At 44.6% G+C, this 69,821-nt stretch overlaps 6 protein-coding genes across 8 annotated transcripts in view; 4 read left to right on the top strand and 2 right to left on the bottom strand.

Moving 5' to 3' along the window:
- Positions 1–836, top strand: part of LOC117841607 (probable protein phosphatase 2C 12) — a 3,153-nt gene extending 2,317 nt beyond the window's left edge. The window contains exon 2 of the mRNA XM_034722037.2: positions 1–836. This exon is cut by the window's left edge and continues 541 nt beyond it. Within this exon, the coding sequence (XP_034577928.1) occupies positions 1–410 (410 nt within the window). The 3' untranslated portion in view covers positions 411–836.
- Positions 837–2,214: 1,378 nt separating this feature from the next.
- On the bottom strand, positions 2,215–11,653 carry LOC117841592 (serine/threonine protein phosphatase 2A 55 kDa regulatory subunit B beta isoform). Of its 2 annotated transcripts, XM_034722018.2 has the most exons (14): positions 11,399–11,653; positions 9,153–9,256; positions 8,981–9,076; positions 7,690–7,809; positions 7,138–7,341; positions 6,874–6,965; positions 5,748–5,866; positions 4,829–4,952; positions 4,576–4,699; positions 3,976–4,044; positions 3,798–3,889; positions 3,624–3,701; positions 3,031–3,098; positions 2,215–2,922 (listed from the first exon to the last, which is right to left on the bottom strand). In XM_034722018.2, exons 1-14 carry the CDS (start codon positions 11,526–11,528, stop codon positions 2,786–2,788), a joined length of 1,557 nt encoding a protein of 518 aa, XP_034577909.1. In that variant the 5' UTR covers positions 11,529–11,653; the 3' UTR covers positions 2,215–2,785. The 2 variants fall into 2 exon arrangements, with proteins under 2 accessions (XP_034577909.1, XP_034577917.1); XM_034722026.2 differs by lacking the exons at positions 8,981–9,076; positions 9,153–9,256; positions 11,399–11,653 and adding an exon at positions 8,696–8,835.
- Positions 11,654–29,545: 17,892 nt separating this feature from the next.
- On the top strand, positions 29,546–34,971 carry LOC117858229 (uncharacterized). Of its 2 annotated transcripts, none has more exons than XM_034741271.2 (7): positions 29,546–29,969; positions 30,620–30,729; positions 30,836–31,021; positions 31,104–31,202; positions 31,381–31,452; positions 31,742–31,858; positions 33,521–34,971. In XM_034741271.2, the coding sequence occupies exons 1-7, from the start codon at positions 29,627–29,629 to the stop codon at positions 34,658–34,660; spliced, it is 2,067 nt and encodes a 688-aa protein (XP_034597162.1). In that variant the 5' UTR covers positions 29,546–29,626; the 3' UTR covers positions 34,661–34,971. The 2 variants fall into 2 exon arrangements, with proteins under 2 accessions (XP_034597162.1, XP_034597153.1); XM_034741262.2 differs by having other exon boundaries at positions 30,617–30,729.
- Positions 34,972–35,803: 832 nt separating this feature from the next.
- LOC117858244 (uncharacterized) lies at positions 35,804–43,311 on the top strand. The gene is made up of 16 exons (XM_034741283.2): positions 35,804–36,002; positions 36,124–36,173; positions 36,262–36,322; positions 36,902–36,997; positions 37,078–37,227; positions 37,483–37,614; positions 38,086–38,213; positions 38,697–38,739; positions 39,607–39,690; positions 40,636–40,677; positions 40,826–40,896; positions 41,229–41,282; positions 41,373–41,478; positions 41,573–41,641; positions 42,488–42,631; positions 43,017–43,311. Exons 1-16 carry the CDS (start codon positions 35,859–35,861, stop codon positions 43,167–43,169), a joined length of 1,527 nt encoding a protein of 508 aa, XP_034597174.1. The 5' UTR covers positions 35,804–35,858; the 3' UTR covers positions 43,170–43,311.
- A 12,918-nt stretch (positions 43,312–56,229) lies between these two features.
- Positions 56,230–60,605, top strand: LOC117842624 (protein NDL1). The gene is made up of 11 exons (XM_034723149.2): positions 56,230–56,488; positions 58,465–58,564; positions 58,667–58,764; positions 58,881–58,969; positions 59,061–59,121; positions 59,206–59,292; positions 59,388–59,465; positions 59,550–59,606; positions 59,694–59,749; positions 59,863–59,998; positions 60,086–60,605. Exons 1-11 carry the CDS (start codon positions 56,426–56,428, stop codon positions 60,305–60,307), a joined length of 1,047 nt encoding a protein of 348 aa, XP_034579040.1. The 5' UTR covers positions 56,230–56,425; the 3' UTR covers positions 60,308–60,605.
- A 4,188-nt stretch (positions 60,606–64,793) lies between these two features.
- On the bottom strand, positions 64,794–66,648 carry LOC117847469 (probable F-box protein At4g22030). Its single transcript, XM_072290804.1, has one exon. It carries the CDS (start codon positions 66,421–66,423, stop codon positions 65,149–65,151), a length of 1,275 nt encoding a protein of 424 aa, XP_072146905.1. The 5' UTR covers positions 66,424–66,648; the 3' UTR covers positions 64,794–65,148.
- Between the last annotated feature and the right edge of the window lie 3,173 nt (positions 66,649–69,821).

The following is a 69,821-nucleotide window of genomic DNA, read 5'->3' as shown; positions in this document are numbered from 1 at the left end:
AGCGCGTGTGGCTCCCCGGCGAGGACTGCCCGGGGCTCGCCATGGCGCGGTCGCTGGGGGACCACCGGCTGAAGCCGCACGGCGTGGTGTCGGAGCCGGAGGTGGCACACCGCCGCGTCGGGCGCGGCGACCTGTTCATCGTCCTCGCCACCGACGGCGTGTGGGACGTGCTGAGCAACGAGGAGGTGGTGTCCATCGTCTGCGCCACCCCGAGGAAGCAACACGCGTCCAAGGCCGTCGCGGAGGCGGCGGCGCAACGGTGGCGGACCAGGTACCCGTTGTCGCGCGTCGACGACTGCTCCGCCGTCTGCCTCTTCCTCAGGGACCAGGACTGGGGCGGCACCGTCGCCGCGGCCAGGGCCAAGGCGGCCGCCGCCGCGGCGGCGGGAGCGCCGCACGGACCCTGCTAAAAGCCGAGGCAGGCGGCGAACGGAGCAGAGCTCCGCCCGGCGAGAAGCCGCCGGAGATGAGGTGCTGCAACGGCAAGTGGTCTGATGAGAGTGTAATTAAGTGCTGTAACATAGTGGTAATTAAGCTCTTGGTGTTTTTTTTCTTTTTTTGCAACAATGCAAAGGAGATGAGGAGAGAAACGGGGCGGGTAATTCTCAGTTTTGACTCTTGATCGGTGATAAACTGACCACGGTGACGGAGGGAGGGGATACTGGCGGGAACGCCGTTTGTACTCTAGCATGTAAAAGTTACCCATTGGAGTGCTTTCTTTTTTGTCGTTGTAAATATTGCTCCCTCCATTTAAAAATGTAGGGTGTATTTCCGTGTGAATATTTACAACATAGGTAGCAAGAGCATATCGTTATGAAACTATTTCGGATGCGAAATTACTCGTGATTTTTCAAATATCAAAACTCAACTCACAAAACAGTAATCTACTCCCTCCGTCCCAAAATGGCTGCATTTCTGTTTATGTATCTGGAACATTCGAAACCAGACAACCCAAAACGTGACTTACCTCAAGGCTTCTAAAGCTGTTGATTACAAATGTTCTAAAAAAAATAAAAAAAAACAATATATTTGTAATGTTGAGTAATAAGCCTCAGATTCTAATACACCCGGTGCCCTGGTGGGAGCGAGTCATACCGTGATGAATCTCTACTCACCTGATTCTAATTCTAGTTCATGTTTTACACGCGCGAGTGCTTCCGATCAGTAGAAACGACAGCTTACTCACACTAGAGGGCAGTTTTGGTAGTTGGTGAACGTTCCCGGTCGATCAACAGAGATGGGCGTCCCAACTCCCAACCTCATTCTAGAAAGCGGCACGCAGCTTGGATACAGTACAATGCAAAGCGTGGTTCAGCAATCCAGCGGCGCCACGGCTCCGAAGGCTGCACAATTGGGAATGCTGACACCCAGGGATCTATCCATCCATCAGTCAATATCACCGCAACCAGGGATAAGCTCCGGTTGAAAAAGCGTTACCGGCGCGTCAAGATCAGCAGAGAGCACACGCATCATCGTCCTCCCCTCTTTCCCCTGCTGCCTGCTGGGGCTGCGTCTGCAGACTCTGCACGGCGATCACGGTCAAGAGTTCATCGCCTTCGGCCTCAGCAGGGGGTCAGTGTCAATTGGAGCTTGCAGGGCTCCAGATAGCAACTAGCAAGTGGAAGCCGGGGAAGAGTATGGGAATTGCCAAACTAGACTTCCAACTCCCCAATTCGCCTACAGGCAAACGCGGCACGACGCCGTTTCAGCATGCCCCCAAGGGGGGAAGCTCCGCTGACGAAGTGCTTCGGGGAGGTGAAGATAACCGAGGGAATGATTGGTCCTCTCGTCCACGAAAGAGAAACTTCCCAGCTCCGGGAGGTACGCGGGAAGTACAGGCGTGGAAGACGACGAGCAGTTTTGATTTTTCTTCTCCTATAAACCTCCCTCAGTTTTGTGTTGTTTCTCCTACAACCTGCCTCAGATGAGAGCTCACGGACGGCCTCCAGAATAGGACCGCTTCAATAATGGGCCTGTTTCTGGAAGCAGAGATGCTCGCACGTCTCATGCATTCACGCTTGGTCAGCTATCAAAAGTACACAAATCTTTCCAAGTGAAAAGAGGCGCATGCCACTTGCCACAACACAAATCTAGTTGTTGCAGCCAGAAAGGCATTCATACACCATTTCCTGCGCTGCAGAACAGGGCACAAACGCGCATTTCACAGCATAAATGCAAATGCTACAAAAGGAGCAGAGCATAATACAATGTCAATTCAAATCACAAGAAGGATACTTGTATGTTTATTTGAACCATATAATGAATAGAACTACAGCAGAGAGTAACTACAATAGCTATGATAATCTTTTTTTTTATGCCCAACCATCTCAAAGTTCAGACAGCTAATGGTTAGCCCTGTCTAGGTCGCATTACATGTCGTAAAAAGGGAGAGGAAAAAAAGAACTTACATGAGCAGGTATCCATGTGACCTTTGGTGGAATTAGCATCAGCTGTTGCCTATATTCTTCTGCTTTTATCCTTCAGCTGCCTCCAGCTGCCAGTTTCGCTACAAGGCAGCTACTACAGTCATCATATCTTGGGGGCTTGGGGCCAAAAGCATTGCCATGATCATAATACATGCTACACATTTACTGAAGGACCCGAAGGAGGCAGTCCAGTATGGGCACCAAATATCTTGTGGATGATCACCGACTGCCTCTTTTCTTGGCCCCAACCATGGAATTGACAACATTTTCCTGCACCATATCCCCTTGTTGCATGTGAAAGGCCCAGGCTTTCACATCAAGCAAGAACAAAAGCAATTCAATCTTCTCTAGCATGTTCCCTATGCGTAATACATGTACAAGCTATTTGCGGCGGCACACGCAATGGAGTTCTCAGTTGGGTGCCATGCAAGATGAAGCAATTTTGTTGAAAGGTCATAAGAAATTCCATTGGCATCAACGCTTGTATTTTCTCCACCTGCACCATATGAGCTTAATGGTAAGAAGCAGGCTGGTTGGAATGTATACCAGGAGAAAAGAAGACAATCTAGCACATGTACATTTTTTTATTAGGGGGGGCACTTACCTCTCCTCACGGCACGGGTCAAAGAGGTCAGAGTCCGTGTAGGCCTTGCTGGATTAGACACCTGACGCCTGTGTATGGGTTTCCAATTCCAATAACAGAAATAGATGTTTAGCCAGTGCCAGGCTTGGAAAAATAGTTTGCAAGTAGAGTGCAAGTTGGTTTGGTGTCAACATCATGTTTCTATACCTACTGCTACATGGTCCTGGGTCACCTATATTGAATCTTGAATGTTTGGTTGCCCAACTAACTTTGACATAACATGCTCAATGCAAGTGAAATGTTCTCGCTTTGGTAGGTAGTTCCAAAGTGGGGAAAAAAGAATGTATGAAGCATCAAGCTAACTTGGAGCAGAAAATTAATTAATTGAGAAGCAAGGGGCTTATGAATTATTCCCTCCATGTTTAAATATATGATGTTTAGTACAAGTTAATTAGTTCATTGTCGTAATAGACTAACTAGTTTGTCCTAAACATCATATATTTAAAAATGGTACGAGTATCTTGAAATAGTCCACATTCAGGCAGAGTATAACTTAATTACTTAAACACACTTAACAACATATACGCTAATAATATTCGCAAGAGTTGACTAACCTCATGGGATTTCTGCTGGCTTCCAAAGTGGATGCCTCCGTACTTCCAGGAGCACAACCAAAAACACGAAACAAATTACTGCAATAATGGTGCCACAAGAGTTAACATATGGAAGTGTTGAATAGATCAACAGCTAGAAATCTTGCAGCTCATAAAGTGAGAATAAGAAGATACCTATAAGAACCAGTTGCAACACGGAGTCCATCACCACTGATACAACATTCAAATTTGTCAAAAATTGAATCATTCTCGTATAGATCACAAAGCTACAAAAGATGATGTTAAACAAAATGTTAGGTACAGCAGGTATTGGTATGGCTCTTTAATTCTCATTCAGATTGTAAAACTTCACCTTAGGCCTCAAGTATTCATGAACTTGGAAAGTTGCAACTGGACCCGAATCCATGTTTAGATCCCATAACTGAAGAAAGAAAAATAGTTAAATAAAATTCACAGTAGACATGCTTTTATATCGAAAGGCAAGGCAGCAATTCTTCATTCCTCAAATTTAGCGTGCAATTATTTAAATATTTGATAAAGAATCAATTGTATGAAAGGTGCAGACAAATTTTCATCATTGAAGGCTTAAAGAAAAAATTTATGGGTTCCTAGGCAATCAATTGGTTAACATCCCAAAATCAACACAAGATATCATTTGAATCAAGGGACCAAAACCATATTTATATGAAAGTGTGCTTAAAGAAAGTTGAAGCCAAACAATTTCCTCTCTATGATGTTACACTCAGATTATTCATAACATGGAAAGATGAACTCGATATGTTAAGACTTAAGACCTGGGTAGGTTCAAAAGAACAGTAGGAGATAAACATTTTGACAAGCGTTTCTGGTATCTGGTAATCAAATTGATGTTTTTAGCCACCTTAACAAACTTCATATAGAGACTAAAATGCTAAGAAACTCAACGAATGGAACATATAAGTCCGCTGCAAACCTTGAGAGTCATATAATCACGACTAAGAATATGCCTTCCATCCCTTGCAAACTTTATATCTGAAACTGATGCAATTATCTCTGTAAAAAAGGATCTTGATCCAGGTGCATCATGCTCCTCAAATCTGTACAAGATATCCCAGTTAAATCAGATAATAGCATGAAAAATTAGCAATATATTGACTTCAAATATATTAAGCACTGCCTTCCAACAATGATAAATGTTACTCAAGAAGCTCCAGGGAATTACTAACAGTTTAGCATGGTTGTCACACAGTGCTGACTGTCGCAGATCAATAAGCCGGATAGTACCCTTTGAGCTACTATATGCTAGTGTATTACAATGAGTTGGATGGAACTCCGCACATGTAATCACCTCTGAAATTTCACAGAATTATGCAATGGGTGTCACCAAATAAAAGAATGGAACCAGCAAGAATTGCATGAGAATAAATGAACACTGATGAAGATCTATTAACAGAAACAGCCAAAGGTGTCAGACAAGTCAACAAACAAATTTTTCTATCACAGATGCAAGAGTAGTAGTTTCGTTTTCGCACAGAGAAAGCTGATACATGTTATCTTCTGCATCTACTTATATAGTTTTTCCATAAAGCAACTACTGTGTTTCTGAATTTGTTACCTGAAAGAAACCAACTATCAACAGTTGACATAGAGCAAGAAAATCTACACAGAAGGAACTGCTAGATAGTATATCAACACATAGCTTCAGAGAGGTGATTGACTGATTGGTACAGAAGTTGGCAGGTTCAGAGAATTGGTTGCATTCCAAATTCATCTCCAATCTACACTCTCTATCATAGTAAAATTTGACCCCACCCAAATAGGAGTTACAGTAAGTAGATGCGATGCAGATAAGCAGATTTGCTACTCCAACCATATTGGAAGGTAGCAGGATGAAAAATGTATATATATCTTTATGACCATCAAGAGAACATTCATATCATGTAACACCTGCAGCATGGCAATGCTTGCAGGGTAAAACATGAAGGCACAAAAACCTTACAATGCTTACTTAGTGATGCATCCAAGTCCACTAATCAAGAACTCTAATGGACTGTCAACCTACGAGCTTAATAACATTTGCATGCTCAACATTTACAACAAACAGGCAGCTCACTCATAAACAGTTATCAGACTGAAAAGGTTTACCGGTTAGATCCTCCATGTTTGCAGGTTTCAAGTCGACAATATTAAAGCTCTGATTGCTAATTTCCAAATTCCAAAGGTTTACTCGCAGATCATCTGCTGATATGAATGTTTCGCCATCGCTGTGAGTAAAGCAAAGTGAGAAAATAGTACCACCACAGTAATCAACCCAGGCAGTAAAATATAAGTTCCAGAAAAGTCAGCCAGATGAAGTCATCCAAAGGAAAACATGTAGTAGTTCACATTACCCTCAACAGCGGTAACTTCTTATTGATCAAGAACAAATTATGCTTCTTTGGTTCGATCCAATTCAAAACCTTCTTGTGTTACATAGTCATTAAGCAGATTGCCTAGTACAGAAGGTGGCAATGCCACCAGAGAGGTTTCATTCACTATACACACAGTGTAGCTACTATGAAACATGCATCTATAAAACCAGATAAACCATGATCTCTCTTAGGCAATACAAACATTTTTTTGGGAAATACATATGAAATAAAAAGGGTTAAATCATGAAGTGGGGATGAACAGATGGAAACAGGAGAGGTGGGCAAGAAGGTCAAGCATTGCTATTACTATCTACATTTGGATATGCAGGGGACACTGGGGATGACTAGATGAAAAGGGAAGAAGAGAAGCAGCAGCGAAAGATTATGAACATGGCTTCACTCTTCAGTGTTTTGCAGTGGAATAGGCTGGACCCAACAAGCAAGAAAACTCCTTTGTTTGCTCTACATTTTGCTGAAATTTTTTCAAACCCCGCGGTCCACTGATTTCATGAAAAGAACTGCCAAGCTCAGCCTGTTATTTTCCCAGTCCAATTGTGTTAACAGTCTTTGAAGCAAACCGACCTGGGGAGGTCACTGGTTCTGTTTTTCCCCCATTTAAATACTTGTTTGGTCTGGTTTTGTAATTTTTAATTATGTTTAAATTGAGAGGTCCATTGAACTATGTCAAAAAGAGTATGCACTTAAAAACATATCAAAGAAGACAATACAGAAGGTAAAATAAACAATATGAAGGAAGACGAGAGACAAGCAAACTGCAAAAACTTCATTGCAGGTTAAAAAAAAGAGCGAATATTTTAGCAGATTTGACTAGACATCCATAAATCATGAAGGAAGCGAACCTATTATTTGAAATGGAATTAATATGGTAATCATGAGCATGTGCATATACACGTCGGCATCTCGCAACATGGTTTAAATCTTGCCCTGTAACCTGCATACATGGTAAGGGAAACTACTCAGACTTGTCTACTGATATTGTCTATAGTTTGTTAGAAAAACGTCTACTAGTATCATGTCATAAGAAAAAACACAATCGTATTGTATATGCAATGCATCATCCTGTACAGCACTAGAGATGATGGATAAAGTGGGTTGAGTACAACCACCACAGGCAAACGCAATGATGCGCATCCTCCAGGAGGAAATGACATATTGTTGTTTGGACTGTACAACTTTTCTGAGCATCCACCATTTGGAAGAAGAGCTTTGCAACTATTGGTACCCGGACTAGAACTTGAACCATTGCCTGAACTTTGGGAGGTATCCAAATTCATCACTGAAACTCGTTTCACTTTTTTCTCTTGAACCTACAGAATATCAAAGAACCAAGGCAACATCATTGCATAGATTATGCTTGCATTTGCCAATAACGAGAAAGTATAAAAATCCAAGCAATAGCAATGCACGATACTAAAACAGTAAAGAAGAAAATGCATGAATTGAGATCAGAAATTTTAACAGATAATGTTCATGAATATATTCCCGTTCATATGTGGAGAAAGACTCAGGGAAAAAATGTAAACCCACATTAAGGTGACATGAATATGTTTTGAACTAAATAATGGATATAACTCCTAGGCATGCAACTAATAAGTCTAATAGGTGAGCCATGAGGTCATAACCATAAACCAATGAGAAACTTCTTTTATCCATACCTTCCAATACTTGATTGTTTTGTCATTTGTAGACAAGAGAAAGAGTGCATTATTGGCTGTTTGGCACCACTTGATCTTGTTAATCTTCTCCTCTATTTCCAGACTTTTCAGGTAGTCAAACTACATGAATTGCACAGGAACCAAAATAAAAGATTAATAGTTTCGCATATACGACTACAACTAGCTTCACATAGGATGCAGCATGGAGTATGTACAATTTTATGTTGCCTTTTCTGGTAAACTAATCTGTAACCAAAGCTAAGGATATATTTTCCGGAGCTCATACAAACTCCCCCTAAGAGTCATTAAAAACTTTGGTACAAAGTAATGATCTGTAGAAGTGTAGTTACAGACTTACAGAGACTGTTAATATCTCTAATGTGTAACTTTGATCATTAATGTCATGCACTCATGCTATATGCTAGAGAATAAAAGAAAAAATTGATGTAACTTTCCATAACAAAACTACTAGGGTTTCTTTCATTTTTATATTAAAATTAAAATATACTTTTATGTGGCTAAAATATTATTGTGTAAAAAATATTAAATGCATTCTAAAAAATGGCCCTTACTCATGGATAACATATTGAAAATCCTGCAAGGAAGCCATGTTTTTGCACATTACTATCTGTAATTTCATAATTGGCAACCTAGTTGTTTGCTTCTAATGGTACATTGGTACAAATTAACTAGAATTTACTGCTAAGCAACGAATAACTCAGTTGATAAATTCGATTTAGCAGTTAAACTGTAAAAATGGAAAAGGAAAAAGTAGTCACTTCTTAGTACTCCTTCCATTTCTTTATAGCATGCATGCATCCCAACATCCAAACTTTGTGGTATTTGACTAACTATTTTTCGATACTATGATACAAAAAATCATATCATTGGATTCATATTCGAAAGCAGTTTCCAATTATCAAAATTTTAGTTCCATAGACACTAGACTAAGAGAAATTAGCAGCCAAAGTGTTGGAGACTGTGCCCAAGTTAAACCATGCCTTACATAATGAATTGGAGAGAGAGAAGCAAGCAAGAGAACATAATAAATGGGCATGAAGTCATGATGCAATTTCCTCCAAATTCGTTATGTAAAGTCCATCAATCACTTTTAAATTTGAACACACGATTCTTGTAGAAACTTGGCTACAAAACAAAGCATGCAGTGATATTTGATGTCGCATTTCCATAAAAATTCCTAGGAAATCATCCAAGTCAGATCTGGTTGAGACATACAGGTCACTGAAATTCATGAAAAGTTGAAACTGTTGCAACTTTAAGACCCACATACCTCAGGTTCATGACTCTGAAATTCAGTCCTGTAACGGAACTCGGGGTGCCTAGTGATCGGGTATTCTTGCCTCTCAAGTTCTCTTCGACTAGCACTCTGCATGTACATTAAAACTATGGGCACAGAGATTTAAGCAAGAAAAAATGCAGAACTTATATACAGAAGTACTTACATCCCCGGAGTCCGTCCTTTCGAATAAAACCACACGTCCACCTCTATCTCCAGTGGCAAGATGGTCGCCAGATTTGTCAAACTCAATTGAAGATATTATGTCCACTGAAACAAGTAACAATTTGACCAAGATACAAACTAAGTTGGCTGGTGAACAAATCAAACCATCAAACAAATATCAAGTGAAATGAATAAGACAAAAAATATATGGTAGCGTAGGACTATTTGTAGAACTATATAAAAAAAGCCTGCCTAACACTTTATATGAGCATCCAAACTGTACTTTCTCCCCTATGTATCAATCGCTTTGGTATCGAATTGCATTGTATAGTGAACAGGAGTACAGGACCACTAGAAGTTACTATGTTCCTGATGGGAGACTGCACATGGAAAACAACAGTTGAATAGTTGAAACAAGAGCATGATGAAGATGAGCGAGCAATGTCAACAGACTGCAAGACTGGAACTTAAACAGTAACATGCACCCTCAATTTAAATAGGCTAAGGTTATAGGTTACTAGGAAAAGGAATCACAACAGTGATCAAGCTTTTCATAGTCATAAAATGTGGGGTCTTAGAGGTGTATATAGATGAAAAATTGCTATTCCTCTACAAGTATAATATTCAAATAAACACCATTTCAACACAAAACCACAGCAAAACTGAAACCCAAATGAAAAAGCTACACCATTGTTCATAAGGCGTTGAGGCAAGGTACGGCACCCTATGCCTAGGCGAGGCGAGGCGAAGCCATATACCCACGTAAAAACAGCAAATTAACAGCATAATGGAGTAAAGAAATGAGAAAGAAAAAAGAGGAAGGAGAAAAGGGGAAGGAGAAGATAAGGCCCAGCCCATAACTACTCATCTCCAGTTAGCCCATCTGATCTGAACCCACAACGTCAATTTCTCCTTTTCAAGTCTTCGTGTATCTCCGCCACTGCTCGTTCGGACCCTTCCCGTTCCTCTCTCGCAGCAGCGCCGACGCTCCTCCCTGCCGCCCCCAAGCCTCTCTGCCTGCAACACACCCCAGATGGAATGCCGCCGCCTCACCATGCAGATGACTGCCGCCGCCAGCGCTCCCCTGCAGATCAATTGATGCCGTCGGCACTCCCCTATATCGACTGCCGCCGCAGCTGACTGGAGGCGATGATGCCCTGGCCCAACGGTGCCAAATCTGGCAGGGACAGCAGCTTCTTGCCGTTGGTGATCAGTCTTATTCCTCTCTTCCTCTTCTCCCACCCTCCCTGCCTCTTATCCCTCCCTGCCTTCCTTTCACTGAAATAGGCATGGCGTCCAGGACGCCTTGCCCCCCAGGAGCGCTTCGACGCCTTACGAACCATGAGCTACACATGATCCCACGCATGCCTAAAGAGCAAGACCCAGGGGGAAGTCAAGTAAACTGACAGCAAGCATCCTTTCTGCACTCAACATACTTCTCAAGTCTCAAATGCTCAGGATGTTATGGCGCAGCTTAATCTTTATAGCAAATAACAGAAGACGTAGAGCTCAAAACCAATGATAAACCCCTGCTACCCAGGATATTCCAGAAGACTGACTGAATACTGTAGACTCCTTTGCAGCATTACTGTAGACTCCTCTGCATCAAACTTATGGTCTGTGCAGCCAGACGCCAGAAGCTCATAAATTTACTACTAGATTATCCTAAGACAATAAGAAAACCCCAAGGAAATCAAGTGCCCAATCCCCAACAGATCACGAGAATACAAGTTTGAATTTTTAAACAATGTGCTAGCATACTGTGTTGTATAGCACCGGCAATATTTTCTACAAATTCACCCTGCATTCCTACTTCAATGCAGCTCCTGATGCATATAAACGTTTGCCAAATAATGAGCACATCTATTCTCAGAGCACAACAATCTGTTGGAGTTAAATTACATGGCAACATGAACTAATTACTTGAACCAGACACAGTTAAAACGTGTACCAAAACATAGGCACATAGCTGCTTTGCCTGCTCAAACAGTCCTCAATCTCAGCTAAGACCCTGTAAGCATAACACTTCCTACAACGCAACAAACAGAAAGCTTGAACACCCAAATCACTGCAAAAGCCTCCCCACGGTTCACCGCTGCCCGCGCGGCCCATCGAACCGGCGGCAATCCCCGGACACCCGTGGCGCCGAAACAGATGGCACCGATAAACCCACCGGGCCGAGCAGATCTCGCGAGGGCGCGACGGAACTGAGAGGAGCCCGAGAGGCCGGCGGAGGGGTTTCATTACCTTCCTGCACATCCTCGCCCGCCGCGCGCTCGCCGAAGACCTGCGCGAACCGCCACTCCAGCTCCTGCTGCTGCGCCGACTCCGCCGCCGCCTCGGGGCGGTCGTCGGAGGACATGGGCTCCCGCTCCATGGGCGCCGCGCTCCCGCCGCCGTCACGACACCATGGCTGCGAGGGGATCTCGGCGGGGAGGGATCTCGGGGTGCAGGAGTCGGGCGGGCTCCGGGAGGTCCGCGGGGGCGGGGAAGGTTCTAGAAGAATGGCGGGGGAGGCGGGCGGCGGGGATCGAGGGGCCGAGGGGGTGGGGAGGGGACTGGGGCGTGGGGGAGCGCGTGCTGCAGCGGGGATGTGGGGAGGCAGCGAGCGAGGGCGAGTTGATCCCGTGTATTGTTTTGTTTGCGCCCTTTTTTTCCTCTCCTGTTCTTGTCTGCGGGATGGCGACATTTTCGCGTTCGTCCCCGGAGAATGTACGAATTTGTCTCCGGACGTCCGTGCTGCTAGATCTTAGCACTTGTCGGGCCGGGCAGAAAAAATCCAGATTATTTCGGGGTCGAAAATTTGTGCCATAACCATCCCACGAACGTCTTGCTCTTTTTTTTTTGCTGGACTTCCCTTTTCTTTTTTAACTTGAAAATAAATCAAATAAATTATTTGGACGGTTCGGGCCGACTCGAAATTTTTTCAAGGTTGGTCCCATAGGAGTTGATTGGCTAGTTGTATCCAGCTTGACCAAGATCGCTGGGTGCAGGTTTGTTTTGATTTGGTTGCTTGGATAAGGAGTCAGGCACGGTTCAGGGATGCAAAAATGCAAAATGCAGTGCTGAGCCTGACTCTCCAGATGCCCATAAAATTGGCATTTCTCTAGAGCTAAGCTCTAACGATGCAAGGTGCGCGCGCAGCGTGAGGTAAAAAGCTCTGGATGTGTACACAAGCAGGTAACCAATAAGTGTCTCACAACAACTAGGCTCGATGGAAGCAAGCAACCAATCAGCGTCACGCGCGCATGCTTTGAGCCTGGCCAGCGCGGGCCTAGCTCGTAGGCACGAGCCACAATCCGCTCCACAAAAACCAATCACGCCATAGCAGCTGTGGGTGGCCAATTCCCTGGCTCGGGTTGGGTTGGGCCAAAAATGCTCGGTTCCGCGTGCTACTAAGGGCAGTCGCAACGAATCGACAAGAATGTGCTAGTACCACGTCACGTTTTCACTTACGTGGAGGTGAGAGAAAATAGGAGATAGAAAGGGATGTCACTAGTTCTAACGCGAGCTGATAGCACATCTCTTCACGTCGAGCAGGCCTCATACGTCTCATCTCCACAAGATTTAATTAATACAATCGCCAACCAAGGAATACAAAAACGAAACAATCACCAACGTCGGCTTGGCTTCGCAAACTCATAGCCGTGTGCCGTATTGCCGTGTGCTCGCCACCGCCATGCAAGCTAGCAAGTCTGCACCCGCGCACTGCAAGCATGCAAGCAGCGAGTGCCTCACGGCTCTAGCAGCGAATCATCGCATGGCTAGCTGCTGCAAAACATGAAACCGACAAACCGTCATACCCGTTGGTTTGTAAACCGCCCAGTGGACGCCCTCCCAGCCTGGTTCGGGTTTTAACCAAAGACGGGTAAAACCGGACCATGTACACCAAAGCCTTCCTGTCCTGTCTTCTTGTTCACCTCCCTCGCCTTGGCCCCTATGCTAGCACAGCCACGCTTCAGCATGAGGTGCATCACAGGATGGTACACACGAAAACAAAATATAGGAACTGAATAAAAAAGAGTGATAAGAAAACTTTCCATTAGGCCCCACCTCTTAATTAGTTCCTCCGAAACTATTATCGAATGAGCTATTTTGCAGGAATTTCATGGATTGGTAAAAATTCAATCCTTTGCTGCCAAGGGTTTTATAGGAAAAAGTTTCCTATAGAAGCCAAATCCTCTAAAAATTAAATATAGTTAAAACTTAAACTAAGATATCCCTAAAACGTTTTGGAGTAACTTTTTCAACTCCCAGCATACTATTTCATTTCAAGAATAGTTCCCAAACCACACAAACTACTATTCGGTAGGCTCCGCGCAACATTGTGACTAGTCTCCTCTGTTCCATCTGCCTTCATTCCAATTCCACAGCACTCTATGTCGTTTCTAGTACCACTCCCCATGGATGTTGAATGATCTAGTTTTTTCATTGCAATTTTAAAAATAAAAGGAGTAAATATGAAAATGTATACTTGGCTATTTCTAGGTGTGTGTTAATTAATCTCTCTTTGAAAAACAAGATATTGAGCAAGTAGAAACCTGCATTAGTAAAAGAATAATTTTTAAGTACTAGAAGAATAATTTAGCAAACAACAAGTTCGTCGAAACAAGAGAGAGCATTAGTGCTCCATTATAATGTCTATCACAGAAGGAGAAGACAAATGAGTGGCTAGCTAATGCAGTTGATGCTAACGTGCTTTGTCACTAGTAGCATAACCAATGTTTTAGTAATCTAGGTTATATGGGTCATCATATTTAATTAGGTACACTAATACGTCATGAAAACCAAGTGAAACTATTTTGCAAGTCCATTATCTACATCATGGTTTGCCTTGTTCTATCCCTCCATCCTCATGACCCAAAACTAGAAAAAACCATGGATAGTATGCATATGGGAGCATTGTGCTAGGTGGTGGATGTTGAGATCCGGGTGGATGGGGGCGGCAATGAGATGTAGGTGGTGTGGCCTGGTGCGTGAGGATGCCACCAACTACAGGTGATGACCAATGGCAAGGAATTCTATGCGAGATACATAGGGATGGCAACGGGACCTGATCCCCGATTCCCCGTGGGGAATTCCCCTATTAGGGGACGGGGATGGTAAGAAATTGATCCCCACGAGGATCTAATCGAGGCTAAAGTGGTCCTCATCAGGGATGGCGGGGGCAGGATGATACACCATCCCCTGTTCCCGATTCCCCGCAGCCCTGCTTCAATACATAGAATGTTGCATCCTGGCCTAGAAGCCCACGAGAACGAGGCCCAATAACATAGGTATATAAGAACTTCCAAACCCTAGCTCACCCTCAGTCACTCACTTACTCCCTCACCCCGGCCACCCACCAGGCGCCCAGGCTGCCACCCCCTCTGGCCCTCAAACGCCCTCTACTTGCTAATCTACCACCGCTCCCAATCATGTCGCCGATGGCCGCTGGCCCCACCGCCCCGCTCCCTCTCCTTGGTAGCCGACGCCGCCGGCCCCTTGTAGCTGCTGTTGCGAAGCTCGTGGTCGACGCCGAGAACCTACGCTCCGGCGGCCAGCGAAGCTGCACCCAGACCTTGAGCTCTAGATCCCGCGCCCCTTTGAGGTCCGACTGCGACGGACTGCCATGGATTCGTCCTCCGTACTGCTGAGCTCCGATGGCAACAAGTGAGAGCACCCAACAAACTCATCTCCTTGCACACTGCACGTAGGTCTCGACTCTCGATGTCGTCGTCTAGTTTGCTCGTCTTCCTTCCATGGCTGCGTCTTGAATGGTGAGTGACTAACCCACGTCCGACTGACCTCGCAAGGGACACTACCTCGGACTCGGACTGGCCACTACTTGCTGCAAGCACTGCAGCAACCGCGCCCGCCATCATGCCTGCCGCCGCAGCCGCTGTCGTGCCTATTGTTGGTAGTGTCGTTGTGTCGCGTGTTCTGCCTGCTGCCTCTTTTGGTGCCGGCCACTCTTCTGGCTCCAACGCAAAGGCACGCGCCCCTTTGAGGTCCGACTGTGACGGACTGCCATGGATTCGTCCTCTGTACTGATGAGCTCCGATGGCAACAAGTGAGAGCACCCAACAAACTCATCTCCTTGCACACTGCACGTAGGTCTCGACTCTCGATGTCGTCGTCTAGTTTGCTCGTCTTCCTTCCATGGCTGCGTCTTGAATGGTGAGTGACTAACCCATGTCCGACCGACCACACAAGGGACACTACCTTGGACTCAGACTGGCCACTACTTGCTGCAAGCACTGCAGCAACCGCGCCCGCCATCATGCCTGCCGCCGCAGCCGCTGTCGTGCCTATTGTTGGTAGCGTCGTTGTGTCGCGTGTTCTGCCTGCTGCCTCTTTTGGTGGCGGCCACTCTTCTGGCTCCAACGCAAAGGCACGCCACCAGCCACTAAAGTCTCTTGCAAAAAGCACCACCACCAAGACGAAGAGCCGTCTTGCTATTAAAGGAGCTTCTTCTGCTCCGACAACTCCAGAAGCTTCATCTTCAGGCGGCGCTGGCTGTTACAATCGTTGGGGTTTGATTTCAAGCACGATATGCATGTTTTATATTTTAGTTCCTTTTATTCTTAAGAATATAGCACATGCTAATGTCTGATTGTTAGCATCTGTTTCCTTTTTTTATCAGCATGTGGTTCTGAATGTCTGATTGTTAGCATCTGTTCCCTTTTTTTTATCATCATGTGGTTCTGAATCTGATTGTTGTATGGTTAAATTAGTGTGCTTAGCAAATGAAAATGGTTATTTTTATATCGCATATTGTTTGTGGTGATGTTAGGGCTGAAAGCCTTCATTGCCACAAGCAGCTTGGAGGGAAAAGCAGGAATGGAACCACACATCTTCATGACCATTTGAAGATCTGCACACTAAAAAAGATCAAGCTGGCAGGACAAAGCACAACACTTGCACAATCTTCTTTGAGGTTCACATCACAGGAGGGAGGGAAGGTATCTGTTTAGAACTACACATTTGATCCAGAAGTAGCTAAGAAGGAGCTTGTTGCCATGATCATTCTGCATGAGTATCCTTTATGTATGGTTGATCATGTTGGATTTAGAAGGTTTGCACGACACTTGCACAATCTTCTTTGAGGTTCACATCACAGGAGGGAGGGAAGGTATCTGTTTAGAACTACACATTTGATCCAGAAGTAGCTAAGAAGGAGCTTGTTGCCATGATCATTCTGCATGAGTATCCTTTATCTATGGTTGATCATGTTGGATTTAGAAGGTTTGTGAGTGCACTACAACCTTTATTCAAGATTGGGACTTGTAACACTATTAGGTATATAATGTCTTCCTATTTGTGTACTAAATTACTTCATTTCTTGCTGACTTGTTGTATGATTTAGAATCTAATTGCAATTTTCTATGTGTAGGAAGGAGATTATGGATGATTATAAGGAAGAAAAGAAAAAGGCCCTATCCTACATGGCTGCAACTAAGTCAAGAGTTGCTATTACTATAGACATGTGGACCTCTGAGAACCAAAAAAGAGGGTGCATGGCTGTCACAACCCATTTCATAGATGATTCATGGACACTTAGAAACAATCATGAGGTATGTCATGCTAAGTTACTCGATTTGCTGCTGTCATCTTTGATTCAGAATCTAATTGGAGTTCTCTATGTGTAGATTCATATATGTGCCTGTGTGTAGATTCATATATGTGCCTGCTCCACACACTGCTGAAGTAAGTTGTGATGAGCTTTATGAAGCACTATTCGAGTGGAACCTTGATGAGAAGATCTCAACTTAAACTTTTGATAATTGCACCACAAATGACAAGGTAATTCCTGAGCTCATCAAGAAGATAACTAAGCCTAAGCTGATGTTGGAGGGGAAATTGTTGCATATGCGTTGTGCTGCCCACATACTTAACTTGATAGTGAAGGATGGGTTAGAGGTGATAAAAGATTCAATTGGCAAAATTCGTGAAAGTGTTGCCTTTTGGACAGCCACACCTAAAAGGGTAGAGAGATTTGAAGAAATTGCTAAGCATGTCAAAGTGAAAGTGGAACTCAAGTTAGGCATTGATTGCAAAACTTGGTGGAATTCTACCTACAAGATGCTTAGTATTGCTTTATCTTACAAGGCTATTTTTTACCATGCAAAATGTGTTGAGAAGCTATTTAATTGTGCTCCTAATGAAGAAGAATGGGATCTTGCTAGAGCCATAGTTTGTAGGCTCAAGATGTTTAATGATATCACTACAGTATTTTCTAGAACAAATTATGTGACTGCTAATGTCCAACTCCTTAAAATGTGTGAGGTTAAGGAGAAAATTAGGCAGTGGGGTGCATGTGGCAATCCTGTTATAGCACATATGTCATCTGAAATGATTGAAAAGTTTGACAAGTATGATTGCAATTTTCTATGTGTAGGAAGGAGATTATGGATGCTTATAAGGAAGAAAAGAAAAGGGACCTATCCTACATGGCTGCAACTAAGTCAAGAGTTGCTATTACTACAGACATGTGGACCTCTGAGAACCAGAAAAGAGGGTACATCGCTGTCACAACCCATTTCATAGATGATTCATGGACACTTAGAAATATTATTGAGGGATATGGGTACCCCATGGGTCCCTACCGACCAGGATACTGGCTGGACCTGACAAGTGGGCCTGCCCGACCAAGGCGTGTGGGCCGAGGATATGAAGATACTTGGAGTACACGCCAAGGAAATCAGACAGTTCAAATCTACCCGGATATCGTGAAACACGTATTGTAGTCCGACTCAGATTACCTTCCATGTAACTACCGAGTAGATTAGATTCAAACTGACTTGTAACCCTAGCTTGTCAACATATATAAGGCGGCTAAGGGAGCCTCCCGAGGGCATCGAATCATACCAACAATACAATTTACCAGAATACAAGACGTAGGGTATTACTCTCCGGAGACCCGAACCTGTCTAAAACCCTTGTGTCCCTTGTGTTCTCGCGATCACCTTCGAGTTCTTGGTTTCACAATCGCCCTCACCTATAAATCAACCACTTCGGTAACCCCCATGTGGACTGTCGGGCTTATAAATCCGACAGTTGGCATGCCAGGTAGGGGGGATTGTGAGATCCTCCTAGTGACCTCGATGGCATCCTGCCCCAATGTTGTTTTCCCCGAGAGCACGGAGGACTACCTCGCCAACTCGATCCAGATTCGTTTCAAGACCATGCCAGCGGATTCCGATCCGGCCGCTTCTTTCGACGACTCGGCATCCTCCGTCAACTCGGCGTCCAGTGCCAGCTTAGCTTCTGTCGGATCGGCCTCGACGGGACAAGTTCTCCACCCAAGGATCATCATGCCACTTGCCCAGCAGGTCGGCGATCTCTCTCTCTCTCTCTCTCTCTCTCTCTCCAAGAGGGTTCCAGATCTACTTGCTATCGTGCGCCCACCCATGCCCTCCGACCTGATGGGGCTAGATCACATCAGCTACACTATTGCTGAGTGTATAGATCTATCTAAGGCGGCGCTACGCTCAACAAGGTCGGTGTAGGGTCTGTCCCGCGTCCCCTTTGGTCTGCGGAACTCAGCTGCCGTGTACTCCGCCAAACTCGACCAGGCTTTCCAGATCCAATCTGGAGACCCGCTTGAACCCACCCAGTTTTCGGACTATGGTGAATTCCAGGTGCCCCGCATCGTCCTGACGCCAAACCCCTATGGAAGCGACGACGAGAGCAACTCCTCCTCGCCAAATTTTGAAACTTTCATGGCCTCCGCTGACGAGCCACCCTGGGATGGTGAAACTTATTCTCAGGAAGGACCTGTCGCAAAGCTAGAAACCAGAACCATGCGACACGGCGCCAACAGGAGTAAGCCAATGTCCAGAAGCAACCCGCTGCTAACGCGGAGGTAGTAGGTGACCAACACCAATCACCGCGCAATGACGCGTGACAAAGCCGACTAGGGCGGTGCCTGGGACAGATACAGGCGCCCTGCATGCGCCCGTAATCTACTAGCCGACCTCGAGGAGGTTGGCCACAATGTCTTCACCACACCCCAGGCCAACCTGAGGGTTGCTTTCGCTGAACTGGAAAACCTTCTAGACTCGGAGCAGATGCAGCGAATCCGAGCGCGTATCCATGTCACCAACGCTTAGATCAAGGAGCGGGCCCACAGCGGGTCCGCACACTCTCAGTCCACAGCTACCCGGCACTCTCGGAGCCGATCCGAGCATAGCAGATTCGACCACCGCCGAGGCGACCGCGCGGGAGGTCGACTTGAGCCAATCCATGAAGAAGAGGTGGAGCAGAACGCCAACCCACCTGCCAATGACAACGCCAACAACGACAACCGATGCCGCGGTAGGAGAGGCGATGCTGAGGGCCATGCCAGACAAGGTCGGCAATGTGACCTCTGTGAAGAATTGCGCGATCTCCATGACCGCCGTGACCTCCGCCCCGACCTTAACGACCATCACCAAGAGTGGGAAGAGGCCAAGCTCCGCCACCGCGCCGAGTACGACCATGACTATGGTGCTCTTAGACTCAACCGCGATGCAGAGCGCGTGGACCGCCGTCGCCAGGATGATGAGATGCGCCGCTGCGCTGACTACGACCACATGTACATCGCCCCTGAAGACGCTTATTTCCCGCCTAGGCACGACAATGATAGACGCCCTCGGGCTCTACTCGTTGAGTACCACCTCGAGGACGACGACGACGACACAGCGATTGATGGCTTCGTCGCCTTCACTCCATGCCTTAGGGCTGTCGATTGGCCAGCCACATTCAAGTCGGCCATCAATGAAGAGTATGATGTCGCTCCGACCCCACCATCTAGCCCAAAATGTACAACACCATGGTGAAAGCCGCCAATGGCACCTATGACCAGATGGCAGCCTGCTTCCTGGTGACGATGGGTCCCGCTCCGCTCCTGTGACTGGAGAACCTTCTTTCAAACAACATCGATAGTTGGGGTCAGCTCGCTAGGGCTTTCACCAAAAATTACCAGGCTATCTATAGCCGATCTAGTAACATGGAGAAACTGGGCCAAGTCCGCCAGAGGACAGGCGAAACTATCCGGGAGTACACCAACCACTTCTTCGAGAACCGCAACAGGCTGGCTAGCGTCTTGAGTTCCACCATGTCCCCAGGGACCACAACGTCACCGCCGACGTCCTGTCCAAGCTCGACTCTAAGCGTGCGCAAGTTTCAGCCGGTGTATTCGTACAAGATCTCCGAAAACCTTCCATCAAGGTCCTGGACCCAGACCAGGTTAATGTCAGTGGCGCTCAGGCTCCGGCCAACCCAGGCACTGCTGACGTCATGATGATTGAGGCAGAAGAAAACTGGCACGCCCCATTCCTAGCCTTGATCACTAACCAGATGGTGTCAGAGGACAAGATAGAGCATGAAAAATTAGCTCAGCGCAGTGCAAACTATATCGTCATCGGCAAGGAGCTCTACAGAAAAGCTGCGACCACAGGCATCTTGATGAAGTGCATTTTGCGCAGGGAGTGCCTCGACCTCCTGCACGAGATCCACTCGGGAACATGCGGGAACCACGCCGCCTCGGGCGCTTTGGTCGGCAAGGCCTTCCAATTTGGTTTCTATTGGCCAACAACGGTAGCCGATGCGAAGGAGCTCGTCCAAAGGTGCAAAGGGTGCCAATTCTTCTCCAAGCAGCATCATCTACCGGCTCAGGCCCTGCTCACTATCCCACCATCCTTGCCCTTCACATGCTGGGAGCTGGATATGGTCGGACCCTTCAAGACCGCTCCAACTTTGTGGCAGTTGACAAATTCACCAAGTAGATCGAGGTCAAAGCTGTCACCAGCATTGAGTCGGCTAAAGCCGCTCAGTTCGTGTAGGAAATTACACACCGCTTTGGAGTGCCAAAAAGGATCATCACCGACCTTGGCAAGCAGTTCATCATTGTGTACTACTCCTCAGTAGCGCACCCGCATTGCAACAGTCGGGTCGAATGTGCGAATGGGATGGTCCTCAAGTCCCTCAAGTCTCGCATCTTCGACGACATGTCTAAATACGCCACCAAGTGGCTACGCGAGCTACCCCATGTCATTTGAGGCCTACAAACACAGAAGAGCCAAGCTACCAGCTACACCCCTTTCTTTATGGTGTATGGCTCAGAGGTCGTTCTGCCATCCAACGTGGCCTTTGGCACCCCACGCATCTAGTACTATAAGGAAAGTGAGGCAGAAAAAAGTTGGTGTGTCCAACTCGACAGCCTTGAAGAGCATCGCGTGGTGGCCCTCATCCAGCATGCACGCCACGAGCAGCAGATAAGGCGCTACCATGATCGGAATGTCAAGGAACGCTCCTTTAACGTTGGTGATTTGGTGCTTCGCCACACAAGCTGGCCGCCCCCTAGGAGGGTCCCTTCATCATCAAAGAAGTCATCCAGCTAGGCACCTACCGACTCCAATGGGTGGACGGCTCTCGCGTCCCAATCCGTGGAACATCGAGCATCTACAACGCTTCTACCCTTAGATCTAAAAGCTAGATACTCTATTTTCCTCTTATATTGAATAAATAAAACCTTTGTGGTTCTTTACGTACCTACTGCCCTTTTGTTCTTATACCCGAGCTATTCCTGATGCTCGGGGGTTGTTCGACGTGTTCGACATACCACTCGCTCTTAAGCTCGGGGGCTTCCCCCAAGCGCCGACCTTTGAGTCTCACATCCTACTCCTCCCCCTCTCAAGGCAATACGACTAACTCGTGTGGTTGGCGTCCTAACTCACGAAACCTAGACAACCTTGCATTCATCCCTCCTACAAGCTCGAGATCTGATCTCAGTAGGATGCTGGTCAGGCAAGGCTAGGCACTTAGCAGGTACAGGCCTCAGCTACACGTTGTCCTGTTGTATACACCAAGGGAGGGATGGAGCCTTTTTCTCTCCGCGTACGATTAAATTCATCACATCGTATGTTTCATCACATAGATTGATACACCGTAAAGTTTACTTTTACAGGTCGAAATCATTGATAATGTTCTCAGCTACATCATGGTACTGGTCCGCCAGCTCGGGAAGCAAATCAACATTGAAGTCAGCCGCGACTCCTGTTGCAGCATGCTCTAAGGGCAGCCGTGGGAAGTGTGTTGCCAACACTACGAAGACGTTCTTCATGCACTCCACCGCAGTGTCCTTCAACAGCACCTTCAGCCGACCCGATGCGGCCTTGAGATGATCCAGCAGTGGTGTTGGCGTGGTTGGGTCAGCCTCTGGTTGGACCATGTCCATCACATAGCCAGCCACCTTGCACAGATCCTCCAGCTCTACTTCCAGCCCTGCAATCACATGTTGGTCACACTGAAGATTACACAAAGTATCCTTTAAGAAGTGCTCGGTTTCCTTGTGCGCGTTGGCTTCAAAGGTTAGCTTCTGCGATACTGCATACTCACGATGGACCGTCGTATCATGCTCTTGCTGAAGGTGCGCATTCGAGTCCTCGCACTCCTTGAGGTTCCTCTAGAGCCTTTCCTCCCTCATCGCGGCATCTGCTCATCCGAACAAGTCTACTTCAGCACCTGGATCTTAAGGACAAACATGAATCAATAGGTTGGTGCAATGTACCCTTCAAGTGTGCAGTAATATCATCTTTTTCCATGGCTTGGTCCAGGTCCTTCTGCAGGAGTTGGTCGGCGGCATCCTCTCTGGCCTTCTTGAGATCAGCCTCAAGCTGTTCCGTCTTCAGGTGGTAATGCTCGGCTTGGTGGATCGCGTCCGCTTTCTTCTGTGCATGCCCGGCCAGACCCTGCATACATTCTAACATTCAGAGCTCAGCAAAGAAAATGGATTCCAGCTACAAGTTCTCTAGGTTGGTCGGTAGACTTACACTCAAAAACTTGGTAATCTCCAAGAAAGATTGTTGTAGCTCAGCAAGAACCTTTTGTTCTATCGCTGCGTCTCCAATAAAGCCCGACTCAGAGAAATTCAAGATATCAGCGTTACCTCCACCTTGCACGCCGACGTCAGCGTCCCCAGTGGACCTCTCCAGTGGCAGATCATCGCTGGGTAGCTCCTCCTATTGAGGCTTGGCTCTGGCCCCCTCACCAGTCACCTCCTCGACCTTGGAGTCGACCACTGGAGCAACTGCAGCCCTAGAGCCGACTTCATCTTGCTGCAGCGCCGGTATTAGCACAACTTCTCCCGCGTGACCTTCTTTGTCAGCTCCAACCTATGGAGGCGACGACTGTTCCACGGTATGACCGCTCGTCACCTCGGTCTAGGCCGAGTAGCTAGTCAACTGTGCACCAGCATCATCGCCCAGCATGGCAGTCCTGCATTGTTAATGCAATCTAAGTAAGATAGGCAGCAACAACAACATCAAGATAGATAGTACAAGCGGAATGCACTTACATGCTGCTCTTCTTCTTAACCCGGAACTTGGGACGCAATGGTGGTGGCGGTGCCGACGCATCCCCACTCGATCCTCCGCAGATCTGCGCCTTCGATCCCTCCTTGACACGCTCCGTGTCGGTCGCAATGGTCTCCTGGAGCTCCAACTTTTTCTTCTTGACAACTGGGCTTGGTGTGTCGGATTCCTCGCCCACCTCGCTAGCTGACCTGCCCATGGAGGCTATGCTTGGAGCAGCTTTTTCCCTCTTTCTGCCAGCCATCTTCTTTCTCTTCCCGCTCAGTTGGTGCAGCTTGGAGGCGGGCTGCTTGTGCATGGCTTGCCATGTTCTATGTCCAATCAGTGCAGCATCTATGCCTTAGCCAACCTCTTCTTCCACGCCCTCGTCCGACCCTATGGAGGAATTAGATTCCCACACAAGGCCGACGGGCAGCTCGTTGGGCTCGTCGGTCGGGCGGATCTTGGGTCGTTGCTATTCAGCCCCTCCAGGAAGCGGTGCCGGGGAAAAGAATACAAATTCATCGTCCTGGTCAATCAACAAGTGCAATCAGAAACAATTCAACAACACAAACAGTATAAAGAATCAATGCCTTCATAGGTCATACCGGATTGGATGACAGGTGCTTCAACGAATAAGCCTTGGGGTAGCTCTTGTTCCTGATAACGCCCCCAAAGAACTCGGACACCCGGTTGATTATTTCTTCCTTGGACACCTTACGCTGGACCTCCCGGGTCGGGTCCTGCGACCCTGAGTACTCATAAGCTAGGTGCACTTGATGCTTGATTGGTTCTGTCAATCTCCGGCAGAAGTTTATGCTGACAGCCCCGGCTCTAAGTCCTCATGATTTCAGGTCGGCGATCTTCGCTAGCACCTAATTCACCCGCACTTGTTCCTCCGAGGTCGACTGGTTCGACCACTCGAGCATAACTACTGGCCTGTATCCTATACGCGGCGGCAGCTCGAGTTGCTGATTGACAATGGTGAACCACTCCTTGTGTCAGCCTTTGTTGGAGTCTTTTAGCTGCAGATCAAAATAGTCTTGCACTTTTTTTGCTCGTAGAGAGAAACCAAAACCACCAATGACCCATGGATGCTTCCCTTTGGTTGACACAGGCTTCAATTGATACAAGTATCCCCACAAGTCAAAATGTGGCGGGATGCCTAGATACACCTCACACAAATGGATAAATATGGCAATGTCCAAAATTGAGTTGGGGTTCAAATGTACCAGCTCAATCTTGTAGTACTGTAGTAGAACGCGGAAGAAGTCTCCGCACGGGATCCCAAACCCGCACTCGAAAAATGGCACGAAGACCACCGTCTCCATCTTGTCCTCCAATGGGAACTCTTGGCCGGCGGTCGGTTTCCAATCCAGCAGCGCTTGCGGCCCCAGGAGGCCCCGGTCGACGAGCGCCTGGATGCGCTCCTGGGTCATCACTAACTTCATCCACACCGTCATCAGATATGGGATGTTTGCCTGTGCCATTTCTTCAATGTCTAAGCCTTATGATTTGGATCTGATGGACGCTAGGGTTGATGTGCATACGGAGGTGCGACGGCTCGGGCGGCGGCAGCGGAATGCGCGCGAGCAGATTGGGGCTTGCGGCGGCGCGGCCTAGGGTTCGCTGGCACGACGGTGATGAGCTTAGTGGACTATGGCGGCGGCGCTGTGAGTGCTCTAGATGGAAATGAAATGGCTCTGTGACCCCTCGCATTTTTTATGGGCGTGACGGCGTAACCTACGGACGGAATTTGCGGGCCTCCCGTTATTGTGGCGCAATGTACCGGGCGGAATCTATGGGTTTTCTGTTACCGTGGCATGCGCGGGATGGAATCTGCGGGCTTTCCGTTATGATTTCAACGGCGTGCCTCCACGGCTCCGCCAGTCCTCGTCCTCGAGGGCTGGGTGCCTACTTCAGGTCGGCGTGCTTCCGTGGCTCCGCCAGTCTTTGTCCTCGGGGGCTGGGCGCCTACTTCAGGTCGGCTTGCCTCCGCTGCTCTGCTAGTCCTCGTACTTGTGGGTTGGATGCCCTATTTCAGGTTGGCGTGTCTCTGCGGCTCCTCTAGTCCTCGTACTCGGGGGATGGACATTCTATTTCAAGTCGGCATGCCTCCGCGGCTCTACCAGTCCTCGTACTCGGGGGCTGGACGCCCTACTTCAAGTCAGTGTGCCTCCGCGGCCCTATCAGTCCCCACATTCGGATGTAGGGGTATATATATACTTAGCTACAACCATATTCCGTAGAATGATTACTGGCGATATATGTTACAAATGCCTGTGGCAACTCTAAAATAGCTGATATCCCAGGATACCGGCTAAGAAGCTACGATACAAAAAAGTTACACGGAACACTTCCCTACTAACGGTGTCTCTGAGAAGCTCACCGGGTTCATGATACAACCTCATCACGAGGATTCTTCTAGCTTCGTTAGCTCTTGACTTCATCGAAGAGGCTGCGAAGGGAAGGAGCATCCTAGTTTTCCTCACGAGAATTCTTCTGGCATCAAGCTTCCAGGAGGGTGCTCTTCCTATCAAAGACTACAAGTTTCCAGCCTACGAGTGCTATTATTCGGGCCATGGCTAATGCTGGTCTATTTATGGCATGGTCGCTCGTTCATAGCCAAGGTGTTATAGTGGGTCCGTGAGGGCTCACGACAAGATCCTCCCAACTCGATAAGGTTGCACAGTTTTTACGTGATGCTTGGCCTGACCTCAATAAGGGCCGACAGGAATCTTGCAGTTGCTCAGGTGGCGCGGTATTTGCGGATAGACATCTTTGTCGTGTCTCCATCGTTGCACTAATCCTTATCCTCAAAGAGCTGGGTGCGTACTTTTGGTCGGCGGGCCTCTGTGGCTGCGCCTATCCTTGTGCTCGGGCACTAGGATCTGCTTCAGGGATCAACTTTTTCTTCTTTGATCATTTGGACCGATTATCCTAATCGCTTTAATGCTTGGGGGCTACTCCTATGGAGTGCGTCTCGCAATGCCCTCCATATCCTTTGCTTCAACTTGTTGGATGTCCTACATCCATCAGCTCGGCACTCGTCTTCGCTCTATGCGTATGGCTCTGCGTTCGCTCGAATTTTCTTCTTTTTTGAGCATTGCGCAGCCTCTTCGTCACCATGACACCATTGCAGCTTCATCCGATTTCATTTCAAGCTTCGTTGTGATGACCTCAAGTTCCTATTTGCCTTCGCATCGCTCGGGGGCTTGAGGATATGGGTACTCCATGGGTCCCTACCGACCAGGATACTGGCCGGACCTGACAAGTGGGCCCGCTTGACCAGGGCGTGCGGGCCAAGGACATGAAAATACTTGGAGTACATGCTAAGGAAACCAGACAGTTCAAATCTGCCCCAATATCGTGGAACACATATTGTAGTCCGACTCATATTACCTTCCATGTAACTACCGAGTAGATTAGATTCAAAGTGACTTGTAACCCTAGGTCATCAGCTTATATAAGGTGGCCAATGAAGCCTCCCGAGGGCATCAAATCATACCAACAATACAATTCACCAGAATACAGGACGTAGGGTATTACTCTCTGGAGATCCGAACTTGTCTAAAACCCCCGTATCCCTTGTGTTCTCGCGATCACCTTCGAGTTCTTGGTTTCGCAATCACCCTCACCTACAAATCAACCACATGGGTAACCCCCAGGTGGACTGCCAGGTTTATAAATCCGACAATTATCATGAGGTATGTCACGCTTAAGTTACTCGATTTGCTGCTGTCATCTTTGATTCAGAATCTAATTGGAGTTCTCTATGTGTAGGTTCATATATGTGCCTGCTCCAGACACTGCTGAAGTAATTTGTGATGAGCTTTATGAAGAACTATTGGAGTGGAACATTGATGAGAAGATCTCAACTTTAACTCTTGATAATTGCACCACAAATGACAAGGTAATTCCTGAGCTTATCAAGATGATAACTAAGCCTAAGCTGATGTTGGAGGGGAAATTGTTGCATATGCGTTGTGTTGCCCACATACTTAACTTGATAGTGAAGGATGTGTTAGAGGTGATAAAAGATTCAATTGGCAAAATCCGTGAAAGTGTTGCCTTTTGGATAGCCACACCTAAACGGGTAGAGAGATTTGAAGAAATTACTAAGCGTGTCAAAGTGAAAGTGTAACTCAAGTTTGGCTTTGATTGCAAAATTAGATGGAATTCTACCTACAAGATGCTTAGTATTGCTTTATCTTACAAGGCTAAATTTCTCATTGAATTCATTGCAACTCTCACTGATCAACGTTCCTCATTGTGCTATGATAAACTTGATGAGGTTAAAAACTCCCTTTGTGAATTGATGAAAGAGTATGAGCTTGAAGAGGATGAAGATAACATAGAATCATCAGCTCCTCCACTAGCTAGTTTAGATGTGCTATCTACAATTAGTGCACGTGTTGCTAGTAGGTGGTCAACCACAATGAGATTCAAATCTGAGTCAGATAGGTACTTGGAGGAAGAATTAATTTCAGTTCATACAAAAAACTTCAACATTCTTGATTGGTGGAAGGTGGCTGGGACACATTATCCAACATTGAGAAAGGTGGCTGGGACATATATATGCTATTCCAGTTAGTACAGTTGCCTCCGAATCCGCCTTTAGCACTAGTGGAAGGGTTATTAGTGATCATCGCAGCCGGCTCACTCCGGAGATCGTGGATGTTGTCTCACAAGATTGGTTAAGAAACAAGTATCGAGGTATATATGTTGTACCATTCATACATCATACTCCATAAATTTATATAGTGTCATACTTCTAAATAATTGTTGCAATTGTCTTTTCTTGTAGGTGGTGACAATGAAGAAATTGCAAGTTTTGGAGCTGTCTTCAAGTGATCCAAGATGGAATGGAGGTATTATGTGCAAACTGAAAATTGCCATTGCATTGTACTTGGCTCATTTTGATTGCTGCAAACTGAAAGTTGTCCTCTCAAATTCTTCACTCATATGTTTATACCATTGCTGCATATAGGGACTTGCATTGCTTGAGGATTGAAGGCTTTGAAGATTGCATGTTGCACGGCTGGACCTGAACTGCTGCATCTTCATTGTTTTGTGTTGTTATGTGATATGATGCCATGACCCATGAACTGTAAACTTGTGGCTATGCTTTTCGAGATTTAGGTGTTATACGTACTAAATACTAATCCGCTATGCCTATGTGGTTGCTAGCTGTGGCTAGAACTTATTCATTTTGTGGCTGTGCACTTGTGCTGTGCAAGTGCAAACACGATGAGATCTGAGTAATATAGTGGCCCTAATGGTGCTTTATTTAACTTATTTTTTGCTCATGTGGTACTTGTACATGTTATCTTGCGGGGATGGGGACACCGTTGGGGATGGGGATGGGGAAAATTTGTCCCCCACAGGAACAGGGATTGGGGGTTGATCCTCGACGGGGAATTCCCTGTTGCCATCCCTAGGGATACAGCTCCATGACATTAAGAAACAAAAAAAAGTAGAAATGGGAACGAGAGGTGGTGGCGTTTTGCTAACTGTGTACGACCGTCAGTGTACTCGCGTTGGGGACTTGGATTTAGAAGGTTATGAAGTCATGTTGCACTTGCTGAGTCGGTAAATGATAGCCAGGGTGAATCCTACGTGGGCGGCTGAGGGGCTGGAGCCCCTACCTACGTATCCTATGAAACCCCAAATCTTCTCTACAAATTTTAGCCTAGATGAAGAGGAGTAAGAATAAAATGAGGAGGAATAAGAATGAAAAGGTAGGAGAGAGGAAGAAGAAGGGAAGATGAGCCCTCTTGTCTTGGGATTTTGGATCCGCCCGGTTTCTCTTTTTTTATCTATGTTTATCCATATGACACACTCGGATGAACCGACCTTTACTTCCGTTTGGAAAATAGTTAAAAAATCTTTGTCGTACCTACCTTTGTTACACACTTACACTATGAACCAGGAGGTTCAAACTTCAAACTTCAAACTTCGTATGGAACAGTAATCGAGCTCACTAACAACGTTCGCAAAGGAAAGCAGCCAGCAGGAGAACTCGGTGAAGAATAGAAATCAGGAGCCAACTCTATAAATATCAGCGCCCTTCTAGTCTGCTAGGGTTTTCCGCCGTCTTATCCCTTCGTCCACGCTGCCCCGCAGCCGCCGCCCAAACCCTAGCAATCCGTAATCCGCCATGGCCGACGACCACTACTCCTCCAAGCGCAAGTACGACGACCCCTCGCCGCCGCCGCGGCGAACGGGGTTCTCCTCCGGCCCGCCGCCCGTCTCGCCGCCCGCTGGGGGCGCCCAGTCGTACAACAGCGTGCCGCCGCCCCCCGACGAGATCCAGCTCGCGAAGCAGCGCGCGCAGGAGATCGCGGCGCGGATCTTCAACGCCGCCGAGGCCAAGCGCCCACGCGTCGACAACGGCGACGATGACGTAGGCGGCTACGGGGGAGGAGGCTCCCTGGGCAGCAGCGGTGGCGGTGGCCGCATCGGCGGCGGGGGCCTCGGCTTCTCGTCCTCTGCCGGTGGTGGTGAGTATCAGGACCGATTTCTCGTTAAGCCCATGCTTGAGTGCGGAGATCTGTTTGTCTGCGCTTACGGTTTATGGCCGCTTCCATGATGGATTTAGGGTTGTTTTACGCTTCGATTTGGGGGCTGGATTGATAGATCAGTGAGTTTGAGCTGCTGTGATGCACACATCTACCTCTTGGTTAATTAACCCGTGTGTTATTGAGATTTAGGTTGACACAATAGTAGGTAGCACGCCACTAATGTTGTCTCGAATATTCTGTTTGTCCTATAACAACACGAGCTGCAAGTGCGGTGGGTTAGTTTTGTAACAAGCTGCAAGTAACTTCATGGCATCGTTGATGCTTTAGCTGGTGGCTCTGCAGCTTCGAGTGTAGCAGATTGGTAGCCGAAGACTAGAGGTTTATATCTAACTAATAAAGTATGTGGTTGAACCTTTTGACTCAGGTTTGTAGACAGGGTGGCCACGCTGTGCTTGTGCTGCGTAAGAGGAAACTAGATTTACACGCTTCACTCCATTCAAAAAAGTTATTTCTTGTGTTGTGTGGTCCACATGAATTTTGGATGTTACTTCTTGTGTTTCATACATCAATAAATGCTGTAAATTCTGATGATGACAAATGGACTCTGAACACTCTGGTTTCTGTAGCAGGGCATGGGTCTTCTATCCCGCCAATATCTTCACAGAGCAGTGCACCTCCGTACTCTTCATATGGTGGATATCAGGGTACAAGCAAAAAGATTGAAATACCAAATGGAAGGGTAAGCTGTGTTGAATTTGTTTTCAAACTGAATTCATAGTCATGTTAGAAAGTGTCACCTGAGTTTGTATTCACGTTTACTTGGCACTGTTGTTGATTTGCTTTAGGTTGGTGTTATTATCGGAAAAGCTGGGGAAACTATCAGGTATCTCCAACTTCAGTCAGGAGCAAAGATTCAGGTAACAAGAGACAATGAAGCTGAGCCAGGTGCACAGACAAGACCAGTTGAGCTTTCAGGCGCTCCTGAGCAGATAAGCAAAGCTGAGCAACTGATCAAAGAAGTTCTGGCAGAGGTATACTTGTTACTCGCAGTTTTTTTGTTTAGTTCTGCATTTTTTTTTGCATATATCACGTTGATCTTGCAATTTTCTGAAGGCTGATGCTGGGTCATCTGGTACTGGATCTGGTGGCCGGAAATATAATGCACCACAGCCAGGTGCCGAGACGTTCCAGATGAAAATTGCTAATAACAAGGTTGGTATTCATGCCGGTTTTTCTGGATAAACGTAGCTATACGATGAGAAAACTAAATTTTATCACAGTTTGTGACATAATCACATGTTCCGATTTGTCGATATATATTATTAGTCAGCATTGTGTACATTATTTCATCATTGTTTTTTTTTTCTGCTTGTGATTTGTTTCTTTTTAGGTGGGTCTGGTTATTGGAAAGGGTGGTGAAACTATAAAGTCCATGCAAGCCAAATCTGGAGCTCGAATTCAGGTTTGTTATCTTGTTCTCCAGCTTCCTGTTTTACTGTATCTGCAATCAGAAATAAGGTTTCACTACGTTTACCTGGTGGTTATTTTTCTGCCAAGTGAATTTGAATGCTGGTCGCTGTAGAACGAGTAAACATCATATTTCAGTTATACTTGAGTTTCTTCGTTCATATTTTACCTTATACACTTCATTCGTTCCAAGCTGTTCATTATGATTCAAGTTGTTTTGGTCAACTGTATTTTTCTTGTTGATCTGTGTTCAGTTATTCATATCCTTAAGAATTCTTGTGCAGGTTATTCCTTTGCATCTGCCCGCTGGTGACACTTCAACTGAAAGAACTGTGCATATTGATGGCACACAGGAACAAATTGAAATTGCAAAGCAGCTGGTGATTGAGGTTACCAGTGAGGTCCGCTTTCTTTCTCTTTCTGTGTATATTCCTGATACCCATGATTGCTTTGTCGTATTTGTTTATCTGTCTTATTTTAGGCTTGCTTCTGGTTCATTTTGTTTAGTGTTCATTTTTATGATTTTCCCTGGATTTCTTTTGAAAATATTGGTTCTTTTGCTTGTTTATGGCCCTACATTGATTACACTGATGTGCTAACCAATGTCTGAAGCATATTGGTCGTGGGTACGGTCTCAACATGGCTGTAACATGGAAGGAGATTGTCATACACTTTCCCTATTTCTGAAAAAGTAATTTGATAATGGTTTTGTGCAAGGTTTAAAACTTAAAATACCATAAAATGAATGATCTTATTTCCATCCTTCATTCTTTATATATTAGCAACTTTGTTCGGCCAATTGAATGGTTCTTCACAGAGCAGCAGTTAAAATTTTGAGAAATCATTCTTTATAATTCATATTGTTCACATGCGGCAATGTAAGTTTTGGGTAACATCTGTGACAAGTGATAAGTCCATGTGGCCACCTATTCTATCCAGTGGGTGTTTATTTGTCTTCACATATACCCAAATTAGTGTCCTTACTCCTTAGCTTGCCAGGAGGCCTGCAACTATCCTGGAGAGCAGGTTTGTTACTGTTTAATATCAATGCCCTGCTGAATAGAACATGGTATATTAACTGAACATGGTTATGTATTATGTGAGCTGACATGCTATATCTGGTGTCTGTACCGTTTATAATTTGTCATGCTTCTCCTGTACCTCTGGATACAATGCATACATTGCTTTACTCAGGGCTTGTTTGGAAGGAAGAATTGCTCTAAACAGGCCCAAGTCCTCAGGTGTTCAGTTTGTTTATGGCAGGCACACACTCCAATTTAGGTCCTTCATTGTAGTTGCAAGTTTATGATCATTATTAGGGATTCTAGGTTTTCTTTTTTGGCCCCTATTGCCCTATACACAACTTGATCCTTAACAGATCTGCATTCTCTTTCTACCGTAACCCTCTGTGCGCAAAATATACTCAATGTCGTGCATCTACTTTGATTGGAGTATTCCTGAAGATCGTATATGTTAAACTGTTTTGTAACAAAAGGATGCAGAAAATCCAGCATGAAGATGTTTTTAGGTGTTGTTATGCCTGTCTATCTACCTCGTGACTTTGCAGGTTGCTGTCACAACCTTTTCTTTGTGCTTAAATAGTATAAAATGTCTTCTTTGATGTTTTATTTGTACTACTTTTAAACACTCTTTTTGGAGGTTATTGCCAATAAAGTAACCTTTTTATTTTTATATCCTGTCATTTAGCAATGAATTCAATTTTTTAGATTGTATAGTGGAATTGATCATCACTAATCTTTAAACATCTATTAAAAATCTATCCGATGGTATTGCTATTCAGCATATATATGTATATATTCGTCTAGCTATCTTCATTAGGCCCTATAGTTTTGCACATGGGCGACGGTAGATGGGCATCACCCATTGCTTGACAATCTTGATCGGTGAGTTGCTCCCTCCATTTTTTTGGTGGTTCTGGAATTTATCTGCAACATGTCTTGTGCTTGTATGCCTGTTATTTGCACTGCCATTTTTCTTTTGCATTCTATGCTGTGTTCTTTTGTTGTATACTATATACAGATGTGCAAACTATATTTTTGCAGAATCGTGCCAGAAATCAAATGTCAGGTGGCTATTCTCAGCAGGGTTATCGCCCTCCTCGTCCTCAGTCAAACTGGGGCCCACCTGGTGCACCACCCCAGCAGCCTGGTTATGGTTATATGCAGCCTGGAGCTTATCCTGGGGCACCGCCACAGTATGGTGCACCTCAGCAACCTTATGGTAGCTATCCTCCAACATCTGGTGGCTATCAGACTGCGGGGTGGGATCAGTCTCAAAACCAGCAATCTCATACAACTCCCCCTGGCACTGGGTATGACTATTATAGCCAGCAGCAGCAACCTCAACAACAGTCTGCCCCTGGGACTGCTGCGTCCACTGATGCTACTAGCTACAATTATGGCCAGCCTCCTACATATACTTCACAAGGATACGATTCTACCTACTCTCAGCAGAGTGCTGGGCAGCAAGCATATGATTACTCTGGTTACCAGACCCAAGGGCAGCAGCAGGGCTATTCTCAGCAGGCTGGTTATGATCAGCAGGGCTATGGTGCATCTGCTTATGGATCAGCTGCAAGCTCGACCCAGGATGGGTCTGCACCCAGTTATGGTGGTACTGGTGGGGCCAGTCAAGCATCTCCAGGGCAGCAAACTTCAACCCAAGCTGCTGGAAGCCACCCTGGTTATGCCAGCCAACCACCTACTAGTGCTGCAGCAAGCTACCCGGCGCAAGGTTCTGCTCCATCTGGCTATGGCGCTCCACCGCCACAGTCTGGCTATGGCACCCAGCCGCCACCGCAAGGTGGGTATGGTCAGGGCGCTTACGGGCAGCCTTCTCCGCAGGGCCAGAAGCCTCCTGCATCTTCACCATATGGACAGGCTCCGCCTCCTGGATCTGCTCAGGCTGGTTATGGACAGTATGGTTACAGCCAGCCTGGTTATGGTGCACCTCCGCCTTACCCTGGTGCCCCTCCTGCAAGCCATCCAGGTTATGGCCAGCAGCAGTCTTATGTTGACGCTTATGGCAGTGGAAGCTACGGGCAGCCTCCGGCGTACTCTACTGAAGCAACAGCAACTGCTACGTCCCAGGATCAATCTGCTGCACCTGCCCCAGTTGGTGCTACCACGACATCTGCCCCAGCTCCTGCTAACAGCGGTGGCGCGCAATCTGCAGAAAGTTAAGCTTCAATGGTTCCTTGGAACAAACACTTTCAAGCTTCTGCTGTGGTTTCCTCCGCTCTGTTCCTTAATATACCGCATCTAGTATAGTGACGAGGGTCCATATCTATGAGTTCTGTTTTTTTTCCCCTTGTTGCTGTAGGTTTGACATTTTATCTTAAATTGCTATTCGTTTGTACTGTGTTATCTTGAGTTGTTTTGATTCCTGTACGTTATGGTGATATTTGTACTTGTCGGTTGCTCTTGTTCCGGTTGGGCCCTGGACGCTGGACATCTGCCATTACAATATGCATTTTGAACCTATTTTTCTTTCAGTGTGTGCGGTCTGAGGTATCTGGTGTTTGGATGGATTAAATTGTGATTTCAGTGTTGCATACAACCACCAGTTTGCCCAGGTTTGTGCTGCAATGCGGTCTGCTTAATTCAGATTATCCTAAATTTTGTTAAGATTTTGCATCTTCTATAACTGAATGATTGCTATATAACCCGTTCCGGCGGAAGGATCATTTCTTAATGAAGCTGGCGTGGGATTACAGGTTTAAAGCCACGCTGTAACACAGTTAACCGTTTAGCATGAAAGTAGGCGAGCACGGTGGCTTAGAGTAAAAGAGTTGTGGTAAAAAGCACGAGAAATGATGCTATTTCTCACAGGCATGTTCTGTGTACGTGCTGACGTGCATGCACGGACGCAGCCAGGCAGGTGTGAACTTCCTCTGTGCTCATAAGTCGCCTATTCGTTTCAAAAAAAAAGAAAAGAAAGAGAAAGAAAACATGGATCGGAAATCCCGTTGTGTTTGCGACTTTCCCAAATGTCTTTAGTTACAACTTAAAAATGACTTTCCCGTTGCGTTGACACTACACTAAAAATGTCTTCATCACCATCATACGCCCTTATTTCGTTACGATCATACGCAATCTTACATGCAGTATCTATTGTTCGGGTTCGGGGTACTCCAGTGCTAGCAAGAGCTGGACCAAGTGAAACGAACCAGGCCGGCGGCAGAGCTACAGAACGGAAAGGCAAGGCTACAAAGGCCCAATCCAATTCATTGCGGGCCCCGCTTTCTTGAGTTGCGTTAGGTTACTTGGCCCACGCAAACTCTAATAATCCAATATTTCCAATATATAATAAATGACGAGCCCGACGGGAGGAGCTTTGGAGTGCGGTTCAAGGCCACTCTCCTCTCCGGGGTTCCCAGCCATGGCGGCCTCCTCCCCTTCCTCCCTCACCCCGCCGGCGGTGCCCATGGAGCTGCACGCCGGGAACCGCGACCGCCTCGTCGCCGCGCTCCGCGGTCACCTCTCCGCCTCCGGCCGCCCGCCACGCGGCCTCGTCCTCCTCCAGGTCGGTCCCCCCCGCAATCCCTCCCATCTTTTTTCCTCCACTCCCCGGATTTTTTTTTAATCTGATTGTTCATTTGCCGCTACTAACTTTTGGAGTGGTTTGGGTGGTTCGTCGCGCGAAGGGCGGGGAGGAGCAGACGCGGTACTGCACCGATCACCTAGAGCTCTTCAGGTGCTCGCGCTGAACCCAATTTTTGTCCCATTCGTTTTTGCCTTTTTTTTAATGTTCAGATTGTGAGGCAAATCGGGCAATGTTGCAGGCAGGAGAGCTACTTTGCTTACCTCTTTGGAGTGCAGGAGCCAGGGTTCTACGGCGCGATCGTGAGTGTTCTCCTCTTCTTTTTTACCCCCTTATCCAGCATAGGTGACTCCGGGTCTGGTTTTAGTCAGTACAGCAGTCAACCATTGGGCTGCAGCTCTTTGAACCTTGTTAATTGTTGGCTGATAGTATATGTCTGCCATAGGAATAGAAAGGAAAATTTGTGCCTCATATTCTATTTGCACATATATACAGTAGAGAGCTGGAAATGCCCCATGATTATTACTTAGATGTATGCAGTATGCTGGTGATTCAGAACAGTTATTCTTCTGAATGGGTAGGGTTGCGTTCTCAATGTTTAATCCCTGGTGGCTCCCCATCTCCTGCTAATTTATAGTTTTACGCACTAACCACCACCTACGCAGTAACAGGGGTGGTCGCCTGATCTTTGTAAAGTCACTTTATGAATTGGATAATGTTCAGGCGGGATTTCCCCCAACTAATTTCCTAATGAAGAAATTTTGCTTATATATTTGATGGCTTAGTCACTACATGGTAATTGGCCCTACTACACGATTCATCTTAGAATGATTTCCCGCCTATGCTACAGATACTGACTTGCATTTTAACTGTTGTCAAAGGACATTGCCTCTGGACAGTCAATTTTGTTTGCTCCAAGGTTGCCAGCTGACTACGCTGTTTGGATGGGTGAAATAAAACCTTTGTCTTACTTCAGGGTATTTCCTCTTCTGGATCTTTTATTCTTTAGTTGTCGCTCCATCCTGAAATAATGTAACCTTTCCATGAATATGTACAGGATACATACAAGGTCGATATGGCCTTCTATGTTGATGAGATCACACAGGTTGTGCAAGATCGTTTCGGGGATCATGGGAAGCCTCTTCTGTTTCTCTTATATGGAAAGAATACCGACTCTGGGAATTTTTCAAAGCCTGCTAGTTTTGAGGTACACGATGTGCCATTATCTGCATTGACAATTTCTATGCTTGTTAATTATGTACTTTTGAAGTGAGCATACATTGCAATTTCGTTCCATGCAGTACTCATATTTTTCCAGAGATAGCGAAATTATATCTTAATGTAAAATTCATAGTGTTATGTGATAGATGTGCTTAATTATCAAAACAGTTTACCTCTCTCATACTTCTTCTCTTCTGATTTTGTGCATGTTTGATTTATAGTGTTTTTCTCTCTGTGCTAGGGGATGGAGAAGTTTGATACTGATTTAAGTATACTTCATCCTGTTTTAACTGAATGTCGTGTGATCAAATCTGATCTGGAGCTTGCTGTCATCCAGTATGCTAATGATATAAGCTCTGAAGCTCATATTGAGGTACAAGATTCCTACCAAGTCTTTTAGTTTCATGTCATGACCAAATCATGGCTGCTCAATTTTCAGCTTGCTATTATAGCCCCAACTTGCCAGATATCATTGGTTGAAATTCAGTGGTGTGAGTTGAGTTTTGCTAGGACTGGTCTTGGTCCAAGAGTTTCTATATCTCCTTTTGTTGTGGAAGTACTGCAAAGGTTTATCTTACTGAATAAGCAGACAACTATTAGTAATGTTCTATCTATCACAAGTTTTAAAACAAAGAAGAGAAAGATAAAGTAGCTAAGCAGTGGGCCACCTTATGACACCAGGTTTTAACTTCCCTCTGCACAGAAATACACAACACTGACACCAGCAAAGGAATCATTCTCTCAGACATCAGTTCTAGAAGTATCCCCAATATGCTAACCTTTGAGCATTATGATTACCAAACACGTTATAAATAGATCTGATTGCTGACTTACATTTTACAAGGTCATGAGACGAGCAAGACCAGGCATGAAGGAATATCAGCTAGAAAGCATCTTTCTCCATCATGTTTATATGTACGGAGGTTGCCGGCATTGCTCTTATACATGTATATGTGCTACTGGAGATAATAGGTGAGAATGTGTGATGCTATTAATTACTATTTGCAGAAATCGGGAGCGGTTGAAAAAAAGTCCAATCAAATCTTAGATCCCCATCCATTGTTGTTTCACTCGCTATTTTTATTCAAAGTTCTGATAACAATTTCTTCAACCTGTTGAAGACACAAACTTATAATGATAGCATGCGGCCTTTTCGTATAAAGCCTTCTTAGCATCAGAAATCAATTGCTGAAATTTCAGTAAGGTCTCTTTTTAGTGATCACTACAAGTGGGGTATCTGTTATAATTTGTTGACTTAGGCAAGGAAACATGTAAAGTTCTGTAGGATATACTTTCTATAAGAAAATAGACCATAGTCTGGATCTGCCGTGAGTATGTCATCTTGGAACTGGAATTTTGGCTTTCAAGATTGAAAACTAACATTCACACATGAAATTTTATTGCATTTGTGTTTGTTGGACTGTCTAACCTGTATAATTGTTATGCTCTTTGCAGTGCTGTTCTACACTATGGACATGCGGCAGCTCCAAATGACCGGGTATGAGTGTACTTGATATTTTCATTTTGACCTGGCATTAACTTAAATTTTCTTCTCATACTCAGCAAATGGAATTTAATCATCCAAGCACTCAGATATCATGAATTTTGAATTCTTATACCCCCATCTACTTGAGCTAGTATTGCTTGTTTGCATTCAAACAGTAGAGTTATACTAGTTCTTCATTAGCTGTGAGTGTTAAGTAGCACTGAGACTTGGACATCGAAAGTTGGAGAAATTATTGTCTTCTCCATTTGATGTCTATGTTTATAACACTCGATGGAGTAGTCGAAACTTGAAGTAATGATAGGAGGAAAGTAGCTTGGTTGACACTTAGCTTAATTGATAGCCTGTTGCTTTTATCTACCAAGCAGTGTCCGATACGTTCACTAGTAAGTTTGGGTTCAATTTCAGTGTTGAAGCACCTTGATATGAACATTTATGCATGGCAATGGACAGGCTAGGAAACTTTTGAACACGATTTGCAGCTGGAGAGGCATCAAGATCAAATGTTTAATGACAAAACAATACCAGTTAGCAGCATGGTGTGCTTTACAAGAATTGGGGTACCACAAAAGAAAGAGAAAGCCACTGCATTGTGAAATCCTTAATTTACCCCAAATATATGAATTAGTGGGCTACTGGGTTTACAAGATAGAAATCCAACAAAACTATTCTAAACAATGGAGGCTATTTGTATGGCTATAGGAGGATATGTTCATTCACCATTCCTTTTATTTGTGACCGACTGACCATGTCCATGCTTTTCCTTTCTGAGTGAGGTCTAACTTTCATCCCCTATTGGGACTTTTATTGTTTCACTTTGGTCATTGCTTCGTATTTTTTGTCTGATTGTCTCAAATTCAGACTTTGAATGATGGAGACATGGCACTAATGGACATGGGAGGTGAATACCATTTCTATGGATCTGATATCACATGCTCATACCCTGTAAGTACTTCAAAAGTCCAGACATCTACTTTGATGTTTCCTGAATTTCACTGTCTATATACTGAAACTGTTCCTTGTTTTCTGTGTTAAAAGCACTGACGCTATTGCACTGTGTACATTGTACTATGAACATGAACTGACTCATGCCTGTCATCAGCTTCCATATGTAATTGTTTCTTATACTTTACTTCAAAAAAAAATTGTTTCTTATACAATAATTACTAGGGGCCTACGGCCACATACTCTGTTTTCTTACAAAAGAGAGGTTATTTCACAGTGCTACAGTGCTGAAAACACTTCTCATGGATTCTGTTATATGTTTATCTTAGCCTTTGCTATCTGGATAAATATGTTCATGTTAGACCATCATTAATGTAGCTTCTTGAGACCACAACATATAGGAGATAAATGGATGTTTGTTTCTGTTCCCCTTCTAGACCACTCTTTAGTTATCACATCACATGGGACTATGTTCTTTTTCATAGGGAGATACAGTAATGGAGGGTGCAAGTGTTGCCACATGAATATGGTTGCTCAACATACTTAGAATTCAAACATTGTAGCATCCTTTTTATATCCCTATTTCCATTTTCCTCTACCTTCTTTATTTATCATTTTGTTTTTCTGTTCTTTGTTATCAGATTATGATACTGAGCAAAACCAAGCTTAATATTAAGTAATGTACTGCTATTGTATCGGTTCAATTGGGCTCTCTAAGATATTTCTTTTATCTTCTCTTACTCCAATCATTTGCTGCTTTAAGGCTATAATGGTGCTGGCACCTGACAGAGGCACAGATCATCATGTTAATCCCGATATATTTCTGGAATCTAGATTATAATTTTAATTTTCACAGCCGTTGATGTAAATCTCAAGCTTTTGTCTATCACATCTTACTGTAACATTTGTTTGATAATTTCATCTAATAGGTTTACATGTTTTCAGATAAATGGCAAGTTCAACAGCAGCCAGATAATAATATACAATGTAAGTACGTACTGATAAAAATTCATTTTTATGTACTCCTATCAATTTCTGTTTGTGCTATGGAACTTAGAAGCATAAGTCACCGTCTTTGTTTCTTTTGAGCTTGTTCGGACACCTCTTGATCTAAAGTGATTCATATTTTCTGCAGGCTGTGCTTAAGGCTCATAATGCTGTCATATCATACATGCGGCCTGGAGTTAATTATATGGATATGCACAAGTAAGGAATGCATTATTGAAACGCGAAGACATGCAATTGAAAACACACCCCTCAAGAAGTATTCATAGGGACTGGAGAGTCATTTTATTTTATGATGCATCCTTTATAACTTGAAAATTTACTATTATTTCTTTTAAAAAATACTATTCGTAACTTGGTTCGATTTCATGGAAGTTTAATGTGAAATGTGGATTATTTACGAACTTAGATCTACTTAAAGCATTTTCAGGACTTTGGCATAATGTATGTGCTGATTCACCACACAATGTTTTTCTTCTATTTAAACATACTCTTCTTCAATGATTCAAGCATAGTTTTCAAACTTTTTGCAGATTGGCAGAACGGGCAATACTTGAATCTCTCAAGAAAGAGCAAATCCTCCAAGGGTGTGTGTGTGTAACTCACTGTGCCTATCAAACTTTAACATGTAAAGCTAATTTTGTGACTTCTATTCCTTGGAAACCATTTTTCTTCAGGGATGTTGATGATATGATGGCTCAAAGGTTAGGAGCTGTTTTCATGCCTCATGGTCTTGGCCACTTACTTGGGATTGACACCCATGATCCAGGAGGCTACCCTGAGGTCCGTCCAATCTTCATAGGAAGCACACAGTTTTCAATCTACATTTGTTTGCTGCTTTCAACTGAGACTAATTCTTGCTCCTATATACCTTTAGGGATTAGAGAGGCCAAAGGAGCCAGGACTGAGCTCCTTGCGGACCACAAGAGAACTCAAAGAAGGCATGGTCAGTTTACTTGTCCCATTAATTTAAGATCTAGCAGTAAAAAGGAATACCAGAAAGTTATGCTATGCTATATGCCTCTTGAGAATCAGGATTGAGAATGAGATGTGATTGGGTCATGCGATTTCTTCCCAGAAAAACCAAAGAGCATCTCCCTACCCTCTACCCCACATTCTTTGGTGTTTTCTGCTCTGCTCAGCGCACATTAATCTTGGGTAGCCTTGTCTTGATTGTGCAACATCATGCATATGTCACATTTCTTGTGCACAGTTTGTTGGCAAGATTGCAGAGCTATCCTGAGCTGGCTATAGGATTCCACAATTTCTATTGTTCTATGCTTGATAAACAAGATACCTTGATGTTCACAAGAGATCCCAGGGATCAATTGCTCTTGCGCTGTCTGGTTTTCGTGAAAATAGCAACTGAATTGAAAGTTTGGACAATATATATATATATATATATATATATATATATATATATATATATATATATATATATATTTAAAAATCAACCACTCGGAGATTTCTGGCTCTATCTTAAGGGGAGTACCAAACCCTGGTTGTGACCTCCTTGACAGTGATGACGGGAGACGACCAACTCAGTTCTCAGGAATGATAATACTGAAATGTAGCTAGGCAGAAAGTGCTTGAACTATATGCTTGCAAATATCTGACATCATTTGGTATACTAGGACTTTATTGTATTGCATTAAAAGAATATTGGGGATTGGAAATGAAGGAAAAAGCACTTTGTACTGTTGGAACAAGAAAACAGTTAGTCTTATCTTTCCAATAGTATCTTCTTAGTGCAGTAATGTGAATATTTGAGCTTCTATGGTTTGGATTGTAGGTTATTACAGTGGAGCCAGGCTGCTATTTCATCGACACTTTGCTGACTAAAGCGAGGAATGATCCAATTTCCTCAAAGTTCTTCAACTGGCAAGAGGTCGAAAAGTACAAAAGCTTTGGTGGTGTTCGCATTGAAAGTGATGTGGTATGTCTTGATAACCCCTTTAAGTAATTATTACTTGTACACAGTGGCAGCCTATTTACTGATGGGGCTTGCTATACGCACCTATGCATAGCACCTATGCAGCAGCTAGGTAATAAATCAAATGCATGCAAATGTTTTCAGCTGGAAAACCTTGAATAAGAGAAACTTTATGTCCCCCTTATTATGAGAGATGCTTTGCTATGTTCCATCAACTTCATCTCGCTAATTATTTCTAGTGATCCTCAATGAATTCGATAAGCATTTTGAGTTTAGACAATGATGGCCCTTATATACACTGTAAAGATTAAATATATGCTGATATGCGCATATGTGATGTTCACCCTCTTCCTTTTGCACGCTAACGTTACTCTTGGTTCTCGTGCAGTATGTGACGGCTCAAGGATGCCAGAACCTCACAAACTGTCCCCGGGAGACGTGGGAAATCGAGGCCGTAATGGCTGGCGCACCGTGGCCTTTGCCGGCTTCCAGTTCCACCGCGGCAGCAGCAGAGAATGGCGTGTCCAAAGCATCATCTTAGTTTTCAATTTCTTTCTCCATGGTGCCCTGCCCACATTCGAAACAATATTAGGCGAGATTGGGTGTATTCAATAAATAGTGTACCACAAACTTGTTGCTGGTTTGATGATCAATAACCATTCCGTAAAGCTGGAGTTCTCTCAGATTACTGGTATGATATTCTGTTGCGTGGTTGAGGATGAACGAGGAAACGTTAATAGGAGAAATTCAAGGCCGTTGGAACTTGGAAGGCTGAACCGTCTCCTTTGTATTTTGTACCGGTTAGAGAACAGTGACGCTAAGCTGAGATCCGAACCCATCTTTGAAGCCCAAATTTCTGGCAGAACTGAGGAAGCTGTGTGGCGAGGTCAGCGGTAAAAATTTAAAAACCGGTAAAATGGAAATGAGATTTCCTAACAAGAAAGCATTTAGCCGGCGTTGTTGCTTGCATATGCGCGGAAATTCTGTTGCGGTAGTGGGCCTGCGGGCATTGCGGGCTTACGGTGCGGGCCGGCCCAGCAATGTCGCGCCACCTGCAAGGCTGCAACCCGCCCACGCTGCGCCGCCCGTCCAAAACTTCCGGCGCCTTATTCGTTCCGCCGTCCCCTGCCGCCGCCGCGCGCTCAAGCTCAACTCCGTTGAGCAGCAAAATCCTCTGACGCTCGATCCTCCTCTTCCTCCTCCGACGCAGCGACGCCCCACAAACGCCGCCACTCCTCCCGTCCTCCGATGTACCGCCTTTTTCATCCCTCGCAATCGCTCCTCTCCTCCATGGCCTCCGCTCCGCCTCGCTGGTGGTGGCCGCCGCCGCTTGCGCGACGAGTCGCTCTAGTCACGGCGGCGCCCAACCAACCTGCTGGTCGTGTTTCCCGGTGTGCTCTCTTGTTTCTCTGCCCGATGCTAAAGTTTGCGCCTGCAATCAGTTGCTAGAGTTTTGGAGTCGATCCTGGTGAACGTTGTATTTTTTTTCGGACGTGCTAGCGCCCGGACGTCCATTTGGAACCTTAAGTGATGAGATCTGTAACGGCTTTCCTTGTCGCCACTGTACAGGCCCATCTGCACACCTACGGGCTCTGCGACGATGTCTGGACCTTCATTCTATCAGATGCAGCCTTCAAGAGCGATGAGATTTCAGGAACACCGAGCAAGGTGAAGATCGTGACCTGCAATTCCAAGTTGCTGCACCTGCAGCCTCCTCAACCACAAATGGGCAGCCTCATGCTTCATATGGATTGATCCCCATCTAGTTTAGCACATTTCATGCTATTCCTGGTGCTGTTCAGTCTAGCTCAGTTCATGCTATTCCTGGTGCTGTTCAGTCTAGCTCAGTTCATGCTATTCCTGGGGCCACCCAAACTTTTCTATCTCATGTGAATTTGCCCCCTCTTGAAGTTGTTTGCGTGAATCTAAGCAATCGGCCGTGGGCTGGCAACTTGTTATCCATACTGCTTATGGAATATGGTTTTGCTCGTTTCTGTTGATAATTTGGCATGGATGCTTCAAGTGATCAGGTCTAATACAATCGTGCTTTCTGTTGATAATTTGGCATGAATGCTTCAGGTCTAATATAATCGTTCTTTGGATTAGGCGATCAATAGACAACACTCAACAGCAACTGTGGTTTAATAATCTATTACTTACAATCCAGTGAACTGAGCTGCAAGAGATGTTAATGACAAGTTAGGACCAACTCTGTCATGACAAACTATGACGAGTTTAACGTGAACATGGACTCCAGGGGCGGCTCTTCACAGTGGAACTTGAGCTCATTCTGAAATCTCTGTAGCACGAAGTGCTCATCCTCTGTTATCAGGGTTGTAGGAAGCTCAGAGTTATAGATGTGGCTGGTTTTAGGAAGGTCAAACCCTCTGCTTGCTGTGTCCGTTGAAACTAGCATGAAACCTATTCCCTTCACGTCCTGCAGAGGACATAAATCTCATAGTCAATACAGAGAATGAAGATGTTGGGCCCTTCAGATAAGGAACTCAGAGGGCGCTTACAGGGAATGAGGCAGCTCGAGCATTGAAATTCATTTCTTCTTCCAGCAGAAGCACGTCTAGGCTTCCCTTGTCTGAATTTCTCAGGAACTCAACAACGACAGCGGTTGAAGTAGGACTTCCAGGCTTCTTTGATCTCTCAGACTAAGAAATAGGTTCAGCAGTTACAAAACAGAATGCAAAGTTGAGGCTGATACGTTACTTCTCTGTTTCAGTAACAAACTCATTCATCATCAACATATTTGCTCCGGACTAGGTGGAAAATAGATACTACCTCCATTCTTAAATATATGGCACCATTGACTTTTCTCAAATTTTGACTAATAATATTTATTTAATCAACTAGTTAACTAAAGTAAAATGGTCACCACTAGATCTATTGTCAAATGTACTTTAGGTTTAACTTGTGTATTTATCTATTTGCATAAATATTTGTAGAAAAGATGAATAATCAAACAAATGAAAAAGTCAATGGTGTCATATATTTAAGAATGGATGTGGTACTTCTTTGTTAGTGAACAAAGTTATAGCATACCAAAGTTCTATGTTAAAAAAGGGAAGTAAACTGTATTGGTACAAAAATCTAGTTTTTAAGAGATCTAAAAGCCTATGAATCAGTGATCAGTAGAGCACAACAATTGTGGAAACTGAAATCATGGACGGTTTCGATGTATTTGGTGGACCCTGCTTGTACCTCAAAGTGATAACTATAAAATGTGACAGCCTGCAGTTCTTTAAACATAGCAACGCCCCTATGGACGGCAAACATAGCAAGCCACTTTTATGGATTGTAATAATTTCAGATATAGCTTAGTTTCTGCTTGAGAACTCAAAGCTTGTGTGGTAATGGCTGTTGTCTTATGTTGTGCTATTTGGTCGATCACCTCCAATTTTGATTGGTTTTAGCTTTATGCTGGCCGATCATTTGGTTGAGGCTGAGCTTTAAAAAGTTTCTAGAGATTTTTAAACTGTGATGTCTGGCTCTTGCTTAAAAGAAATCTTCTCAACAGCTATTATTGAGGTTGTTATGTTTCTTTGGAAATAGGTGCTGATTGCATTTCTAACTCGATACAACAATACCTCCGTTTTATGCAACTTAATGTTGTTTGCTTTTTTTCCTCTCTTTGTACTAACCGTTACTCAGAACTGGTACTGTGTATGTTGCAGGCATTAGAGTTGTAAAAAATGGTAATTTCCCTTTTCAAGGATTATCTTTATTTTTCAAAGAATGTGCATAGCATGTATTCCATTAAGAGGAGTACGTACACCACGAATCAGCTACAGCGTTGTTATGGTTTAAGGAGGCATGTGCTTGCTGTTTTGATTGGTAATTCCTTACTTGTATGGATTTGAAGTTCAAGGTAGGCTCAGGGCCTGACTGTTGTGCTGGACATTGTCATTCCTTCAAAGTGATCAATCATGGATATGCCAGTCAACAAATAAAGATTGAGTTCGCCTCAATCTTGGATGGAGGTGACTTGGTCTACTTTGAATTTTGATAGTGATGGAACTACTGTCATAAGTCAGTCATTTAGTATTGTCTTATACTTGGTTTGTCAGTGCGATGGAGCAATTACTGCCTAATGCAGAGCACACGGTGTGTGCCAGGCACATATATGCCAATTGGATGAAAGAGCAAAGGGTAGGGTCCACAAGCTTCAAAGGCTAAAGGCTCATGCAGACCTTTGTTCAACTACTAATGGGCGAATATAGATGAGAACAAGGATATGACGAGTTCTGGTTCTGAACACTGGAGTAGGGCTTAGTTCGAGATTGGCTACACTGTGATTATGTCGACAACGATATGTGTGAGTCTTTCAACAACAACTCAATTAACCTTGTCAGATTAGTTCCATCTGAAAGGCGGAATGGAATGTTTATATTCCCAAACATTTACAAATCTAAGCTACACATCAAATCTGACGAGTGCTACGTACGATAGCACACACTGACAGTTTTCAGGATTACCCTGTGGCCATGCAATCAGAGCCTTTTTTTTTTTGTACAAGTCCTTCAAGAAAATTGATGACTTGATTGCACAGTGCTACTCCATTGAAGCATACACAAGCAGACATATGAGCATTGCTTGCAGACTGTGAAATGGGAGAAGAGCCGACCAGATTCAGGTCTCACCCAAAGCCTCTTGTTCCTGGATATGTAAGGATGCCTGGTACTGGTAGACCAAGATAGGAGATAAGGGAGGAATCATTGCGATCTAATCGAACTAAGCAGACCAGGTTTAGGACGGCGATAACTTGTCGAACGTGTGGCAAGAACGGACACAATGGTAGAGGTTGGTGTGCTTAATCAAGTGGCTCTGGCGAAGCGAATAGCATACATAAATAGAGATGCTATTGGGATTCATAGTTCAGGGAAAGGACTAGAGTTTCTTCAACCATAGGTGTAACTATGTAAGTAACACTCAATCTTTGTCGACAATTTTTCTTCTCATTAGCAATCTCGTACTGGTAGCAGCTAACTTCGGTTCGGTGGCTGGAGCAGAGAAGGTGCCAAGAAGCAAGGGACCAAAAGGGCTGTAGAAAAGACTACCACATACACGCCTGCAAGACAGACAGCAAGAATGAAACCTGCATGATGTAGCTGGTGCAGAGATCAATACCTGTGAAAGTGCTAGTTTTTTTTAATGACCAAAACGTGAAGAGGAAATAAACTAGTTCTTTTTCGCAACTCTGAAGTAAAAACGCACAGTTTCTGTCTTTTACAATTTGTCAAAATTGCATGCACCCATGATCTTAGACCTGGTGTTACTACAATATGTGATGTCATTTGCACCTGCCTCAGCTGATGAGTCCCAGACCTGTTGTTGCTACTATTTCTGACTTGCACATGTTTTTTTTTCTATGATTCAAACTGAGACCATTCGCTCATTCTGATGAAGTTTGAGCAAAGGAGATGCATAAAGCGTCATTGCCATTAAATTGAACTAAGAAGATACAACATGTCCACGCCTGGTAGTGCACTCTGGAACGCTGCACCACATGTTTGTTTAGTTTGTTTCTTCTCACTAAAATTCAAAGCTTGTTAGCAACCTAGTGCAGGAAGAGAAATTTGGCAAAGTTTGTAAATCTGTAATAGATAGGTAATTCAAGTTTTGTTAGATGTTGATGCCTGATGAAGACATTCCATTTATTACTAGGAGATGCTTTAATAAGTTCCATCAACTTTATATCTTGATCTCTTATTATTCCTAATAATAGTGAACCTCAAGGAATTTGATCAGCATATTAGACTTGACAATGGTGACCCGTCCTCTGTAAAGTTGAAACAGATGCTGATATGAGTTCTAAAAATCTTGCTCTACTCTTCACACATACTCTGGCAACAGTGCCACACTGAATTTTTATTTCTGAAACCTAAGGACTTTGATCAGCATATCAGACATCGCTGGCAACAGTGATAGACTGATTTTTTTTTTCTCTTGTGATGATTGAAGGGATGTAGGGACAAGTTCGTCAATCTTGCTCTCTGAATTTCGAGTTCAATCAGTTGCACCTAGAGCACATCTGTGCTGATGTAAAAGCACAACACTGGAGCCATCTCTTTCACATCCACAATTCCACACCATATACTTAGCTTCACTGAAGCAAAGGTTTACGCTCTTCCTTTTGCAGGCCCCATAATGTGCACCATGGCCTTTACTGGATCCAGTTTCACTGGGAAAACAGCAGAGAATTTATGTATGTCCCAGGCATCTTAACTCAGAATTGTTTTCTCCGCATTCATGTTCAAAGTTCGAACAAAATTATACGAAGATGGGGTAATGATGAAAAGAACATTTGTAGACTATTCTGTTGTGGGTTGAGATGGATGCGAAAACAATAATCAAAGCAATTCATGGACCTTCCAATTAGTTCAGACATCTCTTTTGTACCTGTTGTTCCTAGTATTTTTTTTCTTTGAAAAAAGTTGTCACAGAGACCAGTAGGGATATTCATTTTCACTAGAATTAGGAAGGCACAAGGTGTTCAGTACCTCTATTTTTATTCCTCTGAAATGAAATTTTATTGTGCCCCTCTAGAAAGATCTTTTTGTTTTGTTTAGGTAGAATTGTACGTCAAGTGTCAAAATAACTTTAACGGAGCTTTATAATTGGTGATGGGGCATGCTTATTTATAAACCCCTACCTGAAGAATTTGGCCCATAAATATGCTCAAACGCTTACCTACCAAAGAGTTGGTGAGTTGGCATATAGCTGCCTGCCTATTCAGCACGCACAAAAGAAATTATTAATAAAATATTATCTCACTCTCGCCATAGTTTAGATGTAGAGCTTCCTGCATAATGCTCAATATAAGTTTTTTTTCATATATATTTTGTAGGACATAGCCCAAGGGTTTGTTTTCCGCAGAGTATAATGTTTTCCTTTATTGGGGCTTCATTGGAGTAAATTTTCAGAAACATAGCATTCCATAGTCCTTTTTGCAGAGAGCAGAGATTTTTATGGTTTATGATGTATAACTCGCATTTTGCTGTTATAAGGTCGTATTCGTGTGAAGCTAGCCTAACCCTAACCAAGTGACACCTAAGGCAGCATGTTAATCCAACTCCCATCTACGATTAACTACAAGTAGGGTTGATGTGTAAAATCAGGTGGGGCATATAAGTTGAATCTTGGTTTTGTGAAACATTGTGACCGTAAAATTCATATTTAGAAAAATTCTGGATCCAAGAAAACATGTATACAGCATGAAATTTGTAGTTTTCCGATTTTCACTCTATACTAGAACCCTTAATTCTTATAAATTCACGTGGCATCTCATGAGTCATGACTGTGTAGCAAACAAAATTTTCCTCTAAGTGCATTAAAATCGGGCAAGAAATCGTATTTACTTCAAGTGGTCAAGTGCACATGGGATTTAGTGTGAAGGTGTGGAGCACCACAAGTTAAGCTACCAACCAAAATTTGGCTACAGTTCTTTGACCAACAAGACCTGTACACGTGCACGGAGGCAATAATCAAAAGATGGCCCCTGTTTCTAACAAACAGAATCTCCCCAAATTTCCACACCTGATTGAATTCAATGGAACAAGCTAGTTGCACTTTGAATTTCTCCAATCGGTCAACATTTTGGCCCTGCCAGCTCACATCTCTTGTAGTCTATGCTTTCCTTCAGAGTCTGGCCATTGTCCCAATATTGTGCAGAGCTTCCTGCAACAAGCAAATCAAAGTTTAAAGCGTGTATGTTGAACTGCAAAAGCATAGACAGAACAGTGGCTTGAATTGCTGTCCAGAACAGTTCCTTGTCCTTTCTGCAACTCTAGAACATGTGGTCTTCCCTGAAAGCAGCCAGGGCTGCAGATTGGTTGCTTCTATTGTAGGGTCTCTTCTTCTGTTATGGTGGTTGCCAGGTTTGGTGAGGTTAAGTGAGCCCATTTTCAGTGCTTATTGTAATCTTGTCTTTTTCATGTAGGACCCTTCAAAACTTATAGGGGGATCATTACAAAGTTGTTAAAATTGATGCTTCATAGACATTGCGTAATTTTCTTGTGTTGTAGTTATTCCCCAGCTTCACCGGCTACTCATACAGTTAGAAAATATTTAAGTTGATTTTCTTTTTTAGGTTAGTATACAAATTTGCCCCACGCAATATTAACTACTTTCTCTAATATTCAAACTTGCCCCCACGCAGTATTAACTGTTAGTCTGTTACACCTATATCAACATCAAGACAGGTACACCAAAGGATAAAATGATTTGGAATTGTGTAGCTTTTCTTCCTCCAGCTGTATTCTTGGCTCTTAGTGAACAACTTCTCCGATTAGCCTCCTTGGTTGAATCTTTTGTATTGTAGTGTTCCTTCTCTAACGAAACCTACCTTTTCCACACAAATTGGCCAAACACCTTGCTCCTAACTCTCCAAAATGGGCCCTCCTCATCTCATCTTCCAACTCCTCTTCAACGGCTTGACCACAAGAGCATCTGTACATGTACAATTTTGCAGAAAATAGAGTTGCAAGTCCATGGAACAATTGTTAGTAGGGCATGGCGCTTGATATATTCTAATGACGAGTCTATTTCGTTCTCGCCGCAAATCACGGTTTATAATTAAAGCCTTTGTTGTTGAGAACAATTTTCCATCTTGTTTGATTTTTGTTATGTATTGACAAGCTAGTGAAGTAGACATCATAGTATAAGGACGTACTGAAATTTGACTATTTTAATAATGGTGGGAGAATTTTTTTTACTAAAAAATAATGGTGGGAGAAATCATATATTCCTTTCGCATCACTCATTAGGCCATCAAACAATTAGTAATATTGAAGGGGAAATATGGTGATGCATAGTAAAATCCAGTTTATTCCACGGATTGTGACATGAGATCGAAGTGGATGTTTTAACCTGCAGTAGGTAATGATATATTGTAGATACAATAAGCTTAACATCCATGTTTATATGTATTGGCTGACTTGCATTTTACATATTCCTTTTTGCTTTTGGAAAAAAAGTTAATTTAGTACATTTTATTTGAACTTTATCTCCACGCGCGTGTTCCACAAAACTTAATTAAACTATAGCAATGTTGTATCCAAATTCTGGCCATGCCTAGCACACGTACTACCTGTTTGACGTGATTTTCTTAAGGCACTATTGACGACTGCCAAATAATACTGTTACCTGCTTTTCCAAGAAAACAATGAAAAGGAAAAATGTTTTCGCTACTGAAGATTGTCATTTTCAGATAGGCTGGCAAACCAAGCAGTTCCTGTCACCTTACATGCAAGCAAAATTGAATTGGACTCCGCCGACTGCTCATCAATATTTTCTCAGTTTGCTTAATTTCCTTTGAAGATTACATAAAATAAGAAAAACGTCTCATCAAGATAGACAAATTTAAAGTTAGCAGAAGTCCATCAAGTAGATCATATGAAATAAAGTTTAACAATTTGCAAACACGGAATACGTACAATATCGTCATCTAGCCAGCCAGCCCTATCACCCAACTAACAAGGCCAATGATTTTATTTTCCATTACGGTTGCTACATGCACCATGTGTCCTAGCCTGACACTACACAAAAACACACAGCATGCATGAAAGCAACACTTGGTTTCCCCTCCCCCCTTTTCCCTTTCCAAAAGAAAGTGTGACAGTAACAACCGAAAGAGATTGCCTCACCTAAAAGAAAAAAAAAAGAAGTAGCATGAGAGAAACAGAGGAGTAAAGAAAAACAATGGAGTCTGATAGAGACTAAAGTATAAATAAAGAGAGGGTGTCCTATCTCTCATTTGCCAACCAATCCCTAGCTACCTCATCATCTTGGTACACCGTACCCCCAATGATTTGCAGCTCATGGTTTTATCCAAAAGCAAAGGGAAACCATGCATGGGTCACTTGGCTTTGCCAACGTACGCAGGAACCAACTGTATCATGGGCAATGTGGGTAACCTGGCTTTATCACAATAGATATTCTCTCTGTTTTTAAATATTAGCTTGTCCGAAATAAATGTTATATATTTTAAAATGTCGATAGGAGTAGGAAATATAATTGAATTAATGGAGAAATGAAATGTCGACATAAGCGCAGTTAACCTTATTAGCTCGTCGCTGACATATCGCATGCCCCAAGAATTAAGGGCCACAACTAGCAAAATCTGGAGAAAGAAAAATAAAAACATTTGAGTTCCAATCCTCTAGAGAGAGCTAGTGTCCTCAGCGATGAGAAATCACATTTTGCACGCACGCACCTGGTATATATTTTAGCAGTTGATCAAGGAGCTACTCAGTTTTTCTTACTGCTTTCTTCGACGCCGCACAGGATGCATACCGACTCCTAGGGTTGTCAAATGTCCAATTATACCTTACAAGGAGAGCATACCCGTACTCACACTTGTTTATAGGATCCACAACGATAAGATCATCATCAGGAGGTCCCAATCTGCCGCTACCAATATCTTCAAGCACCTCTAGAAGCTAGTAAAATATAAGAACCTAACAATCCATCATACAATCCAAATTAAAAACTAACTGTATCACGAAAGTCATTGTAACTTGAAAATGTTTAGTTTGCACTTCATAAACTATAGTCTATCAACTTTTAACACCAATCAGAATGCAAATCTAAGGCTACGACGAAATTGGAATCTAGTACGTTCAACCCAGATCCCTAAATCGATTTAGAAATCCCCTTCCCTAGGATGATATGGGAAAGTAGCGGCTCAAACCAGGGGACTGACCTCATCGTGGCTCCTCATCCTCTCGTTGCCACTAGGTTGCGCAATCATCCTTCTGTCGCCGCTAGGATGCGCCATTCCTACTGCGGGCCATTGCAGATCTATGCAGCGAAAGTCTTTGCGAAGCTAGTGAAGCGTGGTGCCGACCATTCGATCGGTAAAAACTCACCTGAAACTTACACGTGGGACCCGATTGCGGTAAAGACTTCACATTCGATCGGTAACAGGTTCGACCCACGGGAGGAGCACGTCTTCCTTTTTATTTTACCCCCCTATTTATCAGCTTAAACTTACATGTAGGACCCTATTTGGTTTATGACGTTTTCACGGAGCTTATATCGTCAGAAAACCACCATGTAACGAGTGACGATTTCTTTTTAGCTATAGTGGCAACTTTTATGACGTTCCGTAACTTTGTCATTAAATTTTCTCGGATGTGAAACTTTATGACGATTTCAGCCAGAAACATCGTAGATCTATGATGAGAACAAATGTGTCATAAAATTTTCATCATAGATCAACACATTTCTTGTAGTGCTCCATTTGATCCGAGCTTTACAAAAATCCGTCCCAAAAATGGTCCCTAAACAAAACCATTTCGGCACACTCGTGCACATAAATCTTTTTCACAAATTAGCTTTAAAAAAAGTAATGCTATAGAACTGATGTCCGGAATCTTAAAAAAATTAGACGTTTCTACATACTCCCTCCATTTATATTTATAAGCCTTGCTATGACTTGGCACAGTCTTCCAATTACACTTTAACCATTTATTTATCTTATATTATATTGTTTATGGTTATACTTATGATCATTGTAGAGTAATCCAATCATATAAAATTTACATTATAAAAATAAGAAAATGATAGTTAAATTTTTGTCAAAGATTGTAAACTTTGACTCTTGATATGCATGTGCGCCTTATAAGAAAAACGGAGGGAGTATGTTGCAATAGTTAAGTATTGATGTTGCAACTATTGTTTCTGCATGTTTCACATTAAATGTTGCATGAAACATATGTTGCGGTGTGATTTTTCTATATAGTCACTTTTTTATACATTATTTTTCATGTTGCCGGCGTCCGATGGAAATTTTCCGCGGCAGGGCCGAAAAAAAATCGCTCGTGCACAAGCACCAGATTTTAAATCACGGTTTTGCCCTCCGGGAAAAAACCCCACATTTCCCGCAGACAAGTGGGTCCCATGGCGGTAGCCTCTCAGCCGCCTGCCCCCACGTGTCTCTGCGCTGCTCCCTACCGACACCTTGGCGTGGGGTTGTACGCGTGTACCAGCCAATGGGAGTCCGCCACGTGTCCAGAGCAGACACTAACCCAACGGTCGTCTGGTGGGCCTGCCGTTGGAAATGCGAGCGTTGTCGCACGCGGTCCTACCTCTGACATATGGGGCCGCGGATACTGGGTCTACCGCCACTGGCTTCCTAGCTTCGAGGAGGACACGTGTCGGGATCTGAGCGGTCCGAAGGGGACCTCCCAACGGTCAGAATCCTCTTGCTCCGGTGCGGTGGGGTCACCCTCGGTGGGCCCCGGTGAGGGGAGACGGGCGAACCGTCGGTGCCCCGTGCCCGTGCCTCCTCAGGACCTGACCTGATGACCCAGGAACGGGTATCAGGGAATTTACAAATAGCCCCCCTGGAGTTTTCGGGTTGCGATACAGCGTTTAGGGCTTGAGTCAAGAGCGGTGATGCTGCCAGGATACTGTGAATGAATTTGGGATTTCATTTTCCCTGCACTAGTTACATCTGCTCCCTCCATTCCAAATTATAAATTATTTTAATTTTTCTATGTTCATGAATATTATTATGCATCTAGACATACACAATATGTAGATGTATGGCAAAAATTATACACCTAAAACACCAAAATGATCTACAATTTAGAACGGAGGGAGTACATCTTTAGACTTCTAGCAGGTTGCATGTAACACCATGACATTATCAATCTAAAACTATATGATATATGTGCAACTGAAATGTGATAAATGGGACCCATGCATGTTCTACCCACCAAGCATATTCAAGGATGATCTTTGTTGCTATATTTTGTCTATGATACCTTCACACAAGACTCAGTCATTTTCTTGTTTTTAAGTGTTTATTATCTACCACATGATCATACATTTTTTATTTACATTTATTAGCACTAGATTTTTTCAACCACAGGATCACGCCAATGGTCATCTTGATGTTTTTTCTTTTGCCGAACCCGATAATGGCAATGAGCTTAGACACAGTGCGATGTTGACCTGATTCGCTGCCTTATCATATGAACTTGACTTGGCCAAACAATTCTTTTGCCTCCCAGTTTCCTTACTTTGCTCACCATCCTCCTATTGCTCGTAGTTCCGGCAGCGCCCTACCTGCCTTAGCACATCAGTCTACTTGTCACCCTCGAGCTTAGCTTGCCCTGTCATCCCAAAACCAAACTCTTAATCTCTAAACTTAAGCCTGGTCATCATGGACCGCAGTGCTCACCGAAGCACCGGAGAAGATGACCTTGAGCATTCGTGGCATACATTGGACAAACATAAAATCAGGTGCCTAAGAATATTCGAGTGCCATCATTAGAACGATCTTCACTATTTATTTCCATTTCAAGGTAGATTTTGTAATAAATGAGTTCCAAGAGAGGGTAATTTTTTTTTAGCACATTCTAGTTTTGGCAGTGACTATGGAGTCCGTTGACATTCCATGGACTGGCTGGTCACATTGTGGACTGCTTTTACACTTCTGGTAAACATGCCAAATGGAGCGAGTAGTCAAAGCAGAACGGAGGGCCTCGCTGCAATAATAGGAAAGTTCAGGGATGGCGGAGCGAGTATAGGGCAGGGAAAGTCCTCAGCCCCCAAAGGCTGGAAGAAGGGAAGAGAGGAGAGAGAAACTGTGCTCCTGCTCCGCCTTCCTTCATTCCGTCGTTTATAAGCGACGCCAAGGTAGGCGAGGAAGGCGGGGTGGAGAGAGAAAGAGAAACAGCGGGAGGAGGCGCACGAGGCAATTTATAGGGAGGAGGGGCCGGGCCTCCCTGAGTAGCCCGGGCCGGCCAATCTCTCGTCTCTGCGGCGGCGGCGCCAGGGATGGGGGACTCCGGCGGCTCCGTCGTGTCCGTCGACGTCGAGCGCATCTCCTTCGGCGGCAAGGTCCGGGCAGCAACCACCCTCCTCCCTCCCCGCTTGTTTCTTTCTTTCTTTCTCGGCTGAGCGCTGTCTCTGGATTTTCCCCTCTTGTTCTTGCTCGCACTGGTTGTCTGACTTTCGGGGTGTTAGAAAGATGCCAGCTTGGTGGTATCTAGAGGTGGTTCTGGGGGGAGAAGGGATTGGGTTCTCCAAATTTCTTGGCCCCTGGTCGGATTCCGTGGGTTGCATTGCGTCTGCGTAACTGCGTTCTTGTCGCAGCATTTGGTCAGTTCAAACACTTGCCGGTTTGTTGTGTTCTTGCTCACCGGACCGATTTCCCCTCTTTATCCTACTCCGATTGTGAAGTCCGAATAAAACAGCAGCCCTCGCCGTGAATTCTTGGCATGTTGTTTCCGCCGCTTGTTCTTGCAACCTGCGATTCTTGATGCTGCATTCCGCCTGCTGCTGAAGCAGTAGCCTGATTTTGAGCTGTGAGATGGGGGATTTCTCGCCGCCGCGTCTCCTGCGGGCGTCGTCGGCCTACGTACGCCCATCCATGACAATTTTTTTTTAAGTTTTTGCTGGAGGTCACGATTGTTGCCTGGCCGTTTGGTGCTTGCTCAACCTTGCTGGCTAGTTTATAGTTAATTCACGTAATCTATAGCTCACCAATTGCCTGTATTGTGTATGTGTATGCCCTTTGTCACGCAATTTTAGCGCTAAAGATTCCGGTCTGACGCTCGGCTGTTGCGTGCTGCTTCGGTGTCCTAACCACCACTTTTTCCTTGTATCTCTTGTTTGGGCAGGGGTTCTTAAATTCTCTAGTTCTTTGTTTGCTTGGTTGGGCTTGTCTGGTTCTCTATGAAGTGTTTCTCTTAACTGATTCCTTGGCGAGTGACCCTAGCTTTTGGAAACTCGACAGTTATTTCTGGAAAAAAGGGCGTGAATTTTGTTTTCCTCCTTTTAAATTTAGATGTTTACATGGAACTTGTTTGGCGTAGGGAACCTTCACGCGGTTCAGATGTTTCAGTTTGACTGTGGACTGGTGTCTGAGTAAAATGGGTGAAAAATATTAGTGTAGTTTGCAAGTCCCTTTCCATGTGAATTTCTTTAACTTTCAATGGTATGCTTGTGAGCTGGCAGTCAAATCATTCCTCTGTACAATATTTATGTGGCAAACACTCTTCCTGTGACAGAAAGGAACTATAATTTGTGTTGTTCTTGGCATATTCTTTGCTTAAGAAGTATAGTTATAGCTATTGGTTGTGTAATGGAGGAATCAGGCCTGAATTATGTTCTGTATCACTCTTTGTTGTCCTAGAAGCAACGGTTGTGGAACCATCACTTTAGCACCACTTCATCATAATGAAACTATTATATTCCCCTTCTCTTTTTGCTAGCATCTTGTCAGCCTTTTAGTATTCTATACAGAAAACAAAGATCCTTCAATCATCAAGTCATCACCTTTGCGTCATTTGGGAGAAATCCTTGCCTTGAAGCGTCAGGGGAGGACTGCTAACTTTTCTCCCCTGAAATAAATATTGGGCATAGTCACTTAATTTCTTTCTTGACCGGGTTTAAGGGACCATTTCTCTTTGCATGGTGTTTCTGGGCTGTACCACAGCTACCCCGCTGACAGCTTAGTTGCAGTATGGAGACACAGAAAGTGCATGACAGCCTAACTGTTAAGCAAAGGTTGATGTAAATAACTTTACTTTCATTGATACACTGCTGATAATTCTTTAGTCTATAACCACATCTCTACTTGATTTGCCATATGGTGCGTGCGCTAGCCTCAAAAAATAGTTGATTTGGTAGTCATGTCTTCTGGCTAGCATCAGCAGATGCATGCCTACAACTGTAAACATTAGTTGGCTCTTAGTTTCCTGTGTGAACTGCAATGTGTAAAAAAATCTGGATTTCTGCTGGTTGAGATTTTCTTTAGGAATTCAATATCTTTTTTCCCGTCTTATTTGACATTTTTTTTCTTATTTATTCAGGAACACCATATACAGACAAATCACGGACCTGTATCTGTTGCAGTCTATGGTGACCATGACAAGCCTGCCCTTGTTACTTACCCAGATATTGCTCTAAATCGTAAGTGCTACCCACTAGTCTAGAAGTAGAAGGATACTGGTTTTCCCTGCTAATTATCCCAGCAATGTACATGTATTCACTTGCTTCATTATAACTTGTCAGATATGTCTTGCTTCCAAGGATTATTGTTCTGTCCTGAAGCTGCTTCGCTGCTGCTTCACAATTTTTGCATTTACCATATTAGCCCCCCAGGACATGAGGTTAGTAGTTTGGAATTTACTGCTAGAAATAAAGCTTGCTTTTGTCCTTAATGTAATGCACCTGTTTGTCTATGGTCTCACTAGTGCCTTCTCATTCATATATGATAATCATGCAGTTAGGAGCTGCTCCAATTTCGCCGAATGCTCCTATACCCTCTGTTGATGACTTGGCAGATCAAGTTGCAGATGTCCTCGATTTCTTTGGGTAATCCTCTATCGAATATCTCACAAATCTGAAAATCTCAAATGATTGTAGGAATAATCTTGCAATGTCTGGTTTAATTTGCTCCTTCCAGATTAGGCTCTGTCATGTGCTTTGGTGTCACTGCAGGTGCCTACATTCTTACTCTGTTTGCGGTATGTGCTTCTTCAAAATTAATGTGTTGTATTTATTGCTTGTCCATAAGAACTTTTTATTGAATGTTGTTTTCTTTGTTGCAGTCAAAGTATAGGGAGCGTGTGTTAGGTCTTATCCTTGTTTCACCTCTATGTAAAGGCCCCACTTGGACTGAGTGGTTATACAGTAAGGTAGGTTTGCTGCAAATGGCTCTATGCTCCTCTGTTTACGTTTTTTTTTATCAAAATCACAACCACACGACTGTATTAACAAGTTATATTGTCAGGTGACTTCCAATTTGCTGTATTATTATGGGATGTGCGGATTGGTGAAGGAGTGCCTACTTCAGCGGTACTTCAGCAAGGTAGATAATTTGCTTTGATTTTATCCATGTCGCGTTTCCTTGGTTGCTCCTGAAAATTTCCTTATGATATCTTGTAATCCTTAGGAAGTGCGAGGGTTCTCTGAATTACCCGAATCAGATATAGTGCAGGCTTGTAAAAGCGTAAGTACCACAGAGCCTCTACTTTGTTAATTATTCCATTTTTATTTGAATATATGAAGTGTTAACATTTTCCATTACATCTTATAGTTGCTAGATCAGCGGCAGAGCATGAATGTATGGCGCTTTGTACAGACAATGAATGAGTACGTGCACATTTCATACTTGTTTATTTCGATCGTTATACAGTGGAATTTTACCCCGGACCGAATTAATGACAATTTTACAATAACTATAATTGCTTCTAATTGATTTTCAGGAGATACGACTTGACTGAACAACTAAAGCAGCTTCAGTGTAGAACCCTGATTTTTGTTGGTGAGAATTCTCAGTTTCACACTGAGGCTGTTCACATGACATCAAAACTCGACAGGAGATATTGTGCTCTAGTTGAGGTAGTTAATAATAGCCTGCATGGCTCTCTATCATTTAAACTGTTACTGGTTTCTAGATCTAAATCGGGCAATTGGCATGCATTGCAGGTCCAAGCATGCGGGTCACTCGTAACCGAGGAGCAACCGCATGCAATGCTAATTCCGATGGAGTACTTCTTCATGGGATATGGTCTGTACAGGCCGAGCCAGCTCGACTGCAGCCCGCGCAGCCCCCTGAGCCCATTCTGTATATCGCCAGAGCTCCTGTCGCCCGAGAGCATGGGAGTGAAGCTAAAGCCGATCAAGACACGAGTCAGGCTTGAAGTGTAGAAGAAGTGAATAAATGCGGTGGTGCTTAGGGCAGACATGGTAAGAGTTTAGGCTAACAAGAGGGGGGGGGGGGGGGGGGGGGGGTCTGTTTAAATTTTTGGAGGTAAAGTGAAGTGAAATACCTGTTATACTACCATGTACATATAGGAAAATGCTAGGTTGGTGAGCTTGGGTGGGTTGGGGGCGGTTCTTGTATTCTTTGATTTGTAGCCTGATGAAACCTGTAAATCGGTATACATTGTTTATCAAAGGAAAGCAAAGGAAATAATAATAGCGGAAGGTGAGGTGTTCCCGATCATTAGCTGTCTCTTCCCCTTTGCCTGTCTTGAAGGGAAGAAGAATGTTCTTGTGAGCTGGACTTGTGAACTCCTAAAATCCTCGTTTATGCCATTATTCTGGCTGAAGCTATTAGGATATGATTGGCGTCGTCGCGTTGGTTTTCCATAAAGAATGTGACTAGGAATGTGCGTGTACAGGCAGGTGCCAATTGGCTTGTAATTCTGTCATTGTTGATGTGTCCTGCTGTAAGCATATATGCCCAACTATTGGAGCTATAAGTGCATCTGTCAAACTTCTGAACATATCACATCTGTCAAATAGCTCCCAAGAATATTCCTTACTAACCTGTGTTGTTGGGAACTGGCTTGTTCATACGTTGAGCATCTTGCAATGCGTTTGTCGGAATCTGCTGGTTCATGTAAACATTTATTTTTGTTTTTTTTTTGGGTCTTTTGATCTATTGCCAGATGCCTCCAGATGGCATTACATTGCTTTCTTCTCTACATGATCTGGGCCACAGGCGATAGGTCGCACATGAGACGACGGCTCACTCGATGAACAGCTACAGGTCCTTGCAACATGACTGACACTTGCTGGTGTAACCGCCGAAATGTGCACGCGTGATAAATCGCTCATGTTGCCGGTTCCTGTGGCTCCATCGCTCCGGCCGAGTGGTGTCACATCATCGGCTTCGGCTCCGACCTCTTCCTGCAAAGCTGCGTCCCTTTGCTCAACAGTAGATTCAGAGTAGCTTGTTGTTGCTTGTGTTGCCATGTTCGTGGCATGGCACAATGCATTCATGGTGTGGTGCCCAAAGTGTTTACCTGACCTGGCCAATTTCTGGTGGATCCGCTCTGAAGATTCGGTAGGGGCATTTGTTGCTCCTAGGAGATGGATATGCCCTAGGGCTTCTAGTTGTAGGCACCGTACCAGTGGATGGCAGCACAGTCAGAGGGCATGCATGTTCTTTTGCAGCTAGCAGCTACTGGTTAATCTTTTGCACTATTGGAATGCAGGAATTCTTTTTATTTTTGAAAGACGGAATCCAGGAATTCAGTACCAACGTATGCTGAGGGAGGGGAAGAAAAAGGGTGCACGCTTGCAGATGTTATGAGTCATTGCAGAAACCGGAGAAACCCTACCAAACTGGCAGTTTGATTTCTGGTTGCGGCAAGAAGAAGAGAAACGTTTCGGTTTTTTCACTAGCAAGCCAAAAATGTTTGTTTCACACAAGAACTGACTCCTCAGTCCTCACATAAAATTCTTTTACGAATCTGAAGCCACCGAACTAGCCCAACGGTTGCACAAAGTGATTATGAATCAATGGAGAAACGTTTCCAGGGAGAAACAGAAATTGGAGCATCTACAGCTAAACGGGCCCCGGATAGACAAATGCGTACTCCGTAGCTCTGAAGACTGAAGAGTGGGGGTTTGAACCTCTTGAATTTATGCAAGTTTTATGTTTTTTTAGCAATGTTGCCAATAGACACGGATTTTTGTGATATTATGATCATATATACAGCTTATATTTCTTGGTTTGTATTGTTGTGCACTTAGAAGAAGCTCTAATTCTCATATGCCGATTGTAGAGCAGTGTCGCCAATTTGGACTTTGCACGTTTGTCTGAACATCTAATTGTGTGTAATCCTCCGGGTTGGGCCGTCGTTCTCTCAAAAGGCGGCAGAAGAAGATGTGGCTGGTCCTTGGCCCATATGCTGACGATAAGGCCCATCAACGGAACTAAGCTGGGCTGCGTTTGTTTCATATGTCACACTAAATCCCCTGAAAGAAAAATAAAAGATGTCAAAGGTGAATGGTTATGGAGCGCTTAAAATTTGAATTGTTTGAGATCATGGCCACTACCGCATTCACAACTTAAACAAGTGTTTTGCGGGAGAGTGAAACAAAATAATTCTGCAGACAACAAGAAAAGAAAAGGCTTTGGAACATGTAAATCTTTGGCATATACTAGCCTCTCTTTTTTTTTTGAAACGAAATCTGTGGTACGTTAGCCTTGCTATAAACTGGTCGTGGTCTAACGGACAAGCCCAGTCTTTGTTATGCGTTTGGTGGCCAGAGATTTGGCCGGGTCTTTGGTCTAAATGATGAAATTGATGAGTCCATCCAAAAAAAATTTCAAAGAACAGACCGTTCAAAATAAGAATTTTACTCAAAGCCCTCATATCATGGAAATGTATTTGGCACGACATGGCATAAGAAAGCGGTAGTAGGTACAACGACATATGTGTTTGTTTACAGCACATGTACATGATCTTTATCTTCTTCTTCTTTTGCGAGAGATCTTTATCTACTAGCTAGGAGTACATGATGATCAATCTATTTAGCTAAACAAGAAGGCTTGGTCCTTTGCATAATTATTTTGACTCATACAGCATGGATGCATAAATCTCTACTTATCAACATGCTTGCATGATATTCCCTCCGTTCCTAATTGTAGGTCCTTTTAGCTTTTCTAGGTGCATAGTATTTGTTAGCAATAGATATAGTGTACGTCTATATGCATAATAATATCTATGAACTTAGAAAAGCTAAAACGACATACAATTTGGAACGGAGGGAGTAGTATTTTTTTAATGTTATCCAATCAAACATTCGCATCTAAATTTGGTGTTTGATTTCAGAGTTTCCCTTGGGAACTATCTTATGATTTTTGCTGTCGCAATGTCGCTAGTTATTTTTATACCAAGTGAACGACACATCAACCAATTCTATACACAAATCAAAACCAGTGGACACAATTAATTCGTGATTAGGATCATCCAATCATGTCCTCTCATGTTAATAATGTACAACTGTACAAGGACGAGTTCCTTCCGTTCCATGCCACCAACAGTTTGCCTCACTCATTGCTTACGTGGCAAACACATGTTTCATTGCTAGCCATCATTTGCCACACCTAACCTTTGGCAAGTGTGGCAAGCCACAAAAAGTGTAGCAAAAAAATTTGAAGCCATACTTTGCCATGGCAAAAGGAACCTTGCCACACTTTTTGTCTCATGATATGTGGAGCCCAAAGAATCTTGCCAAAGGTTAGTTGTTCAACCAAACACTCGTCAACTTGGTCAAACTTGCTAAAGGTTAGATGTGGCAAAGTGTGGCTAGGAACAAACACCCCTACTGCAATACTGCATGTTACATTGTAGATAGATATTGATTTAGGATCATAACATTTTTCAACTTTTGTTGTGGCTTACGTAATATATCTACTTATTGTTATTCACTTAAGAGTGAATTTCACCAGCAATCTCTAAATTTATCTAAAAATCTCAAATTGCATATTCAAAACCTTAAACTTACTTGTCCATGGTTTTCAGGTAGGTCCAAAACAGTCCAAATCAGCCCTGGCTGCCTTATGCTTATGTGGCATGCCATTGTTTTTGCAATTAGGCCCTTGAAGCCATGCCGTGTAGTGCTTCCATTGAATATCACTTTCCGTTAACCAACCCTTCCACCATACAAAAAATACCATATTACTAAAAATATGTATTATAGTTAATTTTGTATTTGTAGCCCCTTAATTTTTCGTTCTATCATTTGTTTGTTTGAAGATTCTTAAACTTTTTTCTTGAGGTTTAGAACTTTCATTTGAGTTCCTTGTGTCCTAATATATGTTCAAAAAAAATTCTCAAAATTTTCAAAGGTGTTTGAATATTTTTGTAAGGTACCTAAAGATATATGGATTATTCCTCTAACTGAAAATATATTTTAAATAGAGAAAAACATAAAATTATCATTGAGCCACATGGGCACCACGGCTGCATGCCACATAGTCAGCCATGCTGATTTGGACAGGTTTGGGAGTTCTTGAAAACTTGAGACAAGTTGAAGGTCCAGATTTTATAATTTGAGAATTTGTGAATATGTGCCACAATATGAGACAAGTTTAGGTACAAGTACGACACCGGTTAAATTTACTCTTGAATCGATATTCACATCTTGGTGTTTCATTTTAGCAACGGAATCTATATGCGCCATGAATTAATCTAGGTTTTGATCAACCAATCCTATAAACAAACACAAGCAAGTGGGCTGAATTCGTAATTAGGATGGTCCAATCATGTCTTCTCAGATTAGTCATGTATCAGACCGAGTTGTTTCCATGCCACCAAAGATTTGCCTCATCTCTAAAGTACATGCCAAACTGTATGTGATACAATGACTGTATGCAGCACAACCACCACAAACGAACCCTAAAATATTCACATCTTGCCTCATCTCTTAATAATTAAGTACAAGCCAAACTATATGTAATACAATAAACTTCAACCTCATATGCTATGTTGGATTGGTCAAAGCATAGTAGATTTTAATTTGGTATGTAACTTCACTCTCACTGCTCGTTTTTATACTGCCATTATACTAGATCACTTATGAACGATAACTGATGAGTAATTATAGGAATATTCAGAGACACATGCATGTCGAATGATTTATAGAAACACTACTGATAGGCTCAAATTTTGTTCTATACGTTGCTGTTAAATAACCAAAGAATTCTGTCATTGTTCTATACATCTACAGCCAGATTTGGTCAGGATAATCTAAAACAGTTTCCCGGCGAAATCCTTCATGTCCTCGTCCTTGAACGACGGCGACGCCATCTCCCTGAACTGCCTGAGGTCCGACGTGCTCCGGCCGAGCAGCAGCGCCACCTTCGCCTCGAACACCTCGCCGTTCTCCCTCCGCTCGACGTCGGCCTCGTCCAGGCACGCCTCGATGTCCTCCTGGACCTTGCGGTAGAACCCGGAGACGTTGCGGCACAGCTCGAATAGCATGCCCAGCTGCCCACCGTGCTCCACCGTATTCGCCGCCGCTGCCAGCGCGCCGCAGAGGACGGCCGCGCCGGAGGCCCAGGAGCCGGCCTCGCCGGCGGCGCCGGCGAAGGCCGCGGCGGCCGCGCCCGCGCCAGCGAGCGCCGGCCCGGCCACGGCGAGGACCCGGTTGACGGCGAGGACACGCTTGCCGGCCGTCACGTACTCCTGCTCGTCCTTGGCCCTGAGCACCCGCACGATGCCGCGCATCTCGTCTTCCAGGTCCTGCGTCCAGCCGTTCCCGGCCGTGGCGCCTCGCCGGGTGCCATTGTTGGCCGGCTTGCTGTTCTTGACCTGCCGTTTCGGCCACCACCGGGTGGGCTCGAGGGTCTTGGGGAACTTGTCGAGCATGCCGGGGAGCAGCGGCAGCGGGTACGCCGCGTCGAGCGCGAGCACCCTGTCCATGGCGTCCTGGACGTAGGCCTCGGTGGCCGCCGGCGTCGCCCCGTGGCAGTCGAGCGCGGCGCGGACGTCGCGCTCGAGCTGCCTCCAGAGGCGCGTGGCGTTGCGCTGCTCCTCGGCGAGCTGCGACGGCTGGATCTTGTTGACAGCGGCCATGGTGACGGCGGCGGTGGCGAGGAGGACTCCGGCGGAGGCCTTGAGCGCGACCATGCTCGGCGCGGCGGGCGCGAGCGCGGCCATGACGGAGGCCGCGAGCGTGAGGGAGTTGGTGGAGTGGAGCAGCAGGTGATTCCAGTTGTCCCGCTGCCGCCCGATGATGTCGTGCATCTCGGCGCGGTCCGCCGCCGCCTCCGCCACCGCGCGGAGCTTCTCGGCCGCCTTGCCGCCGGCGGGCGCGTGCCCGTTCACGGCGTGGTCGTCGGCGCCGCCGGCGACGACCGCGTCCCGGGCGAGCCTCAGCTCGTCGATGCTGAGCGCCAGCTGCCGGACGCCGCCGCGCACGCTCGCCCGGGCGCACGGCAGCCGGTTCTTCCTCCCGATGTGCGGGCGCGTCGCCGCCGGGAGCGGCGCGGCGCCGACTTGCGACTGGAGAAGTCCTTCCATGGCGACCGTCTGTGCAGTGTGCACACTGTCCACGATGAGCTTCCACACACTTGTCAACAACTTGTTGCTTGTTATTACAGTCTTTGATGATCAAACGCTGTCTGTTCTTGGTTGTTTGTAGCTCGAGGAGGGAGAGGTGTGCAGATATATAGGCGTGGAGAGAGCCATGTTGACGAGGGCAAGGGCATGCAGACTGGTCAGGCCCGGTTTGGTTGGGCTGGGTCTATGGTCCGGTCCGGGACGTGCGTTATTCAGATGAGATACGGTTTTGAGCGAGCCTGTTGTGTTGAACGGCTCCAACTCGGACGAAGCAGTCAAGGCCATTGAATCAACTGATGTTGACGAGACCTGCCCTGCTCTACGCTCTCAGCCATGACCATGAATGCTCTCTCCTCGCTAGAGCATGAAGAAAGAAACAACAAACAACTTTATCATGTCAGTGCAGATTAGCCCAACAGCCTGTAAATTGGCGCATGTACGGTCCCAACGTCGCCACATCGATGTATTTGACTATGGGATCAGTGAGGTGTAAGACAAAGAGTATAGGGCTGGTATTCACCTGAAAATAGAGGGGGAGGGAGTGTTTGATAAAAGTCTGTGATGCAAATTTTCATTCAGACAACGGAGAGCTAGCTGCCTCGCGACCTTTCCCTTTTTGCTACAGTACACAAGGGTGAAACCGAGGTGACTCATCGTCCGAGGCCGATTCCATCACGTCTGGCAGTCTCTTTGGCGCTGGAGGAGATAGAGAGCTGCGGATTTGGTGATTGGTGTGCATATTCATCCTCTCCATGTTAGATCTAGGTAGAGTAGGAGTTCATAATCAAGTTCCAGACCTAATAATATAGACGTGGGTCGGACCAACTGTTCCTACGCACCAACGTTTATATACTTGAGTCTATATGTATGGAGAATTAATTGCTGAATTGGAGGTATATTACACTTGGTTTTCACTGCAACGGATAAAAGATGCACTACAGGAGAAGAAAAGTGGAATGATTCATTCCATGCGAATCTAGTACTCCCTCCGTTTCAAAATGTAGGTCGTTTTGATTTTTATAGATACATAAATTTTGCTACGCACCTACCACTACGCCACAAATAATTTTCGCTAGCGGTCAAAACCGATTTCTGCTGGTGGGTTCCGCACTCGCCAGCAACTCACTATCAGCACAAATGGTCTCTGTACTGGTGGGTGTCCACCCGCCAGTACAGTTCCAATTTGTGTTGGCGAGTGGTTAGGTAGCCTGACAGCACAGATATTTTTGGGATAATAAAAAAAAGCCCGGTCGCCCATCGCCCCCGCGCCTAGTCGGCCGCCGCCGCCGCGCCCGTCGCTACCCACCACCCCGCTCCTGCTCCCGTCCCCGCTGCACGCCACTCCTGGAGATAAGGGAGAGAGACAATGGAGAGAGAGGGAGAAGCAAAAGATGAGAGGATAGGAGAAGGGATAAGGTAGATGGTGTGCTTTAATTTGTATCCAGGACCCTTTGTGTTGACGGGTGACCTAACCACCCGCAGCGCAAATGGCATCCATTTGCGCTGGCGGGTGGTTATGTTACCCGCCAACACAAATGCATTTGTAGTGACAGGTTTTAACAAGTTAGCCACTGCACCTTTTGTGCTCGCGCGTGGCATTCATACCCGCTAGCACTCAAAAATCAAGATGCCAGCAAAAATTGTTTTTGACGTAGTGTACACGAAATTCTATATGTAGGTGCATAGCAAAATCTATGTATTTAGAAAAGTCCAAAAGACCTAAATTTTGAAAGGATCTAGTAATCAATTGATTTTCGCCATAAACAGCGTCGCTCTCAGTGTCTCGCAAGCGAGCCATCCACTAGCTCTAGCATCAAGTTGCTGCGTTACCACTGCCAATACAATCAATTATGAATTTATAATTGTAACATGTAGAGAGAGAAAAAATCGAATAGATTTGACCAGTTCGTTGGCCAGATGCATGCATTAATTCTTTGTCAAACAACGTTTGCAAGCTGGTGGTCAAGTGTACGCTGCCATGCATGCACCTTTTCGCACCGAGACGACCGCAACAACAAGTTGATGGTACGTGCTCGATCGCTGGATCAACGGAGAACTACTCAACCAGCACCCACCAATCCCTGCTGCATGCCTGCCTTGGTTCGGACGTCGCGCGCCCTTGCCCACACGGCGATCCACCTTGCATCGATCGGAAGCCGCACAAGGCCGTTGCGTTTCTGGAACACTAGTCACAAACCGGTACGGGGTATGTGCCCTAATAAGTTCATCATCTACTGTACGTCCTTGGCAATTGCGGACCAACTTTAATGTTCTTCATTTCCTTGTACGTAGTTGCAGCTAGTTGCAACTTTAATGTGTTTATTTTTTTGCCAAAGTAGTGTGGCTGACTACTTGACTTTGATCGTTGAAATATAGAAGTGCCATGCCAGTAAAAAGTGCTTAATTACATCCACTGCCGTGTCAGTCTCTCCTTTACGCCTACTACACGTACTAACGTAACATGTTATTGCGCATTTCCGTGGTACGCTGCGCGCCGCACCAGTTGACCTTGCGCCGGCCGGTTCATGCAACAAAGTGGGGTGTATGGGGGCCGCACAATGGGCGGGCGTTGACATTGCACGCAGAGTCCTCGGATGGATCCGGCCGCTCGTATTTGGAGAGATCAGCGAGCAGCAGAAATTTTGGACTTTTTTTTTGCGAATCACAGGGTAATCTGATCTCAAGACGCGTACTGTTCCCGATCGATCGGGCAGAGAGCTAGTGCTGGTAATATAACCACACTGCTTTAGTTTCTTCTTCCGTCCCCTCTGCATGCAGGTCAACGGAAGGCAGATGCAGTCCGTGCTGGCATCTGGCACTGCCATCGTCATGCATGGCGTGCTGACCAGCAAAAGTCAACGAAAACAGCGCATCCGCGGAGTACTGCAACGAGCGAATGCATGGGACGGAGGGAGAGAGTACACTATATCTAAGTGCATAACAAAAATTATACAACTAAAAAATCAAAATAACCTACAATTTGAGATGGAGGAAGTAGCAAAATACCTCTCACCATTGTTTGATTTTGCAACCCAATGCGATGGAACCAATGCGATGGAAGGAAGAAGAATTAAGTTAGTTCTTCCGTCATCTTTTTTTTTCTGAAAGATGCAGGGCTTGAACCCATGTCTCCAGATTTCGTCTTCCTTTTTTGTTTAGAGAACTTTTACCATGCACAAAAACCAAATGGGAAAAGGTAATATCACGTACCTTCGGGTATTCTGAAGAGATCGAGTTGGCGCACAAAATTTTCAGCTTCTTTAATATTGTACCATCTTCTCCGTCTCCAGCAAACTTGTAAAGTTGAGTTTCACAATAAAAGCTCGCTGCGAAGTCCTTGGGTCCTAGAGTGCACAGTG

Source organism: Setaria viridis, chromosome 1, assembly GCF_005286985.2.
Source record: "Setaria viridis chromosome 1, Setaria_viridis_v4.0, whole genome shotgun sequence".
Taxonomy (NCBI): Eukaryota; Viridiplantae; Streptophyta; class Magnoliopsida; order Poales; family Poaceae; genus Setaria; species Setaria viridis.
Note: the sequence above shows the minus strand (reverse complement) of the source record. Positions and strands in the feature narration are given on the sequence as shown.

What these genes read in the sequence shown, in the direction of transcription:
- LOC117841592 (XM_034722018.2), bottom strand. Translation starts at nt 11,528, where the DNA reads ATGGAGCGGGAGCCCATGTCCTCCGACGACCGCCCCGAGGCGGCGGCG. An exon ending in AAACATGGAGGATCTAACCG is followed by an intron (nt 4,953 to 5,747) that starts GTAAACCTTTTC and finishes GTGAAATTTCAG; the next exon opens with AGGTGATTACATGTGCGGAG. An exon ending in GTGATTATATGACTCTCAAG is followed by an intron (nt 4,045 to 4,575) that starts GTTTGCAGCGGA and finishes TTCTTTCTTCAG; the next exon opens with TTATGGGATCTAAACATGGA.
- LOC117858229 (XM_034741262.2), top strand. Translation starts at nt 29,627, where the DNA reads ATGGCCGACGACCACTACTCCTCCAAGCGCAAGTACGACGACCCCTCG. An exon ending in TCAAAGAAGTTCTGGCAGAG is followed by an intron (nt 31,022 to 31,103) that starts GTATACTTGTTA and finishes AATTTTCTGAAG; the next exon opens with GCTGATGCTGGGTCATCTGG. An exon ending in TGAAAATTGCTAATAACAAG is followed by an intron (nt 31,203 to 31,380) that starts GTTGGTATTCAT and finishes GTTTCTTTTTAG; the next exon opens with GTGGGTCTGGTTATTGGAAA.
- LOC117858244 (XM_034741283.2), top strand. Translation starts at nt 35,859, where the DNA reads ATGGCGGCCTCCTCCCCTTCCTCCCTCACCCCGCCGGCGGTGCCCATG. An exon ending in GCGGCCTCGTCCTCCTCCAG is followed by an intron (nt 36,003 to 36,123) that starts GTCGGTCCCCCC and finishes CGTCGCGCGAAG; the next exon opens with GGCGGGGAGGAGCAGACGCG. An exon ending in GATCACCTAGAGCTCTTCAG is followed by an intron (nt 36,174 to 36,261) that starts GTGCTCGCGCTG and finishes GCAATGTTGCAG; the next exon opens with GCAGGAGAGCTACTTTGCTT.
- LOC117842624 (XM_034723149.2), top strand. Translation starts at nt 56,426, where the DNA reads ATGGGGGACTCCGGCGGCTCCGTCGTGTCCGTCGACGTCGAGCGCATC. An exon ending in TTAGCCCCCCAGGACATGAG is followed by an intron (nt 58,765 to 58,880) that starts GTTAGTAGTTTG and finishes ATAATCATGCAG; the next exon opens with TTAGGAGCTGCTCCAATTTC. An exon ending in GATATTGTGCTCTAGTTGAG is followed by an intron (nt 59,999 to 60,085) that starts GTAGTTAATAAT and finishes CATGCATTGCAG; the next exon opens with GTCCAAGCATGCGGGTCACT.
- LOC117847469 (XM_072290804.1), bottom strand. Translation starts at nt 66,423, where the DNA reads ATGGAAGGACTTCTCCAGTCGCAAGTCGGCGCCGCGCCGCTCCCGGCG.